Source organism: Thalia democratica, chromosome 7 (assembly GCF_965202585.1).
Source record: "Thalia democratica chromosome 7, ktThaDemo2.hap1.1, whole genome shotgun sequence".
Classification (NCBI taxonomy): Eukaryota; Metazoa; Chordata; class Thaliacea; order Salpida; family Salpidae; genus Thalia; species Thalia democratica.
Window position 1 is genome coordinate 50,878,608 of NC_139171.1, and position 67,392 is coordinate 50,945,999.

At 25.1% G+C, this 67,392-nt stretch overlaps 3 protein-coding genes across 3 annotated transcripts; all 3 read right to left on the bottom strand.

The window, feature by feature from the left end:
• Window positions 1-19,976: 19,976 nt before the first annotated feature.
• On the bottom strand, window positions 19,977-24,629 carry LOC145840827 (uncharacterized). The gene is made up of 7 exons (XM_082948165.1): window positions 24,562-24,629; window positions 23,340-23,419; window positions 23,084-23,188; window positions 22,782-22,923; window positions 21,307-21,413; window positions 20,777-20,893; window positions 19,977-20,635 (listed from the first exon to the last, which is right to left on the bottom strand). The coding sequence occupies exons 1-7, from the start codon at window positions 24,605-24,607 to the stop codon at window positions 20,498-20,500; spliced, it is 735 nt and encodes a 244-aa protein (XP_082804291.1). The 5' UTR covers window positions 24,608-24,629; the 3' UTR covers window positions 19,977-20,497.
• Window positions 24,630-37,129: 12,500 nt separating this feature from the next.
• On the bottom strand, window positions 37,130-42,465 carry LOC145840742 (uncharacterized). Its single transcript, XM_082948070.1, has 8 exons — window positions 42,395-42,465; window positions 41,173-41,252; window positions 40,912-41,016; window positions 40,610-40,751; window positions 39,122-39,228; window positions 38,582-38,719; window positions 38,054-38,170; window positions 37,130-37,903 (listed from the first exon to the last, which is right to left on the bottom strand). The coding sequence occupies exons 1-8, from the start codon at window positions 42,438-42,440 to the stop codon at window positions 37,766-37,768; spliced, it is 873 nt and encodes a 290-aa protein (XP_082804196.1). The 5' UTR covers window positions 42,441-42,465; the 3' UTR covers window positions 37,130-37,765.
• A 12,899-nt stretch (window positions 42,466-55,364) lies between these two features.
• On the bottom strand, window positions 55,365-60,700 carry LOC145840741 (uncharacterized). The gene is made up of 8 exons (XM_082948069.1): window positions 60,630-60,700; window positions 59,408-59,487; window positions 59,147-59,251; window positions 58,845-58,986; window positions 57,357-57,463; window positions 56,817-56,954; window positions 56,289-56,405; window positions 55,365-56,138 (listed from the first exon to the last, which is right to left on the bottom strand). The coding sequence occupies exons 1-8, from the start codon at window positions 60,673-60,675 to the stop codon at window positions 56,001-56,003; spliced, it is 873 nt and encodes a 290-aa protein (XP_082804195.1). The 5' UTR covers window positions 60,676-60,700; the 3' UTR covers window positions 55,365-56,000.
• Window positions 60,701-67,392: the final 6,692 nt, after the last annotated feature.

A 67,392-nucleotide genomic window follows, 5' to 3' on the forward strand; every position in this document is an offset into this window, starting at 1 on the left:
TAATATTTACTTTCATCAATTTTTGAAGCATTTTGTAAAAAAATAAGTTTTTTTTTGAGTCTTCTTCTTGATTTAAGCTACAATTAAAACAACACTTGGTTCTTATTCGAACAAAGTTTGTGGATATTTATAATTTTTTGAATCTTATATAAGTATAACATGTTCCTATTTTAAATTAAAAACATTAACTTTGAATTTTCAATGTAAGTTGTTAATGTTCTAAGCGAAAGTTGATAAAACTGCAACAATGGTCTAAAGCAGCAAATACTTTAGACTTAAACAAAATTCCAAAATAAACTAAGTTTAATTTAGTTTTTAAAAATATAGAAACAAAGAGTAAAACAAACTTTGAATAGCACAAAACATTAATTAGTTTAGTTTTAACTGAAATGAAGATACATATGTAAACTCCTGTTAAACTTTAGCCGATAAGTTTAATCTGTTTTATTAAGAGTGAGTTGTAAAATTAGTCTTGCAAGTTTCTGTAATATGTTTAAAAACAAACAGTTAAAGAAAATGTTGTTACGTCAAAGTTTCAGTCAAGTCAATGAAACAGCCGTTTAGTTAAAATAGGTGTGTTTAGAGGTGTTTATAAGGTGTTGGTACTTCAATCGGTTCTAAAGGTGTAAGTACCTCTATCAGTTTAGCTTTTTCACCCGATAGTGGCTTGAAAACGAAAATTGTAAAAACGCTGTCTTCGTATTGCTCTATCTTTATATGTATTAAAAAATAGTGTTTCATGTAACTCTAATTATAACTTGTTTTCTGAAAAGTTTTAAAGTTCTTCAAACTTTTTTATTTATAAAAAATCTTCATGCTAAAAAAATATATAATTTAAAACTATTAAGAATATCAACCTTTATTGCAAAAATAAAACCATCTCCAGCAACAATTTTAAAATCGAAAGCAACTACTTCGTATTCCTTTATTATTATTCTGAGTTCAAGGAGCCTTCGTATTACTGAGTATTTGACCTGATTAGGAAAAATAGAAAAATAGTAACTATTTAAAAATAGTTTAGAATATATATTGGATATAATTTTTGGGGTGGGTGGGATGGAAAACTAAATCGAAAACAGCAGTTCGAAGAGAGGCTGAAAGCAAGATCGCACAATCGCGCGCAAAGCGCGCTGTTGTGCTTATTTTGCGAAGCAAAACCGAAAGAAAGCGGAGCTTTCTGAGGTTGGGACATACAATGAAAGCGAAGCTTTGGAGGCATGAAAGTTAAAGCAAGATCGCACAATCGCGCGCGAAGCGCGCTGTTGTGCTTATCTTTGCGAAGCAAAACCGAAAGAAAGCGGAGCTTTCTGAGGTTGGGACGTAAAAAGAAAGCGAAGCTTTCGAGGTCTGGAAGTTAAAGCAAGATCGAGCGCGAAGCGGGCCTTTTTTGCGAAGCAAAACCAAAAGAAAGCGAGCTTTCTGAGCCAGGAACCTAGCTTAACGAACTCAGATTTGTTTAAAGTTAAAATATTATTTTTTCTTTCAAGTAGAGCAATTATCCTTAATGCTTAGTTAAAACGGTAGTTTTTAGAGCAGGAATTTAGATTAACGATATTTAGATTTGTTAAAAGTTAAAAACTAGTGGAGTAATTTTGTTTTAATACTTAGTTTAAACGGCAGTTATTAAAAACTTGAAGTATTTTTTAAGAGTATATGAAAAATAGTAGAAAATATTAAAATTTTTAATATTTGTAACATTTCAGTTATAATTTTATTTACTTTATTATTAATTATAAGTATTTGCTTTATTTCGCTAGCACAAAAGCGCGCTGTGCGCGCGGTGTGCGATACTTTTAGCTACTTATTACAAACTATTTTCTTACTTATGTAGTTCTTTTTGTTTTATAGTTAAGTGAATAGATATATATTTTTTTCTTTTTACATTATCTGTTTCAAACTAATTTGTTCTAATCCATAGTTTAAACATAAGTTTTCTAAAATTTTAAGAGTTTTTGATAGTATTTCAAAATTATCATAAATTTGAAAGATAGGCTAGCACAAAAACGCGCTTTGCGCGCGGTGTGCGATGATCTTGGCTATTTATTAAAATCTGTTTTCAAATTAAAGTACCTCTTAATTGTTTTATTGTTTACTTCATAGATATATATAACCTGAAAACCACTCTAAAAAGTAATTTACAGTAATCCATATAAATTATTAAACTTATTTTGTTATTGTTTATGTTAAACTTCAACTGGTTTCTAAATGTAAATAGAAACACATTGGCTTTTTGTTATTTTTTTGATTATTGTTTATTTTAGACACGGTTAAGATTTAAAGTTAAACTTTTTTTTTCTGTTTTAATCTGTTTTATTAAGAGTGAGTTGTAAAATTAGTCTTGCAAGTTTCTGTAATATGTTTAAAAACAAACAGTTAAAGAAAATGTTGTTACGTCAAAGTTTCAGTCAAGTCAATGAAACAGCCGTTTAGTTAATATAGGTGTGTTTAGAGGTGTTTATAAGGTGTTGGTACTTCAATCGGTTCTAAAGGTGTAAGTACCTCTATCAGTTTAGCTTTTTCACCCGATAGTGGCTTGAAAACGAAAATTGTAAAAACGCTGTCTTCGTATTGGTCTATCTTTATATGTATTAAAAAATAGTGTTTCATGTAACTCTAATTATAACTTGTTTTCTGAAAAGTTTTAAAGTTCTTCAAACTTTTTTATTTATAAACTGCAATGAGGACACGGTTGAGGTGATGAAAGAGAAGCAAGAAGAATTCGATTTAGCGAACAGCGGATCATCGAAAACGTTCAATGCTTTCACCGCCTGCGCTCTGGCAACGATTTTCTTTTGAGCGCTTGAGCGTTTATGGCAATTTTTTTTTTTTTAAAGCTTAAACTTTCAACAGTTCGATGCATGCTCCTTACTGTTCATGCATGTAAAACTGAATATTTTTGAGACTTTTTTTTTACTTTTGCCTAAAACACATGTTTAGATACAGTAATAAATAACAATTTCTAATTGTGCATAATTCTGTGAAAATACTTGAAAGAAACAATAAACTTTAGCAATACTGTTCTTGATAATTAATCATTTATTAAAAAAATGTGTTTGATTAGTTCAACATTTTATTTGAGCTTTAAGATTTTCCAAATAAATTGTTTTTAAACGTGTAAACTTAGTATTTAAACATACTATAAAATTTTAACAAAGATTGTTTCCATATAAATACTAGCCTTATAATTAAAATTTAGTGTAGATTTGTATATATAATAAAAAAATTTGAAGAAATTTTATAATTATAGTTGAGTGGTGTAAAATAATTTCTTTAAAGCTTTTTCTTAAATGTATATTTGAGTTCGTAAAGATGTATAATAATATCTAAAAAATTTTTACTGTACTAAAATAAAAATTAAGATAGGTCTAGAAAAAAAACTACAACTAATTTTTTATTACATGCCATAATACTTAATGCAAGAATAACTTTGCACCTTTACTAACAATTAGTATTCTGGTAGTTACATGACTAATTTCAAAATAAAAATATCCGCACCCAAGTTGTAGTTTAGAATTTTCATAATAGAATAGACACACAACACTTTATATAAACTTTTAATTTCCAGTGAAATGTACCTAAAACCTTTCTTTATCTTCTATTCTCATTTCAAACCCAAACTATTTATTGTTATTCAAACTTATTTCGTGGGCCGCAGGTTTTGCCATTAATAGGCCGCATCCCATTTAAAATAAAAACATGCTCGCGGGCCGCATGTTTCCGAATTCTGGATTAATTTCATCCTTCAGCTTATTGGGTTCAACCAGTTCCAAAAGTCCTTAAAAGTGGGCGATTTTGGCCATCAGAGGACAATAGTTAGTAAAGTAGCGAAAAAGTAAGTACAGTAACCTCTCGCTTATTTACGCGAATTGTGTCCACAGAAAAAATGCGTAAAGTTACGAGAGATCGTAAAGATGCGAGAGATACCTAATATGTTTACTATAATGCCTGTTTTTTAACATTGCTTCTACTTAAAAGTAGACTGGGGACTTTTCTACTTTTAATATTTTTTTTACTTTATTTATAAATATAAAAACAAAAATTAAACTATACATATATTAATAAAAAAGGATTTAAATTTATATAAAATAATAATACTTATAGAAAAATTTTACTAATTTTAATAATAAGTTTATTTTATCTTTTTCTTTATTTATATGTGACTTATTTGATACGTAAAACATAACTTTTTTTTTTAATAAAAAAACCTCAAATGAAAATAAGTGATATGCTTACTAAAAAACAATTGAGACTTGTGTTTAGTGTGAGCTCTATATTTATTAAGTGTCACTGCTACTTTTTGCTAGGAAGTTTCATTAGATTTCTTTATTAGATGTTTATTCATACATAGGGCAAGAGTGCTGTATTATTTATTTGTAATTTAATCTCTTATTATTTCATTATACTTTCATTATTTAACACAGTCATATTTTTTTAGAATTTTAGTTTAATCTCTTATTGTTAACAAAACTTCTGATATACTGAGGTATAACTAAATGTTTTTCAATTAGTCAAGGAACATAAGTTTACTAAGTCTAAAGATATAGAGAGGTGAGCTAGCATTAAAAAAAAAATTAAATAAAAAATATACAATAAACCTAATTTGTGCAATATTAAAAAAATTGAAATTTAACTTTTTGAATTTTAGAACTCTAAAATGCGTAACTAAACGAGAGTGCGTAACGTCACAAGTGCGTAAAGATGCGAGATGTTACTGTAATTAACTAGTAAAGAGGCGACTACTTTTTACTATCAAGCTCTGAGTTAAACAATTTACTTGGATTTAAATGATAATGAATAGTATATATATTTTACATTTTTAAGAGCACTTAATGTCCAACTACAATGTCTTTTTTGTCTTTTCAACTCGAACAAGTTGGACTTAATTTTCCAATTTTCAAAATAATTTATTTTTTAAACATAGAAAAATAATGCGTTTACTTCGCAATAATTTTTTTTTGAATAAACTTGCACTTTAACAGTAAGTATTACTTACTATAAAAGCTCACATAGACATATAATAATAAAAGAACATCTTTACTTGAAGGTGATGGAATGTGAAATAAAAGTATATTATAAATAAAGTGTGTTCTTTTATTTCACTTTCCATCACCTTCAAGTAAATATGTTCTTTTATTATTATATGTCTACATGAGTTTTTTGTTTTTCAAATTTATCTTAGAGATTAGCTCTTTTATAGTTAAAAAAAAAATTAACTCTCAGTATTTAAATAGCATTCTAACACCTTTTTAACTACTTATTAATAATAGATTACTTTAAATAAAACACAGTATTAAGTAAGTATACAATTTACTATATTTACAAAAAAACTTCCTTCGTAAGTAAAAGACGTATGAAAAACTTTTAAATATTTTCTTTTTCTTGTAAAACATTTTTGGAATAATCTTTGTGTGCATTAATGTTGAATTTAGCTATATATTAAATTATTAAACTAATGTTAATTACTGTGTATAATAGCGTATAACTAATATACAAAACATTTAGGCAACAAAATATAAAATTGTATGTAAAAACTAACATTTAAACTATTTAGTTGAAAAACTTTTAAATAAAAGCTTAACAAGCCTTATCTTTGGTAAAGTTTTGCATAAGATTAAAATTTAAATTGTTTATATCTTCACCTGATAACCGAAAGGTTCCATCGTACACCACGTCCTTAGAACACACTTTTTAGCGCTTTTTTTTTTTTTGTCATTCAAAAAAAATTATACAGTTTTAAAAAAGTACAATAACCTGTCGCTTAAGTACGCATTTCTTAGGTACGCGCTGCCCGTTGGGTACAAACTTTTAAACCGAAAAACGCTGTGTAAAAACAATTTTTTATTTCTTCTCAGAAATTAAAAGAACACTCCTAAAAATAGTGATACAGAAACTCCAGACTGTCAGTGTAAGTTTCAAAATAAGTTTTTTGCAGCTTTTCAAAAGTTTGGTGCACCCAAAAAAATGTTGTACACACTAGTGTGCATGGGTGGACAGCTAAAAAATCACTGTATTATATTTATTTTAAGATGTTTTGTATTTTGATTCCTTGAAAAGAGCAAATAATCACAAGTTAAAGACAATACTAGACTATCTAGTTTGTAACTAAGGTTAGTAACTCTCCTGGCAAAGTTAATTTAAAAGAAGGTAAGATAAGGGAAAGAAAAATAGCGGGGTTTTGGATAAAAGGATTATCATTCATGATGTAAGAAAATTTAAAATATTAAAAGATGTTTGTATCATTTATATCTTAGCCCCAGACCACCGGATCTAGGTTTTTGTTTTGACTATTTATTAAAATATTGTTGCATTAAAATAAAATTTTTAACCGTTATAATTTTTAAGTGCGCTAAACGCAAGTTTTGCGTTTAAGTGCGTTTAGTTAAAAAAGTTTTAATTTGCAAATTTAAAGGAATAACGCTAAATATAAAAATTAAGAACAAAAATAAAATAAAAAGATAAAAATAGTATATAGTAACCTTTAGTGAGAAATTGTTTTTTTTTGTATGGTGGAGTGAACTTATAACAATAAGTTTAATTGTCTGTAAACAAGCATAAGTTTCTTTATTCGACTTTTATGCTTAAGTAAAACTAGGTAACTAAACTATTTTAAAATTTATATGATTAGAGCTTTATGTTTTAGTTTTATTTTTAAGGCCTTTATTGGGTTTCAACAAACAATTCTGCATTAAAACATGCAAACAAATTATATTAAAACTTCAATTTGAAGTACTACTTTAAAGTGTTTAATAATAATGTTTTAGACGTAAAAAAAAGATATTTTCCTTTTTTTGTAAAAATTAAACAGTATTTATCAAACATGTTTTATCAATATATAAACATTTTTTTTGTTCAAAAAACAATAACACTAAAGGTGTTATATTTTATAATTTAGTTTAAAACTAATTACATACTTACAATACATTACTATTTCTGTCAAGATTTTTTATTATTACTATTAAATAAGTACTTTGTACATTTAAGTTTATAATGATTTCACTACTTGATTCATGAATGAGTAAAAGCATGTTCAAAATAGTACAAAACGAAATGAAATATATGCTCTGGTGTTTCTAAAGTAAAAACATCGTTTTTTTTGTAATCTACAGAGGGTTTTTTCAATATAACTTAAAGTATATTGACATGTTATAATCTCCAATAATAAAATTAAATCAACCGTTGCTTTCAGAATACTTTTTTTTTAAAGTAAGAAGTTTTTAAAATTTATGTATATATATAAAGTTGCATAGTTAAGGTTAAGATTGACTGAATCAATAAGGCTGCGCGTTTAAAATCTAAACTTATGCAGTGGATTGATACAGACCAAGTCTTAAATTGGGTTACTGGTTTAGAAAAACAAACGTACAGCTTTTTTAAGTTTCATGTAATTGATTTTTATCCTTCTATCAGCGAAGAATTTGTAATAAAGTCACTAAAATCTGCTGGTAATTACACTAGCGTATCTACTGAAGACTTAAGTATAATAAAAAACGCATGTAAATGAGTACTATATGATCAAGTAACTTGTAGCAAAAGAAGAGAGCAAATAACACCAGCTCTCTTTTTTATGTAGCGCAGGGATCGTTCGTGGGTGCAGAAGCAAGTCATATTTACTAAAAAATCTTTTCTAGTGTCAACTAGTTAAACAAATTTACTTGCGGGCTGCATAATTTGAAAAAAACAATTTAAAAGAAAACTAAAAAACTTGAGCAAAATTATAATAAAATGGTTTAGTATTATTGTGATCTAGGAAATACTATTGTGAACTGAAAACCAAATTAAAAGCGTATTTCAAAATATTAAGTATCAAAAAACTTTTTTTTTTACACAAGCAGTTTTCAATTTACTTAGCGGATCGAAATTTGACTGGATCTGAACCGTACGCTACCCATCCAAAATCTTAACTGAAACCAGAAATTATAATAATCTTTCATATAACGAGTTTCGGACATTTAGAAGTTAATTCTGAGTGACTTTTTTAAGCTGCAGAAAATACTTAAATCATTTTATAAATAGGCATACTCTAAAATTACTATAACAGAGATTAAAAACTATAAAAGAATGAACTGGTCATTTTACACATAATGGAAGAAGTATATAAGCATCATTTTTGATCTAGTTTGAGGAAGTTTGACCGACTGGTTGATTATCTCACATGAAAAGTGGTTTCATCAACAGATTCAGTTAATGCAGCAAAATTATTAATTTCAATGCTAAGAGATATTATAAGCAAGTTAGTTGTTAAATTAAAATGTTAAATTTGTTGTTTAAATTTGTTTAAAGTTAAAAAATTTTATGTCGACTAAAACGAACATCTGGAAGAGTTAGTGACGTAACATGAAATAAAAAACAAAAATTATGCTAATTTTATAAAATATGTTTATTTTATAAATAATGTCAATATCTTTTACGATTTGGCCCCAAAGCAAAATGATATATATTACACTATCATTTGCCTTGGCCATTTCTTAGATAAAAAATTGATAAAAGAAAAATTAATAAGAATGTGAATTACAACAAATTTAATTAAATTATTTTAGTTAACAAAATTTTTTTTTAAATTATAGACAAAGGTGCGTTCTCTGTAATAAAAAAAAATTTTAGATAGCTTTTAAGATAAGGAAAATAATTGATATTAAAGTTTTATGTTTTTTGAAAAATTAATAAATTTGCCTATAAAATTAACTTTATGCTCCTTCATTTCCCTTCATAATTTGTCAATGACTTTTACATTAATAATAGGTTTGTTGTTTTCTTGCTCAGGGAAATTTACTTTTTTTACGAAATGAACTAAACTTCACTTCTACAAACTTAAAGCTTAGCTAACAGTTTACCATGGCTAAAAATAAGCACAGTAGTAAACCTTAAAAATTATGTTCTATTTACAACAAAAATAAAAGTGAGATTTTTTCGGTGAATAAAGTAAAAGTCAAAAAAAATTAAGAAAAATTATTTTGTTATTTATAGATACTTCGTTAATGAAAGATTTTTTTCATTTAGTTGCCATTAGCGACTGTTTATATATTCAATAGTAAATATATTTTTAAGACAGAGTTTATACATATTAAGCTTTCTTATTCTAGCGCTGCTAAGTTATAAGTTTTATCACTTCATTTTTTAATCTAACGAAATGATAATAAATTATAAAAACGGTTGTACTTGCTATATAAATAAAATGTTTTTGTGAATATAAAACATGTTTAACATTTTCAAATTAACAAAGTTATATACACAAACCACAACGTAAAGAACATATTTTAAAGATTTAAAAACAAAGCTATATAAACTTAGAGCTATGGTAAGTTTTAAATAATTAATCTAGAAATGTGTAAACTTGTAAAACAAAACATCAAGAGTAAAAGCTCAACAATACTAATTTGAAAATTAGTTTAAACAACTAGAACTAACCTTAAATAAATTTTATAGTTATATTAAATAGTATTTGCCGTACTCAAACGTTTTTAAAAAATAACTTTTGTCGCAGACTTAGTAATTTTCCATGTTTAACCTTAAATTATGTGCTCGATCAAAAACTTAAATGTTTTCTCTAATATTTACTGAGTCAGCAAAAATTTTTATTTTTTTTTATTTAGTCCTTATCCCTTACCAATCTTAACCAATACAAAAATAAACAATCAAAATAAGTTTATAAGAATAAAAAATTTTATAACATTAAAAAAATATTTTTTCTGACTCAAATATTAAGGGAAACATCAAAGTACTTCATAAAGATTCCTGATTTATAGCTCTGCTGGCCTCTTACTTATAAATCAATAAAATTTGATTGGTTTGGACAACACGTTAAAGTTTCTAAATTAACATAAAAGTTTGTTTTATTCAAAAAGTACGTTATTTTTAATATCTTGAAAACGGTAAACCAAAGGTTTGTTATCGATGAAAACAATAACTTTACGGGTGTCACATAAGTCACTGTGTGCGTATAAACCTTTTCAAAATGTAAACTAGTACATATATTTTTTGTTCAATATTAAAGTATTTTCTATAGAAAGTTTTAATGAAACAACTTATATAGTAAAGTTTTATATTTTTTTCAATTCACATATTTAATTTTTATAACTTAATAAATAGAGATGTGCAAAAGCTTGATAAAAACTCAAACTAAACAAGCTTAATAGTTTAGACTTAAATTTTTTCTTTGTCTTAAATATTTCTTAACAGAGATAGCAGATAAAAATGTTTATTTATGCTTTATTAAAACAAATAAATTTACTCTCTAATGATTATTTCAAGAAGCAAAAAATTTTCTAAATATTTTATCAAATACACTTATTGTATCTTATAAAAACATAAATAAACTGTTTTAACTGATTAAAATAAGTTTATAAGTAAACTTTAGAACAAGCTATTTAAATAGGTTGTATGTTTTATATGTATAAAAAATAATCAGAAACAGTTTTAATAGTTTAAAATAGAGACCTATTAGATGGGCAATATTAATAAAACATAATGCCACTGCTATTTAGTTGTTTTTTTTATATTATATAAAAGACTAATAAATAATTAATAGAAAAATTCAAAACAATGAATACTACTGTAGCTAGCACAGACGTTTCCAAATCACAAGTATTTAAATGTTTACAAAGCTGTCTGACAGTTATACTTAGTTTAAATATTTTTAAACAAGTAATAATTTGACTTAGTTTATTAATTTTAAGCTTAAATCTTTAAAAAGACTAACCAAAATAAAAAGCATGTTATTTTTAGTATAAAAGAAATTAGAGTACAAGCTAACTTTTTAAAACGGTTTTTATTGTTTTAATAAGTACTTTTATTTTTTAGTTTAAATCAGTCAAAGTCTTTATCTTGTTTTTTTTTTGCTGTAGCCATTTTTATACGCAGTGCTTGTAATAAAAGGCAAACTTTTGTAGCATTAGTTATTTGAAATGTAGAATTACTTTAAAGTTTAATGAAAATAATTCCGATAATATTCAAATAAGCCTGATTTAAAACTCATTAAAAATTGTTTTGTAAAATGTTTGAAAACACTAAAGTATTGAATCAACTTGAATAATATTTATAAAAAAGTAATTTTTTAGTTAAAATTGTTTAAGTTTTCAAAGAGTATAAGACTTGTCTAAATTTTTTTATTTTATACAAAAATATTTTAAACTAATTGTTATTTTTCCTTGTTTTAGTCATTAATAAGTTGCTCTGATTTTAATGTTTTGAAAAAACATTATAGAAAAATACTACTTTAAAGCCAAACAAACTACTGTGCAGTTTATGATACAAGATTATAATGTTAATCTTTTGTTTTCTACCATGTTAGTAATCTTAAAACTTTATATAAAACATGTTAAATGGTATATAAGTAGCATAAAAAACAAATTCTTTTATAAGCCAATAAGAACTAAAGCTGAATAAGTTTAAGCTACCAGCAAGAAAATTTATGTGTTTTAAGTAGTTTATCACCCTTTATGTATACCAAGATTAAATGAGAACAATTTTTTATTGTAAGATTAATAAATTAAAAGCGATAAAAAAATCAAAAGCTAAAAACATAGTCAAATTACCAGATTTGTGATAAGACTTTTCGCTCATCGTGCTAAAAAACACTTATTAGCTTTACTGAGCGATGTTTTTTTTAAGAATATAGAAATAAATTTTTACATAAACATCAAAAACAAAGAAAAAACACAAATTAAAAAGTATTAGTATATTTACTTAAGATTAACTAAACATGTATAAATACTTTGTATTAAAATAGGATAAAATAATGTTTCTTAAAAGTAATAAATTCAGACTTGTAAATTCTAAAAATAAAATAAAAAAGTAAAAGTTAAAACTTTATATTTACTATGAAGAACAAATATTTTATACATGCTTTAGGCTATAAATTTTACAGGTTTAAATATAAATCTTTATAACAAATAAATAATTGGTAGCTTTGAAATTAGCACGAGTGTACAAAATTGCACGAAGATACTTTTGCACGAAGACACTTTTTCATAAGAGGATAAAATTGCACCAAGACAAAATTGCACGAAGGGTCACTTTTGCACGGGTTGAATTTTTTTTTTTATTGATTTTTTTACTAATTTTAATTTAATATATATATTTTTTAATTTAGTTTTTTTTACTCTCACTGTTACCCCTAACCCGGTAAGCTTAAAATGGCGGTAGCTTTTTTTTTTCTTTTTAATTAATTATTTTTGTTCATTTTTTTTTTTAATAATAATTTTTATTAGTTTTTTTTTTCTTTTTACTCACACTGTTACCCCTAACCCTTACTCTCGATCGGTAGCTTTTTTTTTCTTTTTAATTAATTATTTTTTATTCATTCTTTTTTTTTATAATAAATTTTATTAGTTATTATTTTTTCATTTTTACTCTCACTGTTACCCCTAACCCTTACCCTCGGTCGGTAGCTTTTTTTATTTTAAATTAATTTTTTTTTATCATTCTTTTTTTTATGATAATTTTTATTAGTTGTTTTTTTTTAATTTTTACTATCACTGTTACCCCTAACCCTTACTCTCGTAACTTTTTTATTATTATCATTTAGTGTTTTTTTTTAATTTTTTTTCTGTTTATTTTTACTCTATTGCAAAAATGACCTTCCGTGCAATATTGTATTTCGTGCAATTTTGTCCCATTAGCCAATTTTATACTTTCGTGCAATTTTTTTTTTTGTGCAAAAGTATTTTTGAGCAATTTTGTCTTAGTTCAATTTAGACACCTCGTGCAATTTTGACCCGTTCCCAGAAAAAGTATATAATACAGACTTGTTTTGAGTAATATAGAATCTTAAAATTGAAAATATATACTTACTAAAAAAAATTCAGTTTAACTAAGGTAATAATTTTATTAGTTTCTTAAGCTTTGTGATTTACTTTACAATCTTATTCAATATCTAAGTTAGCTAAATTTAAGTTCTAGTGTATATAACATTGTATTGTTATTTTATGTATTAATCAAAACTACAGTATTCAAAAATGGTGGTAAATTTAGGTAGCATAACCTAAAAACAAAAACTAGAAATACAACTAGTTTAAAAAAAACGAACTTTTTTTGAAATATCTATAAAAAGTATTTCTTAATCGTTTTTGAAACAAAAATAGGCTGTTAAAAAAATCAATAAGCTAATAAACTTAACGAAAAAAGTTAGACCAAACTAAGCGATAATATAAGAACTTTATTTAACCATCTACGGACTAAAACTGAACTATTTTGTTTAGAGGTTCTCAATGACTGCCTCTTAAATTTCAAAACGTTCAAAGTATTACTGTTGTTTATTAATTATTTTCTAGAACCACACTGGCTTCATCAATAGATTGCTTATTGGCTTTTAACTTTATGACCAACTATTCTTAAAAAAACCCAGTAGAAAGAAATATAGGTGTATATTTTTAAATTGAAAAACACTAGATAGAAATTTATTTATTCAAATTTATACTTTTAAAATGCTTATTTTAGTTTGCTTGTAAACCTTACTTTAGAATCGCAAAATAAAAAGTTACACGATAATTTATTTTTTAAAGATGCCAGTTAAAACTTTTAGCTTTAGGGTGTTTTATACGGTAAGTACTGTTTTATACATAAGTACTAGTCAAAACTCAATTCGTCGTAACAATTTAAAAGCAAATAAGCTGTTAAAAAACAAACTATAAAATAATTCATGAAAAAACTCTTGCAAGATAGCTTTCAAAAAAAAAATATTGAAACAAAAATATACAGTAACTTTTATAGCTGTTTCATAAGTTTTACTAAACTTTTCAAATTAAAAGCTCTATCAAATTAGTAAAGTCACTTCATATAACAACACTTGAAGTTTATATAGTTGTTTATCTGTTGCACAGAAAAAGTGTGATGTACAAAGTTTGTTTTATATATTTTTAAACTTTATAACGCGAACTTTTTTGTAGAACAACGTTAAATTTCGCACTACAAGAACTCAAAGATCGTAATAAGAAAAGTTTACTAAAGTTTTAAAACAAATAAAGATAAATTAACAAGCGTTGGAAAGTTTAATCATTAAAGTTTTGAGTAAATAAAAACAGCCAAACTAATTCTTTAAATAATTATTTTGCGACTATGTTAACAGTAAAATTGTACAATTCTAGAAAGCACGAGTAGAAACTAGAAAGATCTAAAATAAAGAAATTTTTTTTTTGTTAAAATTTTTTTAGTTGCTTTTAGTTTTAAGTTAAAATTTAAGGATCAAAAATTAGTCTGGCTGTTTTAAGAAAATTTATTGATCAAGATGATTCCAGTTGGAAACGTTTAGAAAAAGTGTTTTATTTACAGTATGTTAATATTTTCAGACAGTTATGTGACGTAGAAAATTAAAAACTATTGTTTGATCAGTAACTATTCGTAGAATTAGAACTATATATACTAAAAAGAAAGTTTTAAAGCTTATTGGTCAGTAATTTTACAAACTTTCGCACTTTTCTATGCTGTTGATTAAATATTGAATTATGTCATTTTGAATAACAAAAATAGTCAAAAATTTGTTGCACAACAGTTTTTTTTAACCTTCTTTGCTTTCTATATGTTGATTGTTAAATTTGAATAATTCAGTCGATTTACAATGAATTTTTTTGTTTAAATATTCCCCTGCTTTATTTTTATCTATTTTGTAATTATTATTCAACATAATTTATAGTAAAAACTAAAAACATACATTACCATTGGTAGCTACAGTTGTTTAAAAAATATTTTTTTTCTGTTGCTTCAGAATATTAAATAAATACAATGAAAGGTTTTACGAAGTAATAGTATTTAATGATTTATATTTCAAGATGAAGTGCAGGCGTAAAAGCCAATTTCCATTAATAATTAAAAAAAAAAAAACATTAAAAAAAGCAAAGGTATATAATGAATTTTACTCTAAATAAATATATTTACTTTAAGTAAAACAAAACATATAAAAACAAAACAAACTTAAACTTTTAACTTTAAATACGTTCCTTAAATTATTATCAAAGATAATAAAATTGAAACTCGACGAAATTAAATAAAGTATATACACAACACAAATCATATACAAACTAATGAGTTAAGTGAAAACTCTAAGTTTAGTAAAGAAAAATATAATTGAATTTAGTTAAATAATAACTTTTTTATTTATAAAACGATATTATAGTTTTGTATACTTATAATTTTACCACCAATGTAAGACATAATGCATTTTGATACATGTTTAATGATTCAAGTTTTTAAATGTCGTGAGGTTTGCTTGAAATCTACTATCACATTGAATCTTAAAATTGTAGACTGCAAAACCCATTTGTCCTTATATAGTTGTTGGGTCTTTTTCGTTTTGGTTGGGAATTTTTTTAAAGTTGCGAAAGTCTTGGACTCACTGATTAATTTGTTTCACTTGTAAAATTTAAAAAAATTTCTTCAATAAGTTCTTGATAAGCTTAAATTTACATTAATTTAGCATTTTCTACCTAGAAGTTTTTATTCTACTTGATCGATACTTTATTCATTCTCTGTAATATTCTATTCACTAGCATTTTAATATATCAGTTTCGCTTAAGAATTTAACTTATACTATTAGAATTATCAATTATACACTCTGGTGAAAAAATGTTTTGGGACGTATGAAATACTGTTTTTATTAATCCAATTTTTCAACGCTAACTGTAAAAAGATTAAATGTCTGTGTAATGGCTAGTTTTAGTTGGCTTTCTGTAGGTTTTGGTTATGAATTTTATTTAATTTTATTAATTATTTTTATAGTCTATAAATCTAAATACTTCCGTGAAAGTAGATACACTGAGTAAATTAAAAAATAATTGAAAGTTTGAATCAGAAACATGTGCCATAATGCATTCTATTTTACATTGGTAATAAAAGAAAATCTTAGCCGTCAAAAATGCCATGAAAAAAAAACAAAAAAAACATTTAGTGAACAAACTTATTTAGGAGATAATTTGAAAATTAATTTTATTACGTTTCAATTGTATCACTCACAATGATAATTTAATAAATTCGCTATAATTTGGAAATCTATGTTTTTTATTTTACTATTTACTAAAAAAATGGTTGCTTTAGGTATTAGAAAACCAATATTAAGCCTTACTTAAAATTAATATAGATAATATTTCTAATGTGAAAATGAGCAAATTAACTGATGCAAAAGTTATAATTGACTGCAACTACTTCACTAGACCTGGTGCGAAAAAAGAACAAGTAAAAAGCGTGTATTACAAAAGTACAAAAAAAGCAAAAAAGGAAATTAAAAAGTATTCGTTGGGAGTTGAATTAGGTCCTTCATTTAAAGGTTTTTCAGTTGAAGCATCGGCTGCTATCGAAGGTAGCTGGGCCAGCACGAAGTCTTTTTCTGAAAGTACTGAAGATGAAGAATATAGGAGCGAAGAAAAAAATGTTGAATATTATGATTTTCTTTTGAGCGCTTGAGCGTTTATGGCAAATTTTTTTTTTTTAAAGCTTAAACTTTCAACAGTTCGATGCATGCTCCTTACTGTTCATGCATGTAAAACTGAATATTTTTGAGACTTTTTTTTTACTTTTGCCTAAAACACATGTTTAGATACAGTAATAAATAACAATTTCTAATTGTGCATAATTCTGTGAAAATACTTGAAAGAAACAATAAACTTTAGCAATACTGTTCTTGATAATTAATCATTTATTAAAAAAATGTGTTTGATTAGTTCAACATTTTATTTGAGCTTTAAAATTTTCCAAATAAATTGTTTTTAAATGTGTAAACTTAGTATTTAAACATACTATAAAATTTTAACAAAGATTGTTTCCATATAAATACTAGCCTTATAATTAAAATTTAGTGTAGATTTGTATATATAATAAAAAAATTTGAAGAAATTTTATAATTATAGTTGAGTGGTGTAAAATAATTTCTTTAAAGCTTTTTCTTAAATGTATATTTGAGTTCGTAAAGATGTATAATAATATCTAAAAATTTTTTACTGTACTAAAATAAAAAATAAGATAGGTCTAGAAAAAAAACTACAACTAATTTTTTATTACATGCCATAATACTTAATGCAAGAATAACTTTGCACCTTTACTAACAATTAGTATTCTGGTAGTTACATGACTAATTTAAAAAATAAAAATATCCGCACCCAAGTTGTAGTTTAAATTTTCATAATAGACACAAAACACTTTATATAAATTTTTAATTTCCAGTGAAATGTACCTAAAACCTTTCTTTATCTTCTATTCTCATTTCAAACCCAAACTATTTATTGTTATTCAAACTTATTTCGTGGGCCGCAGGTTTTGCCATTAATAGGCCGCATCCCACTTAAAATAAAAACATGCTCGCGGGCCGCATGTTTCCGAATTCTGGATTAATTTCATCCTTCAGCTTATTGGGTTCAACCAGTTCCAAAAGTCCTTAAAAGTCGGCGATTTTGGCCCACTTTTAGTTAGTTAGTAAAGTAGCGAAAAAGTAAGTACAGTAACCTCTCGCTTATTTACGCGAATTGTGTCCACAGAAAAAGTGCGTAAAGTTACGAGAGATCGTAAAGATGCGAGAGATACCTAATATGTTTATTATAATGCCTGTTTTTTAATATTGCTTCTACTTAAAAGTAGACTGGGGACTTTTCTACTTTTAATAATTTTACTTTATTTATAATAAAGTAAATTATTATTTTTTAAATTATAAATTATAGTAAATTATAAATTGATATTATTTAAATTTACTATATTTATAAATATAAAAACAAAAAATTAAACTATACATATATTAATAAAAAAGGATTTAAATTTATATAAAATAATAATACTTGTAGAAAAATTTTACTAATTTTAATAATAAGTTTATTTTATCTTTTTCTTTATTTATATGTGACTTATTTGATACGTAAAACATAACTTTTTTTTTTAATAAAAAAAAAACCTCAAATGAAAATAAGTGATATGCTTACTAAAAAACAATTGAGACTTGTGTTTAGTGTGAGCTCTATATTTATTAAGTGTCACTGCTACTTTTTGCTAGGAAGTTTCATTAGATATCTTTGTAAGATGTTTATTCATACATAGGGCAAGAGTGCTGTATTATTTATTTGTAATTTAATCTCTTATTATTTCATTATACTTTCATTATTTAACACAGTCAAATTTTTTTAGAATTTTAGTTTAATCTCTTATTGTTAACAAAACTTCTGATATACTGAGGTATAACTAAATGTTTTTCAATTAGTCAAGGAACATAAGTTTACTAAGTCTAAAGATTTAGAGAGGTGAGCTAGCATTTAAAAAAAAATTAAATAAAAAATATACAATAAACCTAATTTGTGCAATATTAAAAAAATTGAAATTTAACTTTTTGAATTTTTAGAACTCTAAAATGCGTAACTAAACGAGAGTGCGTAACGTCACAAGTGCGTAAAGATGCGAGATGTTACTGTAATTAACTAGTAAAGAGGCGACTACTTTTTACTATCAAGCTCTGAGTTAAACAATTTACTTGGATTTAAATGATAATGAATAATATTTTACATTTTTAAGAGCACTTAATGTCCAACTACAATATCTTTTTGTCTTTTCAACTCGAACAAGTTGTACTTAATTTTCCAATTTTCAAAATAATTTATTTTTTAAACATAGAAAAATGAAGCGTTTACTTCGCAATAATTTTTTTTTGAATAAACTTGCACTTTAACAGTAAGTATTACTTACTATAAAAGCTCACGTAGACATATAATAATTAAAGAACATCTTTACTTGAAGGTGATGGAATGTGAAATAAAAGTATATTATAAATAAAGTATGTTCTTTATTTCACTTTCCATCACCTTCAAGTAAAGATGTTCTTTTATTATTATATGTCTACATGAGTTTTTTGTTTTTCAAAGTTATCTTAGAGATTAGCTCTTTTATAGTTAAAAAAAAAATAACTCTCAGTATTTAAATAGCATTCTAACACCTTTTTAACTACTTATTAATAATAGATTATTTTAAATAAAACACAGTATTAAGTAAGTATACAATTTACTATATTTACAAAAAAACTTCCTTCGTAAGTAAAAGACGTATGAAAAACTTTTAAATATTTTCTTTTTCTTGTAAAACATTTTTGGAATAATCTTTGTGTGCATTAATGTTGAATTTAGCTATATATTAAATTATTAAACTAATGTTAATTATTGTGTATAATAGCGTATAACTAATATACAAAACATTTAGGCAACAAAATCTAAAATTGGACGTAAAAACTAACATTTAAACTATTTAGTTGAAAAACTTTTAAATAAAAGCTGAACAAGCCTTATCTTTGGTAAAATTTTGCATATGATTAAAATTTAAATTGTTTATATCTTTACCTGATAACCGAAAGGTTCCATCGTACACCAGGTCCTTAGAACACACTTTTTAGCGCTTTTTTTTTTTGTTGTTCAAAAAAAATTATACAGTTTTAAAAAAGTACAATAACCTGTCGCTTAAGTACGCATTTCTTAGGTACGCGCTGCCCGTTGGGTACAAACTTTTAAAACGAAAAACTACTTGTAAATATTTTTTTTTATTTCTACTCAGAAATTAAAAGAACACTCCTAAAAGTAGTGATACAGAAACTCCAGATTGTCAGTGTAAGTTTCAAAATTAGTTTTTTGCACCTTTTCAAAAGTTTGGTGCACCCAAAAAAATGTTGTACACACTAGTGTGCATGGGTGCACAGCTAAAAAATCACTGTATTATATTTATTTTAAGATGTTTTGTATTTTGATTCCTTGAAAAGAGCAAATAATCACAAGTTAAAGACAATACTAGACTATCTAGTTTGTTTTGAAGTTGTGTTTTCGAGCTTTCATGTTTAATTTGTGTCACTTATTGTAAGTATTTTGTAAAATTGTATTAAATGCGTATAAAATTACAAAGTTTTAATTATAACTTTTTTATTTGGCAAAAAAAACGTTAATAAATTTTATATCTGTTAAAGTTTGATAACTAATAATAATATTTACTATCATCAATTTTTGAAGCATTTTGTAAAAAAATAAGTTTTTTTTTGAGTCTTCTTCTTGATTTAAGCTACAATTAAAACAACACTTGGTTCTTATTCGAACAAAGTTTGTGGATATTTATAATTTTTTGAATCTTATATAAGTATAACATGTTCCTATTTTAAATTAAAAACATTAACTTTGAATTTTCAATGTAAGTTGTTAATGTTCTAAGCGAAAGTTGATAAAACTGCAACAATGGTCTAAAGCAGCAAATACTTTAGACTTAAACAAAATTCCAAAATAAACTAAGTTTAATTTAGTTTTTAAAAATATAGAAACAAAGAGTAAATCAAACTTTGAATAGCACAAAACATTAATTAGTTTAGTTTTAACTGAAATAAAGATACATATGTAAACTCCTGTTAAACTTTAGCCGATAAGTTTAATCTGTTTTATTAAGAGTGAGTTGTAAAATTAGTCTTGCAAGTTTCTGTAATATGTTTAAAAACAAACAGTTAAAGAAAATGTTGTTACGTCAAAGTTTCAGTCAAGTCAATGAAACAGCCGTTTAGTTAATATAGGTGTGTTTAGAGGTGTTTATAAGGTGTTGGTACTTCAATCGGTTCTAAAGGTGTAAGTACCTCTATCAGTTTAGCTTTTTCACCCGATAGTGGCTTGAAAACGAAAATTGTAAAAACGCTGTCTTCGTATTGGTCTATCTTTATCTGTATTAAAAAATAGTGTTTCATGTAACTCTAATTATAACTTGTTTTCTGAAAAGTTTCAAAGTTCTTCAAACTTTTTTATTTATAAAAAATCTTCATGCTAAAAAAATATATTAGTTTAAAACTATTAAGAATATCAACCTTTATTGCAAAAATAAAACCATCTCCAGCAACAATTTTAAAATCGAAAGCAACTACTTCGTATTCCTTTATTATTATTCTGAGTTCAAGGAGCCTTCGTATTACTGAGTATTTGACCTGATTAGGAAAAATATTATTTTTTTTAAATAAGTTTACTTGTCAAAAATTAATTGAATTTCAGTGAAGTTACGTAAAAAAAAGAGTACTACATAAAAAAATAGTATGTTGCTCGAAATAAATAAATATATGAAAGTGTTTATATGGAAAGAAATATTTGGTAAATAAAGTAACAACACAAATTTGATGAGAACTCCATTTGTTAAAAATAAAAGTGTGTGTGAATAACATAAAAACCGTTGTTAGTTTTAGTAAACCGAAAAATTTTAAATGATCGTTTTAATAATTGAACTTGTTTCGTTTGATAATTTTTAAGAAACATTAGTAGCAACTAATATTTCAAATATTGGTTAAAGTTTTTATTAAATTTGATAGTTTTCGTAGTTTAAAATTACGAGAAAACGTTTTTTTACCTCTTCAGCAATTTTTTGAATTTCGTCATTTACTGGTTTGGTAGTAGCAATAGTTGGTGGCACAGTTGTTGTAGTTTGAGTTGTCGTAGCTTGAGTTGTTGTAGGTTCTGTTTAAAACAGCTAAATTATACAACTTGAGTTGTCTACAACTTTCCATAATTTAAATTTTCAAAACACGGCTTTTATTTCTTTTTGACAAAATTTTCAAACTTGTGTTTTTAAAGTTATTCATAAGTGAATCAATAAAGACCATTCCCCAAAGTTTTAACTAACTTAAAAAGTTGTTGTTTATAAAAGCTAGAAATCGCTTTAAAAAAAATCATTATTCAATGATAAATGAATTAAAAGAAAACTTAATGTATTGGGGAGTAAAAATTGTATGAAAAACTACACGAAACGCTACCGGTACAAAATATTTTAGATTTGAACTGTTTAAAAATATAGATATAGTAATAATAGCACAAATATTTAGTTTAAACTTGGTTGTAGAGCATAATATTTTTTCTGACACGAGATAAACTTTGTTTTGTAAGTTGCATTCATTACATATAAAAAGCTTCCGACCCCTTTTTTAGTCCACTACAAAAAAATCTTATTTTTTTATGTTTATAAATAAGTTGATTTGTGCTGATTACTACGATTATTTTATAAAAAACTTTTTTTTTAACTAAAATTTTTCCTTACTTTTTCTATACATTTTTCTATACATTACATCATCTATGTAAAACAATCTATTTGTTAGCTAAGTTCGAAATTATTATGACATTTGTTTAAAGAATATAAATTATTTCTTAATAAAAGTTCTTATGTTTAAAATGCATGTATTTTGTCTATTGATCTCAAATAAATACATTGTTGAGATTTAGTAAAAAAATCTTAGTAGACCATAAATATTTTAACTAAGTATCTTTTTTTATTTATGATTACAAATAATTTACATATAATAGTTTTGTTTTTAGTAGATAACTTTACTATTTATAAAGTAAAAAAGTATATTAAAATGATAATTTTTAGTCGATGTACGTATTTTAGTATTTTTACTAAAAAGTACAAAACCATAATCTGCTTAAAAAGTCGTATTCAAAAGTTATAACCGTCTAAATATAAGCCACTAAAAAACAATTGATCTAATTTTGGAAATTAAAAATTAGAATAATATTTATAGGAACGTTAAAATAAAGGAGTAATAAGTGCTTTGCCAATAGTTAAAAATTCTTGAATTCGAGAAATTAAACTTTATTAAATATCCACGTTCAAGGTCCTCAAATCGTTGTAAAAGATTTATTGTTTAAGTGTTTGCTACTTTATTTTTGGTACTTTTTCATTTTATATGTCATTCAATGATAATCTTTTTAATCAAAGTGCTTAATCAAGTGTTTAAATTTTAGTAACTTTTACTTGTTAGCCTATTTTAAGCATAAAAAGACGATAACAATCAGTATACTTAATGACTTTGTAATACTTTTTTTTTGCACCTTGTAATGTTGAGAGTCGTAGAAATCCTTTAAATGCTGTGAGGCGTACAAATGTTCCAAGAAAACCTCTGAATACAGCTTTTCTGCCCATGAGTGGTTTGAAAACTTCTATTCCAATAGCGTAGTCTATATAAATTTTGATCTGTATTGAAATAACAACTATTTTTTTAAATGTCAAGTTTTAGTGTTAAACATATTAATTTTATATTAATTTTATTATTTCTCCCAAAACCGGGTTTTACCAGAAAAAAGTCGTTAAGTTTAGAAAAATACAGATTAGATATTTATATAGAAATAACTACCGCTATCCTGTAATTAACTCCTCCGGCAACAACTTGGTATTCGTATTTAACTGCTTTGTAAATTTCCACATACCCTTTGTACTTTCTTTTAACTATGTCTTTGACCTAAGTTAACGAAAAGCTGCGTATTAATTCAATTATAAACTTTTTAAAACTAACTTTTAACTGATTGGAAGCTTGTTGCAACTTTTTAAGTTCAGTAAAACTGTTGTTAAAGTTAATTTTCAACTTAATCAAAAAACAAAACACTTGTCACCTCGTCAGAGACTTCCTGAACTTCCCTAGTTGAGTTTTTAAATCCACTCCAACCGCCCACTCGATTTTGGCATTCTGATGCTGTTACATTTGTAAAGTTTTTTAAGAAAAAGTTAAAGTGCTCAATATATTTTATGAAAGTTTGAGAGTTAAATCAATGTAAGTTTATTCAGCAATATGCCACTATGCTTACAATCTAACTGACAAGATCTGATAAGCCTTGTTCAGGTGAAATATTGTAAGTTTAGTGAAAAGTTGTTGATAAACTTACATTAAAGTATTTTAGCAATAAAACATAAAAAAGTATTAAGTTTAGACTTCTAGTGGCAAAAATTTATTAACGATTAATTTTGTGACTAGACTGAAAAAATATGAAAACATTTTTTATAAATCAATGTTTTTCTTTTTATAGTTATGATACAATTTACAACCTTATATTTTTGTTTACAAATAAAACTTAAAAAACTTAAGAAAACAAAAATAAAAACTCAATACACTGACGTTTAAAACCATAGTTAAACCAAAAAAATTGGTTTTAGACACGTTAAAAATGTAAAATGTAAGAAAATTTAAAATATTAAAAGGAAACACTTAATCGCTACTTGCAGAAAATAACTGAAACTAAAACATTTTTCTAATTTATATATACATTTCGCCTTTTTTAACTGTGAATAAATAAAGTAGTAACACCACAGGTATTTTATTTACACTTAATTGCTAAATATATTTTTTATCATAAGACCAAGTTAGTCTAATGAACTGTGCTAATAGTGCATATAAATCTACAAACCCCGTTTTTTAAGCTACAATTAATTTTAGAACTAATTCTTGCCAAAATGCATGGTATTGAATTAGCGTATCTATTTTATTAAACATGTTGTATAATATTGTTATAATTTATACAAATTTTGTATCATTCGAGTTGTGCTAGGATTTCAATTGTTATATTGCTTATTTTTTTACTTAAACAGAAAATAATAAACAAACGTTTTAGTTAATACTTGTTTAAAAAATAGGAAGTGTATCATTATACTTGAGAAAAAAACATCATCTTTTTAGACCTTAAACTCTTATAACTTTTATAAATTAATTTTAAACTTAAATTAGCCTCACAAAGAACGTAGTCTACAAAAAAGTTTAAACTTAACACTGTGCATAAGTCTAAATTAATTATAAATTTGATAAACGCTTACTGGTTTTTACGTATCATACTACTAACTTACCTTTAAAAAGCAGTACTAAACTGAATAGTAGCAAATAGAACTTCATTGTAGCTTTTAGAAAGAGCTGAATAACTAATAAAATTGTTTTAAATTATAGAAAGTTGTAAATATGTTATTTATTGTATTTTGTTACAGCATTTACGAATCAAAAGTTTTTATTAACTCAAATCAAAAAAACATATTAAACAATATAGCTAAATTTTTGCTGATTATAAGTATCTTGATTTATAATTTGATTAAAATTTTTAAAGTTTTTAAGAAAATTTTAAAGCAGGTTTTGCTTCAAACGATAAAAACAGTTCTCGGGTAGAACAATATTTATTTTAATAAAATTATTTAATAAACGTAAGATTAATTTTAAAAATTATTTTTATAAAATAGCAAAACACCTTGGCTACCTTGTATATTTTAAAAAGCTATAATATTTCTATTAAATACAAATTTATTTTTAAATAACCGGACATTATATTTTTTCGATATATCGCAACTTATACTTAATAAATATAAGTAGTTAATAATTAAACGATAAAACGTTTTGTAAAAACTTATTTCAACTTAACATTTTAGCAAACTTTAAAAACTTATTATAAGTACAACTTTAAATAAAGTTCTAAAATGTTGTACAATATACTTTATGTAACTTTTATGCTTACTTTTTATGAAAATAAAAACTTCTCTAACTAACACTATTTAATACCTATTTTTTTGAAATCAACTATAGCATAACAAAGTAAAAGTTTATACATTGATAATAACGAGTCAATTTTCCTTATTGATAAATTTTTTAGTTTGAAAATAAAACATTATTTTCTCACGACAAGTTTTAATTTATAAGTGCACTTTCAAAGCCGACAATTTAAACATTTTAAATACTGAAAATTTCAAAATAAAATTTTTCTAAACTTTTTTTTATTAAGTTAATTGAAAGCTAAACGGAACTACTGCGAATTTTGCAAATACACTTATTAATACTACTAAATGGAAGTAACACACTTCCGGAAAACTTTTTTTAGTTTACTGTTCCAGAGAAAGCTTTGTATTTTCAACTGTAAGTTTGCACAGTCACTGTTTGTTTTATAGGATTTTTTTTTAACCGGAAGGCATTTACGTGTAAAAAGTTTTATTTCCTAATATGTTCTTGTTCCTAAAAACTCCTTCAAATTTAATTTATCAAATAAATGAGGTTATAAAAGTACCTTGTGGTACTTAATTTGGCTGCAAATTTGCGGGTGAAAAATTTTGTAAAAAAAAACCAAAAAGCCGTTGAGCTATTTAGATTGCTTTTTTGTTAATATACCTTAAGACATACTAATATGAAAATAAATTTTGTTGTTTTTTCACAAGTTTACTTAGTAAAGATACAATATGTTTAAATAAGTAATTTTTATGTTTAGGAAGTAAAACTGAAATTTTTTTATAACTTTATTTTATGTTTTTATTGCTTTTAGAATAGTACTACTTTTATATATTTCAAACATTCTTATTAAAAATTTATTTTTTTAAGTTTGAAACCTACGTTTGAAATTTTGACGAGTACATATCTTAAATTCTTTATGTAAACAATGTAAGATGTCAAGTTACCATACTACAGCTTTAAACAAGTTGCGTTTAATAAGTTTTAAATATTTGAAAAACAATTAATAAGTGTTTAGGTATACTCAAAAACCTAACTAATGCATAAGTTAATAAGTAACCATGAAATAGTGACATTTATAGTATTTAAAATAAGTATTAAAATAATACATATGATACCAAAAAAAAAAAAACTATGTATAAAAATAATCAGTTTGACAGTATAAGTTAAGTATAAAAAGGTTTTTTTTTTTCATAAACTTTAAATTTTTTTTTGTTTATACATAGCTATATAAGTCAAAGTAATTCTCATACATGAACATTGACTTTTGATTACAAGTATAACTGAGTTGCTGCATTTGCTTTCTTTAATTTAAAAAATAGTTAGTTTCAAAGAGTTTATGAATATTTACTATATAGTAAAATTTACTAACCATAATTACTTTTCTGTTTTAGTATCCGTTAGCTTTATACTTAAGTTTTTGATATTGTTGGCAAATAAACTGCACGACTACCAATAAAATCCACGCGAAATTATGCAAAACTGTTTATTATTAAAAAAAATTAGAAATTAATTTATTTACTATATATTTGTTAAGTTGTCTGAAGTATAAAGTTTTATTTGCTATAAAGTTAATATCAAGATACAATTTGTTTTGCGGTGAAAACAAAAAAACTTTTCTGTGCGTAATATAAAGTTAAGGAACTTACAAAGTTTGCTGCAGGGGCGTGTCTAGACATTTTTCAAAGGGGGCTGACAATTTTTTTGTTCTTAATTTGCCGCTTAAGTACGCATTTCTTAGATATGAACTGCCAGTTAAGTACGCATTGTGCGTACTACGCAATAATTAGCAGAAAAACTCTATGTTTATAATGCTTTTTTCAGCTTTGAAAAAAACAAAACTAATAATAGAAAAATATTTAAATTTTCAATATATTTTACTGTATTAAATTTAGATAAATTAAAACTAAAAAAATCCGAAAAAAGTTATGAACTTACAAATTGTATATAAAAATTCAAATCCGTTGTTTAAAACAAATATATTAAATACAGTTTATTTAATTAACGAAAATTGTATTATGACTAATATAGGTAATTAAATACCAAAACTTGCAGGTAGTCTCAGTATATAATAATCATTGGTTTAATCTTTGAAAAAAAATAACTTAATAAATCTATTGTATATTAGAAAACTCAATAAAAAACCTTAAGAAATTGTCGAAAATAAAATTGCATGTCAGTTAAATAAAACATTTGAGAACAAAATTTTACGAACATTATCATTAATTTTTATTATTTGTTTAGAACAGAATTAATAAAAAGAACAGCTGGAATAAAATTTTCTAAGGTAAATAAAAACTTTTTAACTTTAAACAATCTAAAAATATCAGTATGTAAAATCTTGATAATAAGTCTTTTTTATTTATTTTTTAGTTAAATATAAACCTAAGTTCTGTACTATTATTATATACGAATTAAAAAAAAATCCTTACATTATGGAGCTAACATGTGGAATGAAAACTTTTTTACTTGATATACTAAAAACAAAGAACTATTTAAAATTAGTAATAAACTTGTCTTAATAATAGAAAAATATTCTCAATGATATGTAAAAAAATTACCTAGTTAAATAGTTCCAGTCAAAACAGTTAAGTTAAGCTGATAATTATAAAGAAAGAAAATAAAATATGAGTAAAAATTAACATTAACAAACTAAACAAACTTCTAAATTTTTTACTACTTAAAGATGTACTTTGGTTCCTTACTTTGGTTAAAACTTAATAAAAATTTGATTAGGCTTTAGACAACAAAAGCTAAGTTTTTTACAGCTATTTTAAATAAAGTTTATATAAAGCATTTTTGTTTTATAAAGTATGATGTTTGTTTAACTTTTTATAGCTATCTAATCATTAATGATTAGTGAATTAGTGAATACATGCTTCCCTTTAACAACATGCTTATGCGTTTTTAGTCATGGTTTTCTTTTTTTGTTAAACTGCAAATGAGCTGACACCCGACCGACGTAGCACAACGAGTAACAGGGCTTCCACCCTCATACCGTTCTCATACCATTCCAAGCCACTTAGCAGCTAGATTACAGGCGCATACCAAAGCGCCCAGCTGAACGAACGCAATTAAGCAGCAATACAAACTCATGCCAAGCATGGATCGGGAGAAAAATTTAGTGCTGAGTTTCTTACAATTAATTTTATTCTGTTAATAAATCAAAATTAATCTTAGTTAATAAATTCGTGTGTTTTTTGTTAACATTGTTTAAATAACCTCATTATTTACAAAAATAATAATATTTTTAACAAAAATTGTTCAGATAAACTAATTTATAACTTAATTATAATTTTCATCAAGTTAAACTATTTTCTTTGTTTGTTTTAATAAAAAACTTTTTATGACTAACTATGTGCTATCAACAGCATAGCTTTTGTTATAATTTTTCATACAAAACAACGTTTTTGTTAAATACTTTATTTTGATAGATTTTATATTTCTTAGAAAAGAGCTGCTTACTGTTTAAACTTTTAGTTTATAATGAACAAAACGCATAAAAACATACAGAACAAATATAAAAGTTATGAAACTTTATGTTTTGTGTCATATTAACCTGCTTGAATTTAAATATAATAATTTAAAATTCTAAAGTATGCATTTATAAATATCTTATAAGTGGGTAGGTGTCAAATTTGCACGAGCGGACAAAATTGCACGAGGAGACCAAATTGCTCGAAGATACTTTTGCACAAAGACACTTTTGCACGAAGGGTCACCTTTGCACGAAGACATTTTTGCACGAGCAGACAATTTTGCACGGAAAGATTTTTGCACGTATTGCATTTTTTATATATTTTAATTTAATTTTTAATTTTAATTTCTTATTTCTGTTAATTTAGTTTTATTATTCATTTTATTTCACTTTCACTGTTACCCCTAACCTTTGGTAACTTATTTTATTTTATTTTTTTAAATTTTCACCATCACTGTTACCCCTAACCCTTACCCTCGGTCAGTAATTCTTCTTTTTTTTTTTTTAATTTATCTTTTGGTCTAGAAATGGCTCATAAGCCTTTAGATTACTCCTTCGACCCTTTATTCTTTTGTTCTTTATCTTTTCACTGACTTAATTTTTCTTATACTTGCAGTTTTTGTATGATATTAAATCATTTATGAAAATAAAATTCTATGTTTAACTATGCAAACATCTTGTATAAGTTTAAAATAATCATCCAGAACGAAATGTGTTAACTTGATAAGTAAGTTCTATAAAATTCATTTTTTTTAGTGGACCAACACAAACAAAACAATGAATAAAAAAAAAAGTGCTTAATAGTTGCTAGCTTGAAGATAAGATAAAACGTTATCATCAGTTAAACTAGCCCCGTGTTTTATACTGCAATAAGCAAATAACATTTTGGTATACTTTGACACTTTGAAAAATTATCAGACAAATAAATCGTTTAGTCTTCAATGTTATTCGTTATATCTCTTTTTCGCAGGGCACCGCTTTTATACTGTTAATTTACCCTTTAAACCAGTGTTTCCTAAATTGTACACTATGGACCCCTAAACACTAATATTATGTCCCCTTAAAACAGCCCTTTCAGGGTGATTTGGCTATCATAGGGAAATAGTTAGTAAAGCTGCGAAATTTTTAGTATATAGTTAACTAGTAAAGGAGGACAATAATTTTAGAATTATAGGCAAGGAGAAAACTTAATGAAAACGAGTTAAGCAAACCCTGCTCTAAACCCTGACTGCTCACTTTGTGTTTTTGTCTTGTTTGTTTAAATGTTCAGTTCTATTTTTAAGTTTTTATCTTAATAGAACTTAAACACTCTTTTGTTTATAGGACATTGAACATAGCATATTTGCTCCAAAATTCTATAGCTTTATAAATTATTGCCAGTAGTGCTGCTTAAGATTTTTTTCAAACATAGTTTCATGTTTTTGAAAATCAAATACAGTAACAATAAGCATTAAATTACTAACATTTAAACCGCTAACTGAATCCTATTCCAAAGCCTAATTCAACCAATTTTATCTAAAATTTAAATAAAAACCCTAATCCTTGGACAGTAACCAACCTTAAATTCAATTTTTGACTGATTTTATACAGTTTTTTAAAACTAATTCAACTCAGAAAAACAGTAAATAAACTTTAGCCAATCAATTTTTAGCAGTACTATTGCAGCTGACTGAAGCAGTATTTATTTATTAAGAAAATAATTTTTATAGTAGGTTGTTTTGTTAAACTTGTTTTGAGAAAGTATAGTAAATTATTCTCTCCTAACTCTAAAAGCTATAGATTGAAAATAATTGTGTCAAAACATTTTAAAAGAAAGAAAAATGTGACCTCAGAACTGTGGCCAACGAACCTGGTGTGTTGAAAGCCCTTTTTAGATCATAGATCAGCTGTAAGGTACTGTTTTCATTTTTTTACACTTTACAAAGAAAAATGTGAATGCTCACAACTATGGTCAATAGATTGGTGTGGAAAAAGACCTTTCAATCATCAAACTTTGATAAAATTTAATTTTAACTTAAATGATTTTTTTAAACTTAAACTAATTAATGAAATTAATTGTTAAAGGGAAAAAATAGTATGTACTCATTTTTAAACCCATTTCTGCCAATTATTAACCATGAAAATCATAGTCTACCATGGGCACCACACCGTCTCCTCCCAAAGATTTCAATTTCATGTACGTTCACATTTTTCTTGTTGCCCTCTCTACAAGAGCAACAACTATTATGTTACAAACTTTTATTGCAAATAGAAGTAAAATTGTATATATTCCTGGGGTGGTATTGCTACTAGTTGCATGGTTCATATACATCAGGCCAAATATGTTTTTTTATTAATTATTAGCACAACATAAGTTTTTGTAAGCTCAATGCTTGCCCAGAAACCATTGATTGTGGCAAAGGGTTGACTTTGACTGATATTTTTTAACATAAATGCTTCTAAATTCTAAAATAAATTTTATGAGTAGGTTATTAATTTGTGAAACTTTCTTATCGAGCAGTTTGTTTTTATAGCCTTGATGTTACTAAATATTTAAAAATGTTGGGTTTTTGCAGTTAAAATGGGAGAAAACTTTTAAATTTTTTAAAAATAATCTGAAAACATGGTTTTTTTGACTAGTCCATTAAATTGTTATTTTTTTATAAGAACTTGGTCTTGTGGACAAAATTTCAAGTATAAGTATCATTGTTTTCTGGGTGGTAATTTTTGAGCAGTACTTTTGCTTCAATTTTCACAACTTTATAGTTTTAAGGTGCACCAAAGGTGCACTGTTTTCTTGATAGTTATATTCTCGATCTCCTTGAAACTTTGTAGTCTTGTACATCTTAACAAGTTCTCTTACTTACAATTTCGTTTTTTTGTGAAACCTTAATTTTATGATGTCACACTTAAAGCCTAAAAACTACCTTTTGAAGTAAGTTTGGAAAAATGTGCACCGTTTTCTCAGCCTTCTTACACTCGTACAAACGAAAATGTAGGTTAGATAACTTCTTAGAACAAACAATTTTACATTATGTTTCTAGGCGAACAAAAGTAAGAAGGCTGAGAAAACAGTGCATCTTTTTCCAGTGGTACTTTTTTAGGGTTTTAGCTGTGACATCATAACAAAAGGATTTTAAAATTACACAAAAAATTAGATAAGAGAACTTTTTAGAACAAACAATTTTACAAAGTTTCAAGGTAATCAAGTGTAAGACTATTGAGAAAACAATACACCTTTGGTGCATCTTAAAACTCTAAATTTGTGAAAATTGAAGCATAAGTACAGCTTGAAAAATATACTGCCAAGAAAAAAATGATAGTATAAATTTGATTTAAAATATAAATTTGAGATTTTTCTTTTTGTTTGAGAAGATATTGTTAATTTCTTAACTATAGTATACTTTTTAATTAGAGTGTTGAAGGATACTTTATAAATATTTATTATATTCAGGGTTGCCTCAAAATCTGGAAAAACCTGGAATTTGAGAAATTAAAAAAAAAAAAACTTAGAAAAACCTGAAACTTAAAACAGTTTTTACATTTTAATTAGTAAAACTTTGATTTTGGAACATAAGTGACCAGTATATTACAATAAGTTATACAAGACACACAATTTCAAAAACACTAAATATATTTCGATCAATTCTCCTCAGTAAAGTACAATGATAACAAATAATAAGATTTTACACACTTATATAATAACCAAGTAATCAAATAATCATAAAGTAATCAAGAGATTAATAAAAGACAAAAGCAATTAGTAAAAGTTAAAACCAAATAAGTCCATTTTTGTTATAATTGATCTAGAGTAAAACTCAAAATAATAAAATGAAAATATTTCTTATAAAATTTACAAAAATAAAGAAACAGTTTAGTCAAAATCTTTTTGCTTACATAAAATGGGTTTTCTTAAGAAAATACAAATGGCTTCTAATTTAATCAAATGAAAAACATTACTACAAATTTTAATAATTTTAATTCTATCTATATTATAATTGTTTGCACAAGTTGGATTATTAACTAAATGTTCTGAAATAGATGAACGTTTAGATGCTTTAAAACCTTAACTGGTATATCTTCTTTCTTATCTGACAGGCAAAAGTTCTCTACACATTTTGGTATGTGTTCTTTTATTCTCTTCCTTAGATGTCTAGTTGTTAATTAAACTTAAATTGATCAAATTATATTTAGTGTTTTTGAAAGTGTGTGTCTTGTAAAACTTTGATTTGACACAAAATATCTATCATATAGATAAAATATATTAGTTAAATAATTAAATAATATATATTAAAAAACACATGTAAAATAGCTTTGCAGTATCTTTCAATGTAGTGATACTAACTAACACAGATTTAAACGTTAAATTTAACTTTAAGCTAAAAATAGACCCGAAAAAATGTAGTGTAAAATACCTGAAATAATAAAAAAAAACCTTGAATAAATTTCTCAAAAACCAGTGGCAAACCTTTATATTACGTTTATTATTGAGAGGGGATTATTAGTGTTGATGTAGTTAAAATTATTTAAAATGATAAGAAAAGTGAGGATACATTCAGAAAATATAATCATAAATATATCTAAAGCAGTTACATAGAAATTTAAGTTCCTAAAACTAATTTTTATGATTTTTTCCAGGGACTGTATCAAATCAAATATTTTTAATTGAAAAATAAAAAATGCAAATAAAAGTTCTATTATTAGTAAACTACACGGTTAAAACTTTTCTAACAAGTTATGTTCATTGATTATAAGCTAAACTGGGTGCCGTCTAAAATTTTCAAACCCTGTAGTTGTCATTTAAAGCTAATTGTTAGTATGCAAAAAATAATTTTAAGATATTTTTATTGTTTGCTTTCACTGACTCCCAACAAATTCCTTGTTTGCAAAAAATGGTATTTTTATATTTAATGACATTTCTAATTTGCAAGTTAGTATTGTAAGATGATACTGAATACTTTGAGAGGATTTGAGGTTGACCACATTTGTTTTACTCCAGCTATTATGGTTTTTTCACACAATATAAGAAATTCAAGAACAATAATTTTGTAATTGAAAAGCTTAAACAATGCTTGACATTAACTCCTCAAGGTATTTAAGTCCTAAATTTTGGACTAGTGTTCCAAAATTTTTATTTAAATACAGCTACAAAAAAATCTTGTTGAGAAGTTATGTCCTAGACAAGACAAAACTATATCCAAGTGGTATACCACTCTATAACCAAGCAGATTTTTTCGTGCACCTGGTCCTTGTCCAACATTTTTGAGGGCTTTTTTTTTTGTTGAATAAACCATATACTGAGTAAATTTAGAATTGTTTGAATCTGTGATTGTTTTGCACCGCCAAATTGTATTTTGTCATGTTTATGTTTTAGTATATGATTAGTTAGTTTTGTGCATATTTATACTAGTTTATGTTTAGCTAGTTTTGGTTTGTTGATAAAGAAAATTAACTTTTGGTTTATTAGTATGCAAGCATGTATATTAACTGCTTTTTAACTTGTTTTTATTAATTTTTATTTTTTGCAGAACTTAATTATAAATTTTTATTGTAGTTGTTTTTGATTATATTTTTATTTAGTTATGTAAGATATAAAACCTCAAATTTAAATTAATTAAATTTTTTTAATTCAAAAAAGAAGAAAAAAAAAGTGCGGTGCATATGTTTCTATGTTAAAATTTTCTAAAAGTTTCTTTATCTTAAAAGTTAATAAGTTTTTATATTCTATAAAAAAAGACTTTTAGTTTTTATTTTTAATATACTCACCAATATTTAACTATGTAAAAAAATGTTCTTAACTCCTCCTATACCCTTACTATAGTAGTACACTGTAAAATTTGATGCAAAGTTAAACTGTTTATAGTTGATCAATGAATTAAATTCTTTGAAATAGTAAATGCTTTTGGTTTGCTTATCAAAATAATTTAATGATTACAGAAGTATATCATTTTTATTTATTATTACTTGAACAGGTAACAAAACTTAAACTGAAGAAATAACTAACATATGAGAATAGATTTTAAAAAAAAATTAAATACTACTTTTATCATTACAAAAACTGAATATTTTTGAGACTTTTTTTTTACTTTTGCCTAAAACACATGTTTAGATACAGTAATAAATAACAATTTCTAATTGTGCATAATTCTGTGAAAATACTTGAAAGAAACAATAAACTTTAGCAATACTGTTCTTGATAATTAATCATTTATTAAAAAAATGGGCTTGATTAGTTCAACATTTTATTTGAGCTTTAAGATTTTCCAAATAAATTGTTCTTAAACGTGTAAACTTAGTATTTAAACATACTATAAAATTTTAACAAAGATTGTTTCCATATAAATACTAGCCTTATAATTAAAATTTAGTGTAGATTTGTATATATAATAAAAAAATTTGAAGAAATTTTATAATTATAGTTGAGTGGTGTAAAATAATTTCTTTAAAACTTTTTCTTAAATGTATATTTGAGTTCGTAAAGATGTATAATAATATCTAAAAAATTTTTACTGTACTAAAATAAAAAATAAGATAGGTCTAGAAAAAAAAACTACAAATAATTTTTTATTACATGCCATAATACTTTATGCAAGAATAACTTTGCACCTTTACTAACAAATTAATATTCTGGTAGTTACATGACTAATTTCAAAAGAAAACTATCCGCACCCAAGTTGTAGTTTAGAAATTTCATAATAGACACGAAACACTTTATAAAATTTTTTAATTTCCAGTGAAATGTACCTAAAACCTTTCTTTATCTTCTATTCTCATTTCAAATCCAAAATATTTATTGTAATTCAAACTTATTTCGTGGGCCGCAGGTTTTGCCATTAATAGGCCGCATCCCATTTAAAATAAATACATGCTCGCCGGCCGCATGTTTCCGAATTCTGGATTAATTTCATCCTTCAGCTTATTGGGTTCAACCAGTTCAAAAAGTCCTTAAAAGTGGGCGATTTTGGCCATCAGAGGACATTAGTTAGTAAAGTAGCGAAAAAGTAAGTATGTAAGGCGACTACTTTTTACTATGAAGCTCTGAGTTAAACAATTTACTTGGATTTAAATGATAATGAATAGTATATATAATTAACATTTTGAAGAGCACTTAATTTCCAACTACAATGTCAATTTTGTCTTTTCAACTCGAACAAGTTGTACTTAATTTTCCAATTTCCAAAATAGTTTATTTTTTAAAGATAGAAAAATAAAGTGTTTACTTCGCAATAATTTTTTTCGAATAAACTTGCACTTTAACAGTAAGTACTACTTACTATAAAAGCTCACGTAGACATATAATAATAAAAGAACATCTTTACTTGAAGGTGATTGAATGTGAAATAAAAAAACATATTATACTTTTATTTCACATTCCATCACCTTCAAGTAAAGATGTTCTTTTATTATTATATGTCTACGTGAGCTTTTTGTTTTTCAAAGTTATCTTAGAGATTAGCTCTTTAATAGTTTAAAAAAAATTAACTCTCAGTGTTTAAATAGTATTTTAACACCTTTTTAATTACTTACTAATAATAGATTATTTCAAATAAAACACAGTATTCAGTAAGTATACAACTTACTGTATTTACAAAAAAAACTTCCTTCGTAAGTAAAAGACGTATGAAAAACTTTTAAATATTTTCTTTTTCTTGTAAAACATTTTTGGAATAATCTTTGTGTGCATTAATGTTGAATTTAGCTATATATTAAATTATTAAACTAATGTTAATTACTGTGTATAATAGCGTATAACTAACATACAAAGCATTTAGGCAACAAAATCTAAAATTGGACGTAAAAACTAACATTTAAACTATTTAGTTGAAAAACTTTTAAATAAAAATTTAACGAGCCTTATGTTTGGTAAAATTTTGCATAAGATTAAAATTTAAATTGTTTATATCTTTACCTGATAACCGAAAGGTTCCATCGTACACCACGTCCTTAGAACACACTTTTTAGCGCTTTTTTTTTTTTGTCGTTCAAAAAAAATTATACAGTTTTAAAAAAGTACAATAACCTGTCGCTTAAGTACGCATTTCTTAGGTACGCGCTGCCCGTTGGTTACAAACTTTTAAACCGAAAAACGCTGTGTAAAAAATATTTTTTTATTTCTTCTCAGAAATTAAAAGAACACTCCTAAAAGTAGTGATACAGAAACTCCAGATTGTCAGTGTAAGTTTCAAATTTTTGCACCTTTTCAAAAGTTTGGTGCACCCAAAAAAATGTTGTACACACTAGTGTGCATGGGTGCACAGCTAAAAAATCACTGTGAAATATTTATTTTAAGATGTTTTGTATTTTGATTCCTTGAAAAGAGCAAATAATCACAAGTTAAAGACAATACTAGACTATCTAGTTTGTTTTGAAGTTGTGTTTTCGAGCTTTCATGTTTAATTTGTGTCACTTATTGTAAGTATTTTGTAAAATTGTATTAAATGCGTATAAAATTACAAAGTTTTAATTATAATTTTTTATTTAGCAAAAAAAAACGTTAATAAATTTTATATCTGTTAAAGTTTGATAACTAATAATAATATTTACTATCATCAATTTTTGAAGCATTTTGTAAAAAAATAAGTTTTTTTTTGAGTCTTCTTCTTGATTTAAGCTACAATTAAAACAACACTTGGTTCTTATTCGAACAAAGTTTGTGGATATTTATAATTTTTTGAATCTTATATAAGTATAACATGTTCCTATTTTAAATTAAAAACATTAACTTTGAATTTTCAATGTAAGTTGTTAATGTTCTAAGCGAAATTTGATAAAACTGCAACAATGGTCTAAAGCAGCAAATACTTTAGACTTAAACAAAATTCCAAAATAAACTAAGTTTAATTTAGTTTTTAAAAATATAGAAACAAAGAGTAAATCAAACTTTGAATAGCACAAAACATTAATTAGTTTAGTTTTAACTGAAATAAAGATACATATGTAAACTCCTGTTAAACTTTAGCCGATAAGTTTAATCTGTTTTATTAAGAGTGAGTTGTAAAATTGGTCTTGCAAGTTTCTGTAATATGTTTAAAAACAAACAGTTAAAGAAAATGTTGTTACGTCAAAGTTTCAGTCAAGTCAATGAAACAGCCGTTTAGTTAATATAGGTGTGTTTAGAGGTGTTTATAAGGTGTTGGTACTTCAATCGGTTCTAAAGGTGTAAGTACCTCTATCAGTTTGGCTTTTTCACCCGATAGTGGCTTGAAAACGAAAATTGTAAAAACGCTGTCTTCGTATTGGTCTATCTTTATCTGTATTAAAAAATAGTGTTTTTTATTATTCATGTAACTCTAATTATAACTTGTTTTCTGAAAAGTTTTAAAGTTCTTCAAACTTTTTTATTTATAAAAAATTTTCATGCTAAAAAAATATATTAGTTTAAAACTATTAAGAATATCAACCTTTATTGCAAAAACAAAACCATCTCCAGCAACAATTTTAAAATCGAAAGCAACTACTTCGTATTCCTTTATTATTATTCTGAGTTCAAGGAGCCTTCGTATTACTGAGTATTTGACCTGATTAGGAAAAATATTATTTTTATAAATAAGTTTACTTGTTAAAAATTATTTGAATTTCAGTGAAGTTACGTAAAAAAAAGAGTACTACATAAAAAAATAGTATGTTGCTCGAAATAAATAAATATATGAAAGTGTTTATATGAAAAGAAATATTTGGTAAATAAAGTAACAACACAAATTTGATGAGAACTCCATTTGTTAAAAATAAAAGTGTGTGTGAATAACATAAAAAACGTTGTTAGTTTTAGTAAATCGAAACATTTTAAATGATCGTTTTAATAATTGAACTTGTTTCGTTTGATAATTTTTAAGAAACATTAGTAGCAACTAATATTTCAAATATTAGTTAAAGTTTTTATTAAATTTGATAGTTTTCGTAGTTTAAATTACGAGAAAACGTTTTTTTACCTCTTCAGCAATTTTTTGAATTTCGTCATTTACTGGTTTGGTAGTAGCAATAGTTGGTGGCACAGTTGTCGTAGCTTGAGTTGTTGTAGCTTGAGTTGTTGTAGGTTCAAGGAGCCTTCGTATTACTGAATATTTGATCTGATTAGGAAAAATATTAGTTTTTAAAATAAATTTACTTGTTAAAAATAAATTGAATTTCAGTGAAGTTACGTAAAAAAAAAAGAGTACTACATAAAAAAATAGTATGTTGCTCGAAATAAATAAGTATATGAAAGTGTTTATATGAAAAGAAACATTTGGTTAATAAAGTAACAACACAAATTTGATGAGAACTCCATTTGTTAAAAATAAAAGTGTGTGTGAATAACATAAAAAACGTTGTTAGTTTTAGTAAACCGAAAAATTTTAAATGATCATTTTAATAATTGAACTTGTTTCGTTTGATAATTTTTAAGAAACTAATATTTCAAATATTGGTTAAAGTTTTTATTAAATTTGATAGTTTTCGTAGTTTAAAATTACGAGAAAACGTTTTTTTACCTCTTCAGCAATTTTTTGAATTTCGTCATTTACTGGTTTGGTAGTAGCAATAGTTGGTGGCACAGTTGTCGTAGCTTGAGTTGTTGTTGCTTGAGTTGTAGTAGGTGCTGTTTAAAACAGCTAAATTATACAACTTGAGTTGTCTACAACTTTCCATAATTTAAATTTTCAAAACACGGCTTTTATTTCTTTATGGTGACAAAATTTTCAAACTTGTGTATTTAAAGTTATTCATAAGTGAATTAATAAAGACCATTCCCCAAAGTTTTAACTAACTTAAAAAGTTGTTGTTTATAAAAGCTAGAAATCGCTTTAAAAAAAAATCATTATTCAATGATAAATGAATTAAAAGAAAACTTAATGTCTTGGGGAGTAAAAATTGTATGAAAATATTCACGAAACGCTACCGGTACAAAATATTTTAGATTTGATTATTTTAAAAATATAGATATAGTAATAATAGCACAAATATTTAGTTTAAACTTGGTTGTAGAGCATAATGTTTTTTCTGACACGAGATAAACTTTGTTTTGTAAGTTGCATTCATTACATACAAAAAGCTTCCGACCCCTTTTTTAGTCCATTACAAAAAAATCTTATTTTTTTATGTTTATAAATAAGTTGATTTGTGCTGATTACTACGATTATTTTATAAAAAACTTTTTTTTTAACTAAAATTTTTCCTTACTTTTTCTATACATTTTTCTATACATTACATCATCTATGTAAAACAATCTATTTGTTAGCTAAGTTCGAAATTATTATGACATTTGTTTTAAATAATATAAATTATTTCTTAATAAAAGTTCTTATGTTTAAAATGCATGTATTTTGTCTATTAATCTCAAATAAATACATTGTTGGGATTTAATAAAAAAATCTTAGTAAACCATAAATATATTAACTAAGTATCTTTTTTTATTTATGATTACAAATAATTTACATATAATAGTTTTGTTTTTAGTAGATAACTTTACTATTTATAAAGTAAAAAAGTATATTAAAATGATAATTTTTAGTCGATATACGTATTTTAGTATTTTTACTAAAAAGTACAAAATCATAATCTGCTTAAAAAGTCGTGTTCAAAAGTTATAACCGTCTAAATATAAGCCACAAAAAAACAATTGATCTAATTTTGGAAATTAAAAATTTGAATAATATTTATAGGAACGTTAAAATAAAGGAGTAATAAGTGCTTTGCCAATAGATAAAAATTCTTGAATTCGAGAAATTAAACTTATCTAACTTACTAAATATCCACGTTCAAGGTCCTTAAATCGTTGTAAAAGATTTATTGTTTAAGTGTTTGCTACTTTATTTTTGGTACTTTTTCATTTTATATGTCATATAATGATAATCTTTTTAATCAAAGTGCTTAATCAAGTGTTTAAATTTTAGTAACTTTTACTTGTTAGCATATTTTAAGCATAAAAAGACGATAACAATCAGTATACTTAATGACTTTGTAATACTTTTTTTTTGCACCTTGAAATGTTGAGAGTCGTAGAAATCCTTTAAATGCTGAGAGGCGTACAAATGTTCCAAGAAAACCTCTGAATACAGCTTTTCTGCCCATGAGTGGTTTGAAAACTTCTATTCCAATAGCGTAGTCTATATAAATTTTGATCTGTATTGAAATAACAAGTAATTTTTTAAATGTCAAGTTTTAGTGTTAAACATATTAATTTTATATTAATTTTATTATTTCTCCAAAAACCGGGTTTTACCAGAAAAAAGTCGTTAAGTTTAGAAAAATACAGATTAGATATTTATATAGAAATAACTACCGCTATCCTGTAATTAACTCCTCCGGCAACAACTTGGTATTCGTATTCAACTGCTTTGTAAATTTCTACATACCCTTTGTACTTTCTTTTAACTATGTCTTTGACCTAAGTTAACGAAAAGCTGCGTATTAATTCACTTACAAACTTTTTAAAACTAACTTTTAACTGATTGGAAACTTATTGCAACTTTTTAAGTTCAGTAAAACTGTTATTAAGGTTAATTTTCAACTTAATCAAAAAACAAAGCACTTGTTATTTCACCTCGTCAGCGACTTCCTGAACTTCCCTAGTTGCGTTTTTAAATCCACTCCAACCGCCCACTCTATTTTGGCATTCTGATGCTGTTACATTTGTAAAGTTTTTTAAGAAAAAGTCAAAGTGCTCAATATATTTTATAAAAGTTTGAGAGTTAAATCAATATAAGTTTATTCAGCAATACGCCACTATGCTTACAGTCTAACTGACAAAATCTGATAAGCCTTGTTCAGGTGAAATATTGTAAGTTTAGTGAAAAGTTGTTGATAAACTTACATTAAAGTATTTTACCAATAAAACATAAAAAAGTATTAAGTTTAGACTTCTAGTGGCAAAAATTTATTAACGATTAATTCTGCGACTAGACTGAAAAAATATGAAAACATTTTTTATAGATCAATGTTTTTCTTTTTATAGTTATGATACAATTTACAACCTTATATTTTGTTTACAAATAAAACTTAAAAAACTTAAGAAAACAAAAATAAAAACTCAATACACTGACGTTTAAAACCATAGTTAAACCAAAAAAATTGGTTTTAGACACGTTAAAAATGTAAAATGTAAGAAAATTTAAAATATTAAAAGGAAACACTTAATCGCTACTTGCAGAAAATAACTGAAACTAAAACATTTTTCTAATTTATATATACGTTTCGCCTTTTTTAACTGTGAATAAATAAAGTAGTAACACCACAGGTATTTTATTTACACTTAATTGCTAAATATATTTTTTATCATAAGACCAAGTTAGTATAATGAACTGTGCTAATAGTGCATATAAATCTACAAACCCCGTTTTTTAAGCTACAAATAATTTTAGCACTAATTCTTGCCAAAATGCATGGTATTGAATTAGCGTATCTATTTTATTAAACATGTTGTATAATATTGTTATAATTTATACAAATTTTGTATCATTCGAGTTGTGCTAGGATTCCAATTGTTATATTGCTTATTTTTTTTACTTAAACAGAAAATAATAAACAAACGTTTTAGTTAATACTTGTTTAAATAATAGGAAGTGTATCATTATACTTGAGAAAAAAACATCATCTTTTTAGACCTTAAACTCTTATAACTTTTATAAATTAATTTTAAACTTAAATTAGCCTCACAAAGAACGTAGTCTACAAAAAAGTTTAAACTCAACACTGTGCATAAGTCTAAATTAATTATAAATTTGATAAACGCTTACTGGTTTTTACGTATCATATTACTAACTTACCTTTAAAAAGCAGTACTAAACTGAATAGTAGCAAATAGAAGTTCATTGTAGCTTTTAGAAAGAGCTGAATAACTAATAAATTGTTTTAAATTAAAGAAAGTTGTAAATATGTTATTTATTGTATTTTGTTACAGCATTTACGAATCAAAAGTTTTAATTAACTCAAGTCAAAAAAACATATTAAACAATATAGCTAAATATTTGCTGATTATAAGTATCTTGATTTATAATTTGATTAAAATGTTTGAAGTTTTTAAGAAAATTTTAAAGCAGGTTTTGCTTCAAACGATAAAAACAGTTCTCGGGTAGAACAATATTTATTTTAATAAAATTATTTAATAAACGTAAGATTAATTTTAAAAATTATTTTTATAAAATAGCAAAACACCTTGGCTACCTTGTATATTTTAAAAAGCTATAATATTTCTATTAAATACAAATTTATTTTTAAATAACCTGACATTATATTTTTTCGATATATCGCAACTTATACTTAATAAATATAAGTAGTTAATAATTAAACGATAAAACGTTTTGTAAAAACTTATTTCAACTTAACATTTTAACAAACTTTAAAAACTTATCATAAGTACAACTTTAAATAAAGTTCTAAAATGTTGTACAATATACTTTATGTAACTTTTATGCTTACTTTTTATGAAAATAAAAACTTCTCTAACTAACACTATTTAATACCTATTTTTTTGAAATCAACTATACATTATATTTTTTCGATATATCGCAACTTATACTTAATAAATATAAGTAGTTAATAATTAAACGATAAAACGTTTTGTAAAAACTTATTTCAACTTAACATTTTAACAAACTTAAAAAACTTATCATAAGTACAACTTTAAATAAAGTTCTAAAATGTTGTACAATATACTTTATGTAACTTTTATGCTTACTTTTTATGAAAATAAAAACTTCTCTAACTAACACTATTTAATACCTATTTTTTTGAAATCAACTATAGCATAACAAAGTAAAAGTTTATACATTGATAATAACGAGTCAATTTTCCTTATTGATAAATTTTTTAGTTTGAAAATAAAACATTATTTTCTCACGACAAGTTTTAATTTATAAGTGCACTTTCAAAGCCGACAACTTAAACATTTTAAATACTGAAAATTTCAAAATAAAATGTTTCTAAACTTTTTTTTATTAAGTTAATTGAAAGCTAAACGGAACTACTGCGAATTTTGCAAATACACTTATTAATACAACTAAATGGAAGTAACACACTTCCGGAAAACTTTTTTTAGTTTACTGTTCCAGAGAAAGCTTTGTATTTTTAACTGTAAGTTTGCACAGTCACTGTTTGTTTTATAGGATTTTTTTTAACCGGAAGGCATTTACGTGTAAAAAGTTTTATTTCCTAATATGTTCTTGTTCCTAAAAACTCCTTCTAATTTAATTTATCAAATAAATGAGGTTATAAAAGTACCTTGTGGTACTTAATTTGGCTGCAAATTTGCGGGTGAAAAATTTTGTAAAAAAAAACCAAAAAGCCGTTGAGCTATTTAGATTGCTTTTTTGTTAATATACCTTAAGACATACTAATATGAAAATAAATTTTGTTGTTCTTTCACAAGTTTACTTAGTAAAGATACAATATGTTTAAATAAGTAATTTTTATGTTTAGGAAGTAAAACTGAAATTTTTTTTATAACTTTATTTCATGTTTTTATTGCTTTTAGAATAGTATTACTTTTGTATATTTCAAACATTCTTATTAAAAATTTATTTTTTTAAGTTTGAAACCTACGTTTGAAATTTTGACGAGTACATATCTTAAATTCTTTATGTAAACAATGTAAGATGTCAAGTTACATCTTTAAACAAGTTGTGTTTAATAAATTTTAAATCTTTGAAAAACAATTAATAAGTGTTTAGGTATACTCAAAAACCTAACTAATGCATAAGTTAATAAGTAACCATGAAATAGTGACATTTATAGTATTTAAAATAAGTATTAAAATAATACATATGATACCAAAAAAAAAAACTATGTATAAAAATAATCAGTTTGACAGTATAAGTTAAGTATAAAAAGTTTTTTTTTTTCATAAACTTTAAATTTTTTTTTGTTTATACATAGCTATATAAGTCAAAGTAATTCTCATACATGAACATTGACTTTTGATTACAAGTATAACTGAGTTACTGCATTTGCTTTCTTTAATTTAAAAAATAGTTAGTTTCAAAAAGTTTATGAATATTTACTATATAGTAAAATTTACTAACCATAATTACTTTTCTGTTTTAGTATCCGTTAGCTTTATACTTAAGTTTTTGATATTGTTGGCAAATAAACTGCACGACTACCAATAAAATCCACGCGAAATTATGCAAAACTGTTTATTATTACAAAAAATTAGAAATTAATTTATTTACTATATATTTGTTAAGTTGTCTGAAGTATAAAGTTTTATTTGCTATAAAGTTAATATCAAGATACAATTTGTTTTGCGGTGAAAACAAAAAACTTTTCTGTGCGTAATATAAAGTTAAGGAACTTACAAATTTTGCTGCAGGGGCGTGTCTAGACATTTTTCAAAAGGGCTGACAATTTTTTTGTTCTTAATTTGCCGCTTAAGTAAGCATTTCTTAGGTATGAACTGCCAGTTAAGTACGCATTGTGCGTACTACGCAATAATTAGCAGAAAAACTCTATGTTTATAATGCTATTTTCAGCTTTGAAAAAAAAAAAAAACTAATAATAGAAAAAAAATTAAATTTTTCAACATATTTTACTGTATTAAATTTAGATAAATTAAAACTAAAAAAATCTGAAAAAAGTTATGAACTTACAAATTGTATATAAAAATTCAAATCCGTTGTTTAAAACAAATATATTACATACAGTTTATTTAATTAACGAAAATTGTATTATGACTAATATAGGTAATTAAACACCAAAACTTGCAGGTAGTCTTAGTATATAATAATCATAGGTTTAATCTTTGAAAAAAAAAACTTAATAAATCTATTGTATATAAGAAAACTCAATAAATAACCTTTAGAAATTGTCGAAAATAAAATTGCAAATCAGTTAAATAAAACAATTGAGAACTTAACTTTTACGAGCATTAGCATTAATTTTCATTGTTGTTTGGAACAGAATTAATAAAAAGAACAGCTAGAATAAAATTTTATAAGGTAAGTAAAAACTTTTGAACTTTAAACAATCTAAAAATACCAGTATGTAAAATCTTGATAATAAATCTTTTTTATTTATTTTCAGTTAAATATAAACCTAAGTTCTGTACTATTATTATATACGAATTAAAAAAAATCCTTACATTATGGAGCTAACATGTGGAATGAAAACTTTTTTACTTGATATACTGAAAACAAAGAACTATTTAAAATTAGTAATAAACTTGTTTTAATAATAGAAAAATATTCTCAATGATATGTAAAAAAATTACCTAGTTAAATAGTTCCAGTCAAAACAGTTAAGCTAATAAATATAAAGAGAGAAAATAAAATATGAATAAAAATTAACATTAACAAACTAAGCCAACTTCTAAATTTTTTACTACTTAAATATGTACTTTGGTTCCTTACTTTGGTTAAAACTTAATAAAAATTTGATCAGTCTTTAGACAACAAAAGCTAAGTTTTTTACAGCTATTTTAAATAAAGTTTATATAAAGCATTTTTGTTTAATAAAGTATGATGTTTGTTTAACTTTTTATAGCTATCTAATCATTAATGATTAGTGAATTAGTGAATACATGCTTCCCTTTAACAACATGCTTATGCGTTTTTAGTCATGGTTTTCTTTTTTTGTTAAACTGCAAATGAGCTGACACCCGACCGACGTAGCACAACGAGTAACAGGGCTTCCACCCTCATACCGTTCTCATACCATTCCAAGCCACCTAGCAGCTAGATTACAGGCGCATACTAAAGCGCCCAGCTGAACGAACGCAATTAAGCAGCAATACAAACTCATGCCAAGCATGGATCGGGAGAAAAATTTAGTGCTGAGTTTCTTACAATTAATTCTATTCTGTTAATAAATCAAAGTTAATCTTAGTTAATAAATTCGTGTGTTTTTTGTTAACATTATTTAAATAACCTCATTATTTACAAAAAAAAAATATTTTTAACAAAAATTGTTCAGATAAACAAATTTATAACTTAATTATAATTTTCATCAAGTTAAACTATTTTCTTTGTTTATTTAATAAAAAACTTTTATGACTAACTATGTGCTATCAACAGCATAGCTTTTATTATAATTTTTCATACAAAACAACGTTTTTGTTAAATACTTTATTTTGATAGATTTTATATTTCTTAGAAAAGAGCTGCTTACTGTTTAAACTTTTAGTTTATAATGAACAAAACGCATAAAAACATATAGAACAAATATAAAAGTTATGAAACTTTATGTTTTGTGTCATATTAACCTGCTTGAATTTAAATATAATAATTTAAAATTCTAAAGTATGCATTTATAAATATCTTATAAGTGGGTAGATGTCAAATTTGCACGAGCGGACAAAATTGCACGAGGGGACAAAATTGCACGAGGAGACCAAATTGCTCGAAGAAACTTTTGCACAAAGACACTTTTGCACGAAGGGTCACCTTTGCACGAAGACATTTTTGCACGAGCAGACAATTTTGCACGGAAATATTTTCGCACGTATTGCATTTTTTATATATTTTAACATTTTAATTTTATTTTTAATTTTAATTTCTTATTTCTGTTAATTTAGTTTTATTATTCATTTTATTTTACTTTCACTCTTACCCCTAACCTTTGGTAACTTATTTTATTTTATTTTTTTTAATTTTCACCATCACTGTTACCCCTAACCCTTACCCTCGGTCAGTAATTCTTCTTTTTTTTTATTAATTTATCTTTTGGTCTAGAAATGGCTCATAAGCCTTTAAATTACTCCTTCGACCCTTTATTCTTTTGTTCTTTATCTTTTCACTGACTTAATTTTTCTTATACTTGCAGTTTTTGTATGATATTAAATCATTTATGAAAAAAAAATTCTGTGTTTAACTACGCAAACATCTTGTATAAGTTTAAAATAATCATCCAGAACGAAATGTGTTAACTTGATAAGTAAGTTCTATAAAATTCATTAGTAGTCATCTTTTTTAGTGGACCAACACAAACAAAACAATGAATAAAAAAAAAAAAGTGCTTAATAGTTGCTAGCTTGAAGATAAGATAAAATGTTATCATCAGTTAAACTAGGCCCGTGTTTTATACTGCAATAAGCAAATAACCTTTTGGTATACTTTGACACTTTGAAAAATTATCAGACAAATAAATCGTTTAGTCTACAATGTTATTTGTTATATATCTTTTTCGCAGGGCACCGCTTTTATACTGTTAATTTACCCTTTAAACCAGTGTTTCCTAAATTGTACACTATGGACCAGACATGTTAAAAAGCTCTGCTTTGTTTACTCGAACGTGAAATTACTAACTTAAAACAAACCAAAGTTTATACGCTTCATTGCTGAATTACCATAGTAACTATTAGCATTTTACCAACTCTGCTATGGACCCCTAAACACTAATATCATGATTCATGTCCCCTTAAAACAGCCCTTTCAGGGTGATTTGGCTATCATAGGGAAATAGTTAGTAAAGCTGCGAAATTTTTAATATATAGTTAACTAGTAAAGGAGGACAATAATTTTAGAATTATAGGCAAGGAGAAAACTTAATGAAAACGAGTTTAGCAAACCCGGCTCTAAACCCTGACTGCTCACTTTGTGTTTTTGTCTTGTTTGTTTAAATGTTCAGTTCTATTTTTAAGTTTTTATCTTAACATAACTTAAACACTCTTTTGTTTATTGGACATTGAACATATCATATTTGCTCCAAAATTCTATAGCTTTATAAATTGTTGGCAGTAGTGCTGCTTAAGATTTTTTTCAAACATAGTTTCATGTTTTTGAAAATGAAATTCAGTAACAATAAGCATTAAAGTACTAACATTTAAACCGCTAACTAATCCTATTCCTAAGCCTAACCAATTTTATCTAAAGTTTAAATAAAAACCCTAATCTTTGGACAGTAACCAACCTTAAATTCAACTTTTGACTGATTTTATACAGTTTTTCTAAAACTAGTTCAACTCAGAAAAACAGTAAATAAAATTTAGCCAATCAATTTTTAGCAGTAATATTGCAGCTGACTGAAGCAGTATTTATTAAGAAAATAATTTTTATAGTAGGTTGTTTTGTTAAACTTGTTTTGAGAAAGTATAGTAAATTATTCTCTCCTAACTCTAAAAGCTATAGATTAAAAATAATTGTGTCAAAACATCTTAAAAGAAAGAAAAATGTGACCTCACAACTGTGGCCAACGAACCTGGTGTGTTGAAAGCCCTTTTTAAATCATAGATCAGCTGTAAGGTACTGTTTTCATTTTTTTACACTTTACAAAGAAAAATGTGAATGCTCACAACTATGGTCAATAGATTGATTGGTGTGGAAAAAGACCTTTCAATCATCAAACTTTGATAAAATTTAATTTTAACTTAAATGATTTTTTTAAAACTTAAACTAATTAGTGAAATTAATTGTTAAAGGGAAAAAATGGTATGCACTCATTTTTTAAACCCATTTATACCAATTATTAACCATGAAAATCATAGTCTACCATGGGCACCACACCGTCTCCTCCCAAAGATTTCGATTTCATGTACGTTCACATTTTTCTTGTTGCCCTCTCTACAAGAGCAACAACTATTATGTTACAAACTTTTATTGCAAATAGAAGTAAAATAGTATATATTCCTGGGGTGGTATTGCTACTAGTTGCATGGTTCATATACATCAGGCCAAATATGTTTTTTTTTTAATTATTAGCACAACATAAGTTTTTGTAAGCTCAATGCTTGCCCAGAAACCATTGATTGTGGCAAAGGGTTGACTTTGACTGATATTTTTTAACATAAATGCTTCTAAATTCTAAAATAAAGTTTATGAGTAGGTTATTAATTTGTGAAACTTTCTTATCGAGCAGTTTGTTTTTATAGCCTTGATGTTACTAAATATTTAAAAACGTTGGGTTTTTGCAGTTAGAATGGGATAAAACTTTTAAATTAAAAAAAAATAATCTTAAAACATGTTTTTTTTTGACTAGTCCATTAAATTGTTATTTTTTTATAAGAACTTGGTCTTGTGGACAAAATTTTAAGTATAAGTATCATTGTTTTCTGGGTGGTAACTTTTGAGCAGTACTTTTGCTTCAATTTTCACAACTTTATAGTTTTAAGGTGCACCAAAGGTGCACTGTTTTCTTGATAGTTATATTCTCGATCTCCTTGAAACTTTGTAGTCTTGTACATCTTAACAAGTTCTCTTACTTACAATTTCGTTTTTTTGTGAAACCTTAATTTTATGATGTCACACTTAAAGCCCAAAAACTACCTTTTGAAGTAAGTTTGGAAAAATGTGCACCGTTTTCTCAGCCTTCTTACACTCGTACAAACAAAAATGTAGGTTAGAGAACTTCTTAGAACAAACAATTTTACATTATGTTTCTAGGCGAACAAGTGTAAGAAGGCTGAGAAAACAGTGCATCTTTTTCCAGTGGTACTTTTTTAGGGTTTTAGCTGTGACATCATAACAAAAGGATTTTAAAATTAAACAAAAAATTAGATAAGAGAACTTTTTAGAACAAACAATTTAACAAAGTTTCAAGGTAATCAAGTGTAAGACTATTGAGAAAACAATACACCTTTGGTGCATCTTAAAACTCTAAATTTGTGAAAATGAAGCAAAAGTACAGCTTGAAAAATATACTGCCAAGAAAACAATAATAGTATAAATTTGATTTAAAATATAAATTTGAGATTTTTCCTTTTGTTTGAGAAGATATTGTTAATTTCCTAACTCTAATATACTTTTTAATTAGAGTGTTGAAGGATACTTTATAAATATTTATTATATTCAGGGTTGCCTCAAAACCTGGAAAAACCTGGAATTTGAGAAATTGAAAAAAAAAACTTAGAAAAACCTGAAACTTAAAACAGTTTTTACATTTGAATTAGTAAAACTTTGATTTTGGAACATAAGTGACCAGTATATTACAATAAGTTATACAAGACACACACTTTCAAAAACACTAAATATATTTCAATCAATTCTCTTCAGTAGAGTACAATGATAACAAATAATAAGATTTTACACACTTATATAATAACCAAGTAATCAAGTAATCATAAAGTAATCAAGAGATTAATAAAAGACAAAAGCAATTAGTAAAAGTTAAAACCAAATAAGTCCATTTTTGTTATAATTGATCTACAGTAAAACTCAAAATAATAAAATTAAAACATTTCTTGTAAAATGTTACAAAAATAAAGAAACAGTTTAGTCAAAATCTTTTTGCTTACATAAAACGGGTTTCCTTAACAAAATACAAATGGCTTCTACTTTAATCAAATGAAAAACATTACTACAAATTTTAATAATTTTAAATCTGTCTATATTATAATTGTTTGCACAAGTTGGATTATTAACTAAATGTTCTGAAATAGATGAACGTTTAGATGCTTTAATACCTTAACTGGTATATCTTCTTTCTTATCTGACAGGCAAGTTCTCTACACATTTTGGTATGTGTTCTTTTATTCGCTTCCTTAGATGTCTTGTTAATTAAACTTAAATTGATCAAAATATATTTAGTGTTTTTGAAAGTGTGTGTCTTGTAAAACTTTGATTTGACACAAAATATCTATCATATAGATAAAATATATTAGTTAAATAATTAAATAATATATATTAAAAAACACATGTAAAATAGCTTTGCAGTATCTTTCAATGTAGTTATACTAACTAACACAGATTTAAACGTTAAATTTAACTTTAAGCTAAAAATAGACCCGAAAAAATGTACTGTAAAATACTTGAAATAATAAAAAAAAACCTTGAATAAATTTCTCAAAAACCAGTGGCAAACCTTTATATTACGTTTATCATTGAGAGGGGATTATTAGTGTTGATGTAGTTAAAATTATTTAAAATGATAAGAAAAGTGAGGATACATTCAGAAAATATAATCATAATTACATCTAAAGCAGTTACATAGAAATTTAAGTTCCTAAAGTTAATTTTTATGATTTTTTCCAGGGACTGTATCAAATCAAATATTTTTAATTGAAAAATAAAAAATGCAAATAAAAGTTCTATTATTAGTAAACTACACGGTTAAAACTTTTCTAACAAGTTATGTTCATTGATTATAAGCTAAACTGGGTGCCGTCTAAAATTTTCAAACCCTGTAGTTGTCATTTAAAGCTAATTGTTAGTATGCAAAAAAGAATTTTAAGATATATTTATTGTTTGCTTTCACTGACTCCAACAAATTCCTTGTTTGCAAAAAATGGTATTTTTATATTTAATGACATTTCTAATTTGCAAGTTAGTATTGTAAGATGATACTGAATACTTTGAGAGGATTTGAGGTTGACCACATTTGTTTTACTCCAGCTATTATGGTTTTTTCACACAATATAAGAAATTCAAGAACAATAATTTTGTAATTGAAAAGCTTAAACAATGCTTGACATTAACTCCTCAAGGTATTTAAGTCCTAAATTTTGGACTAGTGTTCCAAAATTTTTATTTAAATACAGCTACAAAAAAATCTTGTTGAGAAGTTATGTCCTAGACAAGACAAAACTATATCCAAGTGGTATACCACTCTATAACCAAGCAGATTTTTTCGTGCACCTGGTCCTTGTCCAACATTTTTGAGGGCTTTTTTTTTTGTTGAATAAACCATATACTGAGTAAATTTAGAATTGTTTGAATCTGTGATTGTTTTGCACCGCCAAATTGTATTTTGTCATGTTTATGTTTTAGTATATGATTAGTTAGTTTTGTGCATATTTATACTAGTTTATGTTTAGCTAGTTTTGGTTTGTTGATAAAGAAAATTAACTTTTGGTTTATTAGTATGCAAGCATGTATATTAACTGCTTTTTAACTTGTTTTTATTAATTTTTATTTTTTGCAGAACTTAATTATAAATTTTTATTGTAGTTGTTTTTGATTATATTTTTATTTAGTTATGTAAGATATAAAACCTCAAATTTAAATTAATTAAATTTTTTTAATTCAAAAAAGAAGAAAAAAAAAGTGCGGTGCATATGTTTCTATGTTAAAATTTTCTAAAAGTTTCTTTATCTTAAAAGTTAATAAGTTTTTATATTCTATAAAAAAAGACTTTTAGTTTTTATTTTTAATATACTCACCAATATTTAACTATGTAAAAAAATGTTCTTAACTCCTCCTATACCCTTACTATAGTAGTACACTGTAAAATTTGATGCAAAGTTAAACTGTTTATAGTTGATCAATGAATTAAATTCTTTGAAATAGTAAATGCTTTTGGTTTGCTTATCAAAATAATTTAATGATTACAGAAGTATATCATTTTTATTTATTATTACTTGAACAGGTAACAAAACTTAAACTGAAGAAATAACTAACATATGAGAATAGATTTTAAAAAAAAATTAAATACTACTTTTATCATTACAAAAACTGAATATTTTTGAGACTTTTTTTTTACTTTTGCCTAAAACACATGTTTAGATACAGTAATAAATAACAATTTCTAATTGTGCATAATTCTGTGAAAATACTTGAAAGAAACAATAAACTTTAGCAATACTGTTCTTGATAATTAATCATTTATTAAAAAAATGGGCTTGATTAGTTCAACATTTTATTTGAGCTTTAAGATTTTCCAAATAAATTGTTCTTAAACGTGTAAACTTAGTATTTAAACATACTATAAAATTTTAACAAAGATTGTTTCCATATAAATACTAGCCTTATAATTAAAATTTAGTGTAGATTTGTATATATAATAAAAAAATTTGAAGAAATTTTATAATTATAGTTGAGTGGTGTAAAATAATTTCTTTAAAACTTTTTCTTAAATGTATATTTGAGTTCGTAAAGATGTATAATAATATCTAAAAAATTTTTACTGTACTAAAATAAAAAATAAGATAGGTCTAGAAAAAAAAACTACAAATAATTTTTTATTACATGCCATAATACTTTATGCAAGAATAACTTTGCACCTTTACTAACAAATTAATATTCTGGTAGTTACATGACTAATTTCAAAAGAAAACTATCCGCACCCAAGTTGTAGTTTAGAAATTTCATAATAGACACGAAACACTTTATAAAATTTTTTAATTTCCAGTGAAATGTACCTAAAACCTTTCTTTATCTTCTATTCTCATTTCAAATCCAAAATATTTATTGTAATTCAAACTTATTTCGTGGGCCGCAGGTTTTGCCATTAATAGGCCGCATCCCATTTAAAATAAATACATGCTCGCCGGCCGCATGTTTCCGAATTCTGGATTAATTTCATCCTTCAGCTTATTGGGTTCAACCAGTTCAAAAAGTCCTTAAAAGTGGGCGATTTTGGCCATCAGAGGACATTAGTTAGTAAAGTAGCGAAAAAGTAAGTATGTAAGGCGACTACTTTTTACTATGAAGCTCTGAGTTAAACAATTTACTTGGATTTAAATGATAATGAATAGTATATATAATTAACATTTTGAAGAGCACTTAATTTCCAACTACAATGTCAATTTTGTCTTTTCAACTCGAACAAGTTGTACTTAATTTTCCAATTTCCAAAATAGTTTATTTTTTAAAGATAGAAAAATAAAGTGTTTACTTCGCAATAATTTTTTTCGAATAAACTTGCACTTTAACAGTAAGTACTACTTACTATAAAAGCTCACGTAGACATATAATAATAAAAGAACATCTTTACTTGAAGGTGATTGAATGTGAAATAAAAAAACATATTATACTTTTATTTCACATTCCATCACCTTCAAGTAAAGATGTTCTTTTATTATTATATGTCTACGTGAGCTTTTTGTTTTTCAAAGTTATCTTAGAGATTAGCTCTTTAATAGTTTAAAAAAAATTAACTCTCAGTGTTTAAATAGTATTTTAACACCTTTTTAATTACTTACTAATAATAGATTATTTCAAATAAAACACAGTATTCAGTAAGTATACAACTTACTGTATTTACAAAAAAAACTTCCTTCGTAAGTAAAAGACGTATGAAAAACTTTTAAATATTTTCTTTTTCTTGTAAAACATTTTTGGAATAATCTTTGTGTGCATTAATGTTGAATTTAGCTATATATTAAATTATTAAACTAATGTTAATTACTGTGTATAATAGCGTATAACTAACATACAAAGCATTTAGGCAACAAAATCTAAAATTGGACGTAAAAACTAACATTTAAACTATTTAGTTGAAAAACTTTTAAATAAAAATTTAACGAGCCTTATGTTTGGTAAAATTTTGCATAAGATTAAAATTTAAATTGTTTATATCTTTACCTGATAACCGAAAGGTTCCATCGTACACCACGTCCTTAGAACACACTTTTTAGCGCTTTTTTTTTTTTGTCGTTCAAAAAAAATTATACAGTTTTAAAAAAGTACAATAACCTGTCGCTTAAGTACGCATTTCTTAGGTACGCGCTGCCCGTTGGTTACAAACTTTTAAACCGAAAAACGCTGTGTAAAAAATATTTTTTTATTTCTTCTCAGAAATTAAAAGAACACTCCTAAAAGTAGTGATACAGAAACTCCAGATTGTCAGTGTAAGTTTCAAATTTTTGCACCTTTTCAAAAGTTTGGTGCACCCAAAAAAATGTTGTACACACTAGTGTGCATGGGTGCACAGCTAAAAAATCACTGTGAAATATTTATTTTAAGATGTTTTGTATTTTGATTCCTTGAAAAGAGCAAATAATCACAAGTTAAAGACAATACTAGACTATCTAGTTTGTTTTGAAGTTGTGTTTTCGAGCTTTCATGTTTAATTTGTGTCACTTATTGTAAGTATTTTGTAAAATTGTATTAAATGCGTATAAAATTACAAAGTTTTAATTATAATTTTTTATTTAGCAAAAAAAAACGTTAATAAATTTTATATCTGTTAAAGTTTGATAACTAATAATAATATTTACTATCATCAATTTTTGAAGCATTTTGTAAAAAAATAAGTTTTTTTTTGAGTCTTCTTCTTGATTTAAGCTACAATTAAAACAACACTTGGTTCTTATTCGAACAAAGTTTGTGGATATTTATAATTTTTTGAATCTTATATAAGTATAACATGTTCCTATTTTAAATTAAAAACATTAACTTTGAATTTTCAATGTAAGTTGTTAATGTTCTAAGCGAAATTTGATAAAACTGCAACAATGGTCTAAAGCAGCAAATACTTTAGACTTAAACAAAATTCCAAAATAAACTAAGTTTAATTTAGTTTTTAAAAATATAGAAACAAAGAGTAAATCAAACTTTGAATAGCACAAAACATTAATTAGTTTAGTTTTAACTGAAATAAAGATACATATGTAAACTCCTGTTAAACTTTAGCCGATAAGTTTAATCTGTTTTATTAAGAGTGAGTTGTAAAATTGGTCTTGCAAGTTTCTGTAATATGTTTAAAAACAAACAGTTAAAGAAAATGTTGTTACGTCAAAGTTTCAGTCAAGTCAATGAAACAGCCGTTTAGTTAATATAGGTGTGTTTAGAGGTGTTTATAAGGTGTTGGTACTTCAATCGGTTCTAAAGGTGTAAGTACCTCTATCAGTTTGGCTTTTTCACCCGATAGTGGCTTGAAAACGAAAATTGTAAAAACGCTGTCTTCGTATTGGTCTATCTTTATCTGTATTAAAAAATAGTGTTTTTTATTATTCATGTAACTCTAATTATAACTTGTTTTCTGAAAAGTTTTAAAGTTCTTCAAACTTTTTTATTTATAAAAAATTTTCATGCTAAAAAAATATATTAGTTTAAAACTATTAAGAATATCAACCTTTATTGCAAAAACAAAACCATCTCCAGCAACAATTTTAAAATCGAAAGCAACTACTTCGTATTCCTTTATTATTATTCTGAGTTCAAGGAGCCTTCGTATTACTGAGTATTTGACCTGATTAGGAAAAATATTATTTTTATAAATAAGTTTACTTGTTAAAAATTATTTGAATTTCAGTGAAGTTACGTAAAAAAAAGAGTACTACATAAAAAAATAGTATGTTGCTCGAAATAAATAAATATATGAAAGTGTTTATATGAAAAGAAATATTTGGTAAATAAAGTAACAACACAAATTTGATGAGAACTCCATTTGTTAAAAATAAAAGTGTGTGTGAATAACATAAAAAACGTTGTTAGTTTTAGTAAATCGAAACATTTTAAATGATCGTTTTAATAATTGAACTTGTTTCGTTTGATAATTTTTAAGAAACATTAGTAGCAACTAATATTTCAAATATTAGTTAAAGTTTTTATTAAATTTGATAGTTTTCGTAGTTTAAATTACGAGAAAACGTTTTTTTACCTCTTCAGCAATTTTTTGAATTTCGTCATTTACTGGTTTGGTAGTAGCAATAGTTGGTGGCACAGTTGTCGTAGCTTGAGTTGTTGTAGCTTGAGTTGTTGTAGGTTCAAGGAGCCTTCGTATTACTGAATATTTGATCTGATTAGGAAAAATATTAGTTTTTAAAATAAATTTACTTGTTAAAAATAAATTGAATTTCAGTGAAGTTACGTAAAAAAAAAAGAGTACTACATAAAAAAATAGTATGTTGCTCGAAATAAATAAGTATATGAAAGTGTTTATATGAAAAGAAACATTTGGTTAATAAAGTAACAACACAAATTTGATGAGAACTCCATTTGTTAAAAATAAAAGTGTGTGTGAATAACATAAAAAACGTTGTTAGTTTTAGTAAACCGAAAAATTTTAAATGATCATTTTAATAATTGAACTTGTTTCGTTTGATAATTTTTAAGAAACTAATATTTCAAATATTGGTTAAAGTTTTTATTAAATTTGATAGTTTTCGTAGTTTAAAATTACGAGAAAACGTTTTTTTACCTCTTCAGCAATTTTTTGAATTTCGTCATTTACTGGTTTGGTAGTAGCAATAGTTGGTGGCACAGTTGTCGTAGCTTGAGTTGTTGTTGCTTGAGTTGTAGTAGGTGCTGTTTAAAACAGCTAAATTATACAACTTGAGTTGTCTACAACTTTCCATAATTTAAATTTTCAAAACACGGCTTTTATTTCTTTATGGTGACAAAATTTTCAAACTTGTGTATTTAAAGTTATTCATAAGTGAATTAATAAAGACCATTCCCCAAAGTTTTAACTAACTTAAAAAGTTGTTGTTTATAAAAGCTAGAAATCGCTTTAAAAAAAAATCATTATTCAATGATAAATGAATTAAAAGAAAACTTAATGTCTTGGGGAGTAAAAATTGTATGAAAATATTCACGAAACGCTACCGGTACAAAATATTTTAGATTTGATTATTTTAAAAATATAGATATAGTAATAATAGCACAAATATTTAGTTTAAACTTGGTTGTAGAGCATAATGTTTTTTCTGACACGAGATAAACTTTGTTTTGTAAGTTGCATTCATTACATACAAAAAGCTTCCGACCCCTTTTTTAGTCCATTACAAAAAAATCTTATTTTTTTATGTTTATAAATAAGTTGATTTGTGCTGATTACTACGATTATTTTATAAAAAACTTTTTTTTTAACTAAAATTTTTCCTTACTTTTTCTATACATTTTTCTATACATTACATCATCTATGTAAAACAATCTATTTGTTAGCTAAGTTCGAAATTATTATGACATTTGTTTTAAATAATATAAATTATTTCTTAATAAAAGTTCTTATGTTTAAAATGCATGTATTTTGTCTATTAATCTCAAATAAATACATTGTTGGGATTTAATAAAAAAATCTTAGTAAACCATAAATATATTAACTAAGTATCTTTTTTTATTTATGATTACAAATAATTTACATATAATAGTTTTGTTTTTAGTAGATAACTTTACTATTTATAAAGTAAAAAAGTATATTAAAATGATAATTTTTAGTCGATATACGTATTTTAGTATTTTTACTAAAAAGTACAAAATCATAATCTGCTTAAAAAGTCGTGTTCAAAAGTTATAACCGTCTAAATATAAGCCACAAAAAAACAATTGATCTAATTTTGGAAATTAAAAATTTGAATAATATTTATAGGAACGTTAAAATAAAGGAGTAATAAGTGCTTTGCCAATAGATAAAAATTCTTGAATTCGAGAAATTAAACTTATCTAACTTACTAAATATCCACGTTCAAGGTCCTTAAATCGTTGTAAAAGATTTATTGTTTAAGTGTTTGCTACTTTATTTTTGGTACTTTTTCATTTTATATGTCATATAATGATAATCTTTTTAATCAAAGTGCTTAATCAAGTGTTTAAATTTTAGTAACTTTTACTTGTTAGCATATTTTAAGCATAAAAAGACGATAACAATCAGTATACTTAATGACTTTGTAATACTTTTTTTTTGCACCTTGAAATGTTGAGAGTCGTAGAAATCCTTTAAATGCTGAGAGGCGTACAAATGTTCCAAGAAAACCTCTGAATACAGCTTTTCTGCCCATGAGTGGTTTGAAAACTTCTATTCCAATAGCGTAGTCTATATAAATTTTGATCTGTATTGAAATAACAAGTAATTTTTTAAATGTCAAGTTTTAGTGTTAAACATATTAATTTTATATTAATTTTATTATTTCTCCAAAAACCGGGTTTTACCAGAAAAAAGTCGTTAAGTTTAGAAAAATACAGATTAGATATTTATATAGAAATAACTACCGCTATCCTGTAATTAACTCCTCCGGCAACAACTTGGTATTCGTATTCAACTGCTTTGTAAATTTCTACATACCCTTTGTACTTTCTTTTAACTATGTCTTTGACCTAAGTTAACGAAAAGCTGCGTATTAATTCACTTACAAACTTTTTAAAACTAACTTTTAACTGATTGGAAACTTATTGCAACTTTTTAAGTTCAGTAAAACTGTTATTAAGGTTAATTTTCAACTTAATCAAAAAACAAAGCACTTGTTATTTCACCTCGTCAGCGACTTCCTGAACTTCCCTAGTTGCGTTTTTAAATCCACTCCAACCGCCCACTCTATTTTGGCATTCTGATGCTGTTACATTTGTAAAGTTTTTTAAGAAAAAGTCAAAGTGCTCAATATATTTTATAAAAGTTTGAGAGTTAAATCAATATAAGTTTATTCAGCAATACGCCACTATGCTTACAGTCTAACTGACAAAATCTGATAAGCCTTGTTCAGGTGAAATATTGTAAGTTTAGTGAAAAGTTGTTGATAAACTTACATTAAAGTATTTTACCAATAAAACATAAAAAAGTATTAAGTTTAGACTTCTAGTGGCAAAAATTTATTAACGATTAATTCTGCGACTAGACTGAAAAAATATGAAAACATTTTTTATAGATCAATGTTTTTCTTTTTATAGTTATGATACAATTTACAACCTTATATTTTGTTTACAAATAAAACTTAAAAAACTTAAGAAAACAAAAATAAAAACTCAATACACTGACGTTTAAAACCATAGTTAAACCAAAAAAATTGGTTTTAGACACGTTAAAAATGTAAAATGTAAGAAAATTTAAAATATTAAAAGGAAACACTTAATCGCTACTTGCAGAAAATAACTGAAACTAAAACATTTTTCTAATTTATATATACGTTTCGCCTTTTTTAACTGTGAATAAATAAAGTAGTAACACCACAGGTATTTTATTTACACTTAATTGCTAAATATATTTTTTATCATAAGACCAAGTTAGTATAATGAACTGTGCTAATAGTGCATATAAATCTACAAACCCCGTTTTTTAAGCTACAAATAATTTTAGCACTAATTCTTGCCAAAATGCATGGTATTGAATTAGCGTATCTATTTTATTAAACATGTTGTATAATATTGTTATAATTTATACAAATTTTGTATCATTCGAGTTGTGCTAGGATTCCAATTGTTATATTGCTTATTTTTTTTACTTAAACAGAAAATAATAAACAAACGTTTTAGTTAATACTTGTTTAAATAATAGGAAGTGTATCATTATACTTGAGAAAAAAACATCATCTTTTTAGACCTTAAACTCTTATAACTTTTATAAATTAATTTTAAACTTAAATTAGCCTCACAAAGAACGTAGTCTACAAAAAAGTTTAAACTCAACACTGTGCATAAGTCTAAATTAATTATAAATTTGATAAACGCTTACTGGTTTTTACGTATCATATTACTAACTTACCTTTAAAAAGCAGTACTAAACTGAATAGTAGCAAATAGAAGTTCATTGTAGCTTTTAGAAAGAGCTGAATAACTAATAAATTGTTTTAAATTAAAGAAAGTTGTAAATATGTTATTTATTGTATTTTGTTACAGCATTTACGAATCAAAAGTTTTAATTAACTCAAGTCAAAAAAACATATTAAACAATATAGCTAAATATTTGCTGATTATAAGTATCTTGATTTATAATTTGATTAAAATGTTTGAAGTTTTTAAGAAAATTTTAAAGCAGGTTTTGCTTCAAACGATAAAAACAGTTCTCGGGTAGAACAATATTTATTTTAATAAAATTATTTAATAAACGTAAGATTAATTTTAAAAATTATTTTTATAAAATAGCAAAACACCTTGGCTACCTTGTATATTTTAAAAAGCTATAATATTTCTATTAAATACAAATTTATTTTTAAATAACCTGACATTATATTTTTTCGATATATCGCAACTTATACTTAATAAATATAAGTAGTTAATAATTAAACGATAAAACGTTTTGTAAAAACTTATTTCAACTTAACATTTTAACAAACTTTAAAAACTTATCATAAGTACAACTTTAAATAAAGTTCTAAAATGTTGTACAATATACTTTATGTAACTTTTATGCTTACTTTTTATGAAAATAAAAACTTCTCTAACTAACACTATTTAATACCTATTTTTTTGAAATCAACTATACATTATATTTTTTCGATATATCGCAACTTATACTTAATAAATATAAGTAGTTAATAATTAAACGATAAAACGTTTTGTAAAAACTTATTTCAACTTAACATTTTAACAAACTTTAAAAACTTATCATAAGTACAACTTTAAATAAAGTTCTAAAATGTTGTACAATATACTTTATGTAACTTTTATGCTTACTTTTTATGAAAATAAAAACTTCTCTAACTAACACTATTTAATACCTATTTTTTTGAAATCAACTATAGCATAACAAAGTAAAAGTTTATACATTGATAATAACGAGTCAATTTTCCTTATTGATAAATTTTTTAGTTTGAAAATAAAACATTATTTTCTCACGACAAGTTTTAATTTATAAGTGCACTTTCAAAGCCGACAACTTAAACATTTTAAATACTGAAAATTTCAAAATAAAATGTTTCTAAACTTTTTTTTATTAAGTTAATTGAAAGCTAAACGGAACTACTGCGAATTTTGCAAATACACTTATTAATACAACTAAATGGAAGTAACACACTTCCGGAAAACTTTTTTTAGTTTACTGTTCCAGAGAAAGCTTTGTATTTTTAACTGTAAGTTTGCACAGTCACTGTTTGTTTTATAGGATTTTTTTTAACCGGAAGGCATTTACGTGTAAAAAGTTTTATTTCCTAATATGTTCTTGTTCCTAAAAACTCCTTCTAATTTAATTTATCAAATAAATGAGGTTATAAAAGTACCTTGTGGTACTTAATTTGGCTGCAAATTTGCGGGTGAAAAATTTTGTAAAAAAAAACCAAAAAGCCGTTGAGCTATTTAGATTGCTTTTTTGTTAATATACCTTAAGACATACTAATATGAAAATAAATTTTGTTGTTCTTTCACAAGTTTACTTAGTAAAGATACAATATGTTTAAATAAGTAATTTTTATGTTTAGGAAGTAAAACTGAAATTTTTTTTATAACTTTATTTCATGTTTTTATTGCTTTTAGAATAGTATTACTTTTGTATATTTCAAACATTCTTATTAAAAATTTATTTTTTTAAGTTTGAAACCTACGTTTGAAATTTTGACGAGTACATATCTTAAATTCTTTATGTAAACAATGTAAGATGTCAAGTTACATCTTTAAACAAGTTGTGTTTAATAAATTTTAAATCTTTGAAAAACAATTAATAAGTGTTTAGGTATACTCAAAAACCTAACTAATGCATAAGTTAATAAGTAACCATGAAATAGTGACATTTATAGTATTTAAAATAAGTATTAAAATAATACATATGATACCAAAAAAAAAAACTATGTATAAAAATAATCAGTTTGACAGTATAAGTTAAGTATAAAAAGTTTTTTTTTTTCATAAACTTTAAATTTTTTTTTGTTTATACATAGCTATATAAGTCAAAGTAATTCTCATACATGAACATTGACTTTTGATTACAAGTATAACTGAGTTACTGCATTTGCTTTCTTTAATTTAAAAAATAGTTAGTTTCAAAAAGTTTATGAATATTTACTATATAGTAAAATTTACTAACCATAATTACTTTTCTGTTTTAGTATCCGTTAGCTTTATACTTAAGTTTTTGATATTGTTGGCAAATAAACTGCACGACTACCAATAAAATCCACGCGAAATTATGCAAAACTGTTTATTATTACAAAAAATTAGAAATTAATTTATTTACTATATATTTGTTAAGTTGTCTGAAGTATAAAGTTTTATTTGCTATAAAGTTAATATCAAGATACAATTTGTTTTGCGGTGAAAACAAAAAACTTTTCTGTGCGTAATATAAAGTTAAGGAACTTACAAATTTTGCTGCAGGGGCGTGTCTAGACATTTTTCAAAAGGGCTGACAATTTTTTTGTTCTTAATTTGCCGCTTAAGTAAGCATTTCTTAGGTATGAACTGCCAGTTAAGTACGCATTGTGCGTACTACGCAATAATTAGCAGAAAAACTCTATGTTTATAATGCTATTTTCAGCTTTGAAAAAAAAAAAAAACTAATAATAGAAAAAAAATTAAATTTTTCAACATATTTTACTGTATTAAATTTAGATAAATTAAAACTAAAAAAATCTGAAAAAAGTTATGAACTTACAAATTGTATATAAAAATTCAAATCCGTTGTTTAAAACAAATATATTACATACAGTTTATTTAATTAACGAAAATTGTATTATGACTAATATAGGTAATTAAACACCAAAACTTGCAGGTAGTCTTAGTATATAATAATCATAGGTTTAATCTTTGAAAAAAAAAACTTAATAAATCTATTGTATATAAGAAAACTCAATAAATAACCTTTAGAAATTGTCGAAAATAAAATTGCAAATCAGTTAAATAAAACAATTGAGAACTTAACTTTTACGAGCATTAGCATTAATTTTCATTGTTGTTTGGAACAGAATTAATAAAAAGAACAGCTAGAATAAAATTTTATAAGGTAAGTAAAAACTTTTGAACTTTAAACAATCTAAAAATACCAGTATGTAAAATCTTGATAATAAATCTTTTTTATTTATTTTCAGTTAAATATAAACCTAAGTTCTGTACTATTATTATATACGAATTAAAAAAAATCCTTACATTATGGAGCTAACATGTGGAATGAAAACTTTTTTACTTGATATACTGAAAACAAAGAACTATTTAAAATTAGTAATAAACTTGTTTTAATAATAGAAAAATATTCTCAATGATATGTAAAAAAATTACCTAGTTAAATAGTTCCAGTCAAAACAGTTAAGCTAATAAATATAAAGAGAGAAAATAAAATATGAATAAAAATTAACATTAACAAACTAAGCCAACTTCTAAATTTTTTACTACTTAAATATGTACTTTGGTTCCTTACTTTGGTTAAAACTTAATAAAAATTTGATCAGTCTTTAGACAACAAAAGCTAAGTTTTTTACAGCTATTTTAAATAAAGTTTATATAAAGCATTTTTGTTTAATAAAGTATGATGTTTGTTTAACTTTTTATAGCTATCTAATCATTAATGATTAGTGAATTAGTGAATACATGCTTCCCTTTAACAACATGCTTATGCGTTTTTAGTCATGGTTTTCTTTTTTTGTTAAACTGCAAATGAGCTGACACCCGACCGACGTAGCACAACGAGTAACAGGGCTTCCACCCTCATACCGTTCTCATACCATTCCAAGCCACCTAGCAGCTAGATTACAGGCGCATACTAAAGCGCCCAGCTGAACGAACGCAATTAAGCAGCAATACAAACTCATGCCAAGCATGGATCGGGAGAAAAATTTAGTGCTGAGTTTCTTACAATTAATTCTATTCTGTTAATAAATCAAAGTTAATCTTAGTTAATAAATTCGTGTGTTTTTTGTTAACATTATTTAAATAACCTCATTATTTACAAAAAAAAAATATTTTTAACAAAAATTGTTCAGATAAACAAATTTATAACTTAATTATAATTTTCATCAAGTTAAACTATTTTCTTTGTTTATTTAATAAAAAACTTTTATGACTAACTATGTGCTATCAACAGCATAGCTTTTATTATAATTTTTCATACAAAACAACGTTTTTGTTAAATACTTTATTTTGATAGATTTTATATTTCTTAGAAAAGAGCTGCTTACTGTTTAAACTTTTAGTTTATAATGAACAAAACGCATAAAAACATATAGAACAAATATAAAAGTTATGAAACTTTATGTTTTGTGTCATATTAACCTGCTTGAATTTAAATATAATAATTTAAAATTCTAAAGTATGCATTTATAAATATCTTATAAGTGGGTAGATGTCAAATTTGCACGAGCGGACAAAATTGCACGAGGGGACAAAATTGCACGAGGAGACCAAATTGCTCGAAGAAACTTTTGCACAAAGACACTTTTGCACGAAGGGTCACCTTTGCACGAAGACATTTTTGCACGAGCAGACAATTTTGCACGGAAATATTTTCGCACGTATTGCATTTTTTATATATTTTAACATTTTAATTTTATTTTTAATTTTAATTTCTTATTTCTGTTAATTTAGTTTTATTATTCATTTTATTTTACTTTCACTCTTACCCCTAACCTTTGGTAACTTATTTTATTTTATTTTTTTTAATTTTCACCATCACTGTTACCCCTAACCCTTACCCTCGGTCAGTAATTCTTCTTTTTTTTTATTAATTTATCTTTTGGTCTAGAAATGGCTCATAAGCCTTTAAATTACTCCTTCGACCCTTTATTCTTTTGTTCTTTATCTTTTCACTGACTTAATTTTTCTTATACTTGCAGTTTTTGTATGATATTAAATCATTTATGAAAAAAAAATTCTGTGTTTAACTACGCAAACATCTTGTATAAGTTTAAAATAATCATCCAGAACGAAATGTGTTAACTTGATAAGTAAGTTCTATAAAATTCATTAGTAGTCATCTTTTTTAGTGGACCAACACAAACAAAACAATGAATAAAAAAAAAAAAGTGCTTAATAGTTGCTAGCTTGAAGATAAGATAAAATGTTATCATCAGTTAAACTAGGCCCGTGTTTTATACTGCAATAAGCAAATAACCTTTTGGTATACTTTGACACTTTGAAAAATTATCAGACAAATAAATCGTTTAGTCTACAATGTTATTTGTTATATATCTTTTTCGCAGGGCACCGCTTTTATACTGTTAATTTACCCTTTAAACCAGTGTTTCCTAAATTGTACACTATGGACCAGACATGTTAAAAAGCTCTGCTTTGTTTACTCGAACGTGAAATTACTAACTTAAAACAAACCAAAGTTTATACGCTTCATTGCTGAATTACCATAGTAACTATTAGCATTTTACCAACTCTGCTATGGACCCCTAAACACTAATATCATGATTCATGTCCCCTTAAAACAGCCCTTTCAGGGTGATTTGGCTATCATAGGGAAATAGTTAGTAAAGCTGCGAAATTTTTAATATATAGTTAACTAGTAAAGGAGGACAATAATTTTAGAATTATAGGCAAGGAGAAAACTTAATGAAAACGAGTTTAGCAAACCCGGCTCTAAACCCTGACTGCTCACTTTGTGTTTTTGTCTTGTTTGTTTAAATGTTCAGTTCTATTTTTAAGTTTTTATCTTAACATAACTTAAACACTCTTTTGTTTATTGGACATTGAACATATCATATTTGCTCCAAAATTCTATAGCTTTATAAATTGTTGGCAGTAGTGCTGCTTAAGATTTTTTTCAAACATAGTTTCATGTTTTTGAAAATGAAATTCAGTAACAATAAGCATTAAAGTACTAACATTTAAACCGCTAACTAATCCTATTCCTAAGCCTAACCAATTTTATCTAAAGTTTAAATAAAAACCCTAATCTTTGGACAGTAACCAACCTTAAATTCAACTTTTGACTGATTTTATACAGTTTTTCTAAAACTAGTTCAACTCAGAAAAACAGTAAATAAAATTTAGCCAATCAATTTTTAGCAGTAATATTGCAGCTGACTGAAGCAGTATTTATTAAGAAAATAATTTTTATAGTAGGTTGTTTTGTTAAACTTGTTTTGAGAAAGTATAGTAAATTATTCTCTCCTAACTCTAAAAGCTATAGATTAAAAATAATTGTGTCAAAACATCTTAAAAGAAAGAAAAATGTGACCTCACAACTGTGGCCAACGAACCTGGTGTGTTGAAAGCCCTTTTTAAATCATAGATCAGCTGTAAGGTACTGTTTTCATTTTTTTACACTTTACAAAGAAAAATGTGAATGCTCACAACTATGGTCAATAGATTGATTGGTGTGGAAAAAGACCTTTCAATCATCAAACTTTGATAAAATTTAATTTTAACTTAAATGATTTTTTTAAAACTTAAACTAATTAGTGAAATTAATTGTTAAAGGGAAAAAATGGTATGCACTCATTTTTTAAACCCATTTATACCAATTATTAACCATGAAAATCATAGTCTACCATGGGCACCACACCGTCTCCTCCCAAAGATTTCGATTTCATGTACGTTCACATTTTTCTTGTTGCCCTCTCTACAAGAGCAACAACTATTATGTTACAAACTTTTAT

Coding starts and splice junctions, on each gene's coding strand:
- LOC145840827 (XM_082948165.1), bottom strand. CDS start 24,607: ATGAAGTTCTATTTGCTACTATTCAGTTTAGTACTGCTTTTTAAAG. Junction 23,189..23,339: donor TTCAGGAAGTCTCTGACGAG/GTGACAAGTGTT, acceptor TCGTTAACTTAG/GTCAAAGACATAGTTAAAAG. Junction 20,894..21,306: donor TTCAAAAAATTGCTGAAGAG/GTAAAAAAACGT, acceptor TTTCCTAATCAG/GTCAAATACTCAGTAATACG.
- LOC145840742 (XM_082948070.1), bottom strand. CDS start 42,440: ATGAACTTCTATTTGCTACTATTCAGTTTAGTACTGCTTTTTAAAG. Junction 41,253..42,394: donor TTTAGTACTGCTTTTTAAAG/GTAAGTTAGTAA, acceptor CAAATGTAACAG/CATCAGAATGCCAAAATAGA. Junction 40,752..40,911: donor GAGTTAATTACAGGATAGCG/GTAGTTATTTCT, acceptor ATTTCAATACAG/ATCAAAATTTATATAGACTA.
- LOC145840741 (XM_082948069.1), bottom strand. CDS start 60,675: ATGAACTTCTATTTGCTACTATTCAGTTTAGTACTGCTTTTTAAAG. Junction 59,488..60,629: donor TTTAGTACTGCTTTTTAAAG/GTAAGTTAGTAA, acceptor CAAATGTAACAG/CATCAGAATGCCAAAATAGA. Junction 56,955..57,356: donor TTCAAAAAATTGCTGAAGAG/GTAAAAAAACGT, acceptor TTTCCTAATCAG/ATCAAATATTCAGTAATACG.